The 72,089-nt window shown below is 43.7% G+C and overlaps 1 protein-coding gene across 1 annotated transcript; it reads right to left on the bottom strand.

Annotated features, from left to right (window-relative positions):
- Positions 1-16,304: 16,304 nt before the first annotated feature.
- ndfip2 (Nedd4 family interacting protein 2) lies at positions 16,305-35,813 on the bottom strand. The gene is made up of 8 exons (XM_083759065.1): positions 35,585-35,813; positions 30,404-30,623; positions 28,536-28,666; positions 27,090-27,177; positions 22,891-23,015; positions 21,951-22,017; positions 21,238-21,343; positions 16,305-21,026 (listed from the first exon to the last, which is right to left on the bottom strand). The coding sequence occupies exons 1-7, from the start codon at positions 35,609-35,611 to the stop codon at positions 21,240-21,242; spliced, it is 762 nt and encodes a 253-aa protein (XP_083615191.1). The 5' UTR covers positions 35,612-35,813; the 3' UTR covers positions 16,305-21,026; positions 21,238-21,239.
- Positions 35,814-72,089: the final 36,276 nt, after the last annotated feature.

The raw sequence follows: 72,089 nt of genomic DNA, 5'->3' as shown, positions 1-72,089 counted from the left end.
TCCACCTTGTGCCAAGTCAAGCTTCATGTTACTTGCCTCCTCAACCAACCCAATACCCTGTGCGCCTCGTGTGTGTGCGCCTCGTGTGTGTGCGCCTGCGTGTGTGTGTGTGTGCTTGTGCGTGTGTGTGCATGTTTCTCCGAATGGACTGGATATTAGTGCGGCACCACATTGACACAAATGCAGACTATACAGTGCACTCTCAAACAAGCACACAAACGCTGCACAACCGACCGTACACACATGCGCCGTCCGTGCGTAAACAAACGGACACGGAGGAAAAAGCACACTTTCTCCAGAGTTTAGGCCGCAGAATGAGAGCAGCAAATGATTGCAGTGAAGTTTTGCCGTTGCCATCGACAAAGCAGCCTCTGTTCTTCATTCCCCCCCCCCCCAAAACCCCCACCATCCACCCCATTCCTGCCCTCCCCAACCCTCCCTCCATTTCATGCCCCCCCCTCGTCTTTTCTTCCTGTCTTTTTCTGTCCCCACTCCTCTCTCTCTCTCGCTCTCCCCTTCTCCCTCACGCCTGCTCTTTACGTTTCTCTCTATCTCTTTTTAATCTTCCATTACACCCCCCCCCCCCCCCACACACACATCTCCTCTTGGCATGCAAAGCAGGAACGGGATGTAACGGCGAGCTCCATTTGACTGTCTGACAACAGGATCCATTTGACATTTGCAGCATATTTACATGCAGTGTGGCTATAGCAACAAAATGACCCCCCCAACTATATACGTAGTGTGAACCTAACATCGATTATTGTAAAGCAGTGGTTCCCAAAGTGAACCCCACCAGGGGTCCTTGAGGGAGTTCCAGGGGGTCCCCAGCTAAATGATAGTTTGGAACCAAATGGACCCTTATGGGTCTGTAACTCGAGAGTGTACACATGGAACATGTCAAACTTGGGGGTCCTTGAAATTAAACAGGTTGAGAATCATTGCTAGAGCCGTAAAAATCTTCTCCTATTATTAAAATCTTCGCATATCTTTTCAAATGGGGGGTCCGCGGGCTAATTAGTCTCAATTTGGGGGTCCTTAACATGAAAAAGTTTGGGAACCAGTGGTCTGGAGTATATGGGGTCCTTATTCTGCCCTAGTGCTCTATTCAGACTGGAACAAGGTTATGCAAAGAAGGAAAAGGACATCGGCAGCATAAGGTAGATATGTTGTATAGTTCGAGAGCTCGTAGATTAGATTTCAGCACTCAAACTCACTGGAATCTTCTGAACCATGCTGTAATCCACACACATGTAATCTGAATTAGAAGAATTAGAAGTAATCTGATATTAGGATTAGGATATTTTGTAAATATACGTACAGTAAACTAAACGGTGAATAAAGAAAAACAGATCGGTCCAAACCCCAGTTTCTGTTTAACACAACAAAGTGGATCTGACAAACTTCTTCTTTCTTTATTACAGAATGGCTGGCTGGCTGGCTGGTGGGTTGGCTGGATGGCTGGCTGGATGCATGACTGGCTGGCTGGCTGGATGCATGACTGGCTGACTGGTTGGCTGGCTGGCTGGAATAACGGATGGATCCAGACCGGGGCAGTAAAGGGGTTGAGGCCAGGAGATTGTAGGTCAGAATGTAAAATTGGAATTAATTAGTCCTTCGCTGCAGAGCAAATAAACGGCTCATTGTTACCAACGGACAGAGACGTGGAACAATCCAGGCATTGTGTCCTGCTCAAAGTTCACCTCTCTCTCTCTCTCTCTCGGCGAGTGTGTACAGAGACGATAAAATCATTGTGCGATAGGCTACATATTATGCAATATGTGACACAAATACCATCCATTTGTGCATGCATACATGAATGAAATATTTAATAGTCAAACTATGTACTAGTAAAAATGCACAACACAAAAAGAAAAGAAAGAAAAAAAGACTGATCCAATTTAACTGGAGATGTTATGTAGCCTGTTAATATTTGCACTTTTGCACACGTTAGACTTGGAAAATGTGGCATTTTGTGCAGTCAAACTAAGGAATTGTTAAGAGGGGAGCGTAATGTTGTTGAAGTTGAAGTTCATGCACTTTTAGAATGAGGCCCAAAACATTCCCAACACAAAATGATTAGTTTACTTTGAATGTACAATGAACGGGGGTCATGTTGTGGACTCAGAATAGAGTGTTAAATAGTAGTGGTTAAATTAAATTAAATATAACAATATAAATATTAAGAAAAATCATGAGAAGTCCAGTTTTGGAGCGCCATTCTAAACGGGGGCAATAGAGGGGATAGGAGGACAGGCAGGTGGCTCTTATCTCTGGCGGGCCACGGCACGGGCTCACCCTTCTCTCCCCACCTCCCTCACTTATGCACGCACGCACGCGCACACACACTATGCAAACACTGGAAATGCACACACACATTCGTTTGTACACAATACACACACACACACACGCACACACACACACACACACAGACAGACAAGCTGATGCTATAGCTATACTAGAAGCGGCCAACAACTGTTGGCTGGCGAGGACGGTTTCCATGGTGATGACTGGTGTTGGCCACCTCACCCCACCAGCGGCGGGACGGTTTCCATGGTGATGCCTGGTGTTGGCCACCTCACCCCACCAGCGGCGGGACGGTTTCCATGGTGATGCCTGGTGTTGGCCACCTCACCCCACCAGCGGCGGGACGGTTTCCATGGAGATGCCTGGTGTTGGCCACCTCACCCCACCAGCGGCGGGACGGTTTCCATGGTGATGCCTGGTGTTGGCCACCTCACCCCACCAGCGGCGGGACGGTTTCCATGGAGATGCCTGGTGTTGGCCACCTCACCCCACCAGCGGCGGGACGGTTTCCATGGTGATGCCTGGTGTTGGCCACCTCACCCCACCAGCGGCGGGACGGTTTCCATGGTGATGCCTGGTGTTGGCCACCTCACCCCACCAGGCAGCATCCTCATCTTGATTTGGGACTTTGAGACAAATATTTGGTGTGCCGTGTTGTTCTCCCCCCGAAAAAAGCTGATCTACAAGCTCACAAGGCGTCATTGTGAACTTGTGTATTGGCTATCTTTCGGTGCTGCATCCTCAGACTCGTGCGTCGGCGGTGAAAGTTCTCTCACAGATGGTAAAACCAATCGGAAACCCAATTGGCCACGAAAACTTGAGAGCCGCTCCGGTTATAAGCGCCGTTCCCCCCCGTCCCCCACACACACACTAATGAGGACCTATGCATCACAGGGACGGGAGGACATAGCTCTCCCCTCCCCGTCAACATTGTGATAAGTGGAAAATTGGGGCGGGAAATGGGAGCCCTGAGTAGGGTTTACGGAGTTTCTCCACCCTGCATAATTGCGGCCTCAGTGCTTGGCCGTAATTAATCTTTGAGAAAACTTGTCAAATTATTAATAGGCCCTTAAGTGATGGGCCTGAAAGCGGAGCACTGTTCCACGGGCGGCGCTGGGGGGAGCGAGGAGCGCTGGGCGAGGGGGAGAGGCTGTTTACTGTGAAAATATGGAGGGGGGGTCGCTCACCAGGAGTTCCGCGACTCCACGTGTCAGAGCTCTACACACACACACACACACAGGAGTTGAAGTGAAAGTAGGTCTTGCATCGGGGTGGGGGGTGGGGGAGAAAATAATAATTCTGTTCTCGCCACGAAACTAGAGAACCGATACTCGAACGTCTGATGTCATCAGCGCAGAATGCATCTTTGAGTTATTTGCTCTGCATGGCCGACTGAGCTCGTTTGTTCCAGAACCAGAACCCTGGAGGACGATACCCTTCTTCTCACCCAGACACAGATATACAGCTTCAGACCATGATTGGTTGATTGGAGTTCAGCTGTCACTTAAAGGAGAAATCCAGACCAAAACCATGTATACCTATGAATCAGCCTATAATCCTGTCGCAACATGGCCTTGAATTGTTTCATAGATGCCCCCTGTTCTCAATCTGTCCCAATCCACCCTTCCCACGGGAATGCTGGGGAATGCAGCTCGAATGGTACAGTAGTTTTTTGAGGACGCAAATTGTGATTGGCTTGTAATGAGATGATGTATGATGATGAGAGCGCCCCTCACTTCACACGGGTGTGATTTCTTAATCCTAAACTGTTTTCTGAAAACAATTATGTTGCTATGTCAGTGCAAATTATATGTATTCGGCAGCCAAGTGGCTGCCGAAGAGTTGCACAAATGTTCACGATTTTACAAAGATAGCAGATCTACAATATCACAGAGCGGCACAAAGTGATGTGTTGTGAGCTTGTATATCTGCTATTTCCAAATAGCCAAAGTATAAAATAATGGACAAAGTGGCTAGAAATGATTGTGATATATTAACTACTTAAAATCCCAAAATGACACAGATGCGTTACCTCTCCCCTATTCCACAGATGCTATTTGTAATGGCGTGGAGCCGATTAAACAGAAGTGTCGGCAGACGGCTATTTTGTGCAAATCTACGAGGTGGATATGCTCTGCATAATCCTGAGTGTTCGCTTGGATTCGGGGAATATATACAAGGTTTTACGCCATACGGAATTGGGAGCGCTTGATTTGCAGAACAATCTTTTACATAGGCAAGGAATCATGATCTTTGTCGGTTGTTCAGCGGATATAACGCGTAGCGTTACAGTTATACAATCAGTCCAGTGGTTCTCTGGAACCCCTTTTTGTGTTTTAAGCATTATGTTATACACTCTGTGCCGCGCTATGAGCTTGTAGATCTGCTATTTTTGTCATGAAAATGTGGCGCAAATCTTTGAATATACATTATATTCTTTCCAGGGAACTTTCTGGGTGGTTCAACATATCCCAATTGAGTACGTACACAAAGACAATGATTTATTGTATTACAAATTTTACATGTTTAAATATGCAAATGAGGCATTATGTAGGAAAACATGCAAAATAATCGAAAATATGGAAAAGCTACTACTGTGGAAGGGTTATCATGTATTAATGTACTTGTATTGATCCTATAAACAATTATAGGTCTAGTTTTTCCCACCAATTTTGGAGCTCTGGCTCATGTACTAAGAACCACAAATAACTGAACCGGTTCCCATTGGGAACCAACCGGTGGAAAGAACTGAACCGGTTCCCATTGGGAACTGAACCGGTTCCCATTGGGAACCAACCGGTGGAAAGAACTGAACCGGTTCCCATTGGGAACCAACCGGTAGAAGAACTGAACCGGTTCCCATTGGGAACCAACCGGTGGAAACAACTGAACCGGTTCCCATTGGGAACCAACCGGTGGAACAGGGGGTCTCAGAGACCTGACTGGGATGGTTCAACAGGCCACTTGCAGTACCCTCACAGCCCACAGGAAAAACACTGAAGTAGTTGATTGTGTGTGTGTGTCTGTGTCTGTGTGTGTGTGTGTGTGTGTGTGTGTGTGTGTGTCTGTGTGTGCGTGCGTGTATGTGTGTCCTTGTCATGCCATGTGACTTCCAGGGACATTATTGTCAACTGGCAGGCCAGGTGGCATCCACCGAAGAATGTCAATATTTGCTGACGTTGAGCTTGTACGTGTGTTTGTGTGTGTGTGTGTGTGTGTGTGTGTGTCTGTGTGCGCGCTGGGACAAGGGGATAAATGGAGCAAAAGATAAACAAGGGGAGAAAGAGAAACAGAGCAGGTTTTACACAGCTTGTTTAGTCAGTCCGTTTTTTCTTCTCAAGAGGACGGGAAATATAGTAGTTATAGTAGTTACGATAACATTTGAAATATAGTAGTTACGATAACATTTGAAATATAGTAGTTACGATAACATTTGAAATATAGTAGTTACGATAACATTTGAAATATAGTAGTTACGATAACATTTGAAATATAGTAGTTACGATAACATTTGAAATATAGTAGTTACGATAACATTTAAAATATAGTAGTTACGATAACATTTGAAATATAGTAGTTACAATAACATTTGAAATATAGTAGTTACGATAACATTTGAAATATAGTAGTTACGATAACATTTAAAATATAGTAGTTACGATAACATTTGAAATATAGTAGTTACGATAACATTTAAAATATAGTAGTTACGATAACATTTGAAATATAGTAATTACGATAACATTTGAAATATAGTAGTTACGATAACATTTGAAATATAGTAGTTACGATAACATTTGAAATATAGTAGTTACAATAACATTTGAAATATAGTAGTTACAATAACATTTGAAATATAGTAGTTACAATAACATTTGAAATATAGTAGTTACGATAACATTTGAAATATAGTAGTTACGATAACATTTGAAAAGATTGAGGTTAGATGTATGAATGGTTATTATTATGTGGCACATGAAATCATTGATGTGTAAAGTGCAATATTTGGAATTCTAGTATAACTGTAGGCCCTATATTTTTGGTGGCGAGATTTGGTTAACAGGGGAAAAAAGTGGTCCAAGTACAGTTGCAACTCAGGTCCAGAAACATGGGTTTTTCAGAATACTGTCAGGATTTAGAAGGCATTTGTAGAATCGTCCTCAGGTCAAAATGGGTTAAACTGGTGTTCCTGATGTGAGGCTATCAGGGATATGCGGCTGGCATGACATTGTGCAAGTCTGAGGCTTTAGTGGCCGCGACAGCCATACAGTATCTAACCGTCAAAACACAATACCACTTCCCTTTCATTTGGAAAACAACACTGGGGCTGCTGGCTAAATGATAATACAATGACAACAACAACAGCCAGTGTTCATGAGCTGGGTTGACCCTGTACCAGTCAAAGTGTAAAAACGAACCCAACATCATTGTTGTTCCATTGTTGAAGTTAACCACATAGTAGCCTCATGATCAGCTTTGCTCTCAAGATATCTCTTTATTTAAACGACCCTATATTAAAGTGTGACAGATTGCTGCACACTCTGTACGTCAGCCCTCGGAATGGAACGCACTTTTTTCCTGCAGGCTTCGGTCGGTGAGCAGAGGCAAATAAAGAAAGATACAAGTCATGGGATGGGTGCGTCGTATTCTGAGGAGGGGCATCTGAACATAATTCTATCACGTATCAGTGCAGGATACTTATACTCTCATCAATGCTTTTGTCTCCAATCCATGGAAAGATGTACAGAAGTGGCTACTATAGCACTGTTTTCGGATTTCTTATCAGTCGTCATATTCCAGCACGACTATTTGGCAGTGAGGCGCCGATGCAATAAAGCTAATCTGGCCAAGATTATTATTCTTTTTTGCGTGTGTTGAATTCAGAGGGATTTTTAGCACAGGCAGTGTATGTGTGGTGGCAACACACTGGTATACTACATAGCTCAGTCTGCTACTGTATATCTAATGTGATCTTATTGGGGGAAATGCTGGCCCATTTCCAACCAAAATAACTTTGGTTCTGGAACTGGTTCCGTTCTAGATTCTTCGATGGTGCTTCCACGGAGACCGGCCGGCGATTCCACCCTTTTGGTGTTTCAAGGACTATGTTATACTTTAGCTATTGGAAAATAGCAGATCTACAAGCTCATAGCGCGGCACAGAGTGCCGCGCTACGAGCTTGTAGGTCTGGCTATTTCTACGAGCTTGAGGGTGGGGGAGAACGGAATCGGCTCAACCCTGGTGGAAAAGGAGCCGCTGACTGAGCTCAGACTCATCTTAAGAACTGCACAATCGCATTGCACACATGCACTGCACATGCACTGTCGTGCGTCACTCAAACCTTAGGAACACGTCACTTGCACTATACCAAATAGACATTAACTTCACCGGGCCTCGAGCTAAAAAAAGAACCTGTCTATGTCTGTCAGCCACACCTGTGGTAACTGCTTTCTCACCACTTCCTTTAAATGGTTACCAAATGGAACAGTTTCCCTGATGTGGAGCAAATAGACACACAAAAAAAGACGAAAAAAAAAGAAAACTAAATTGCTAAAAGACAGCGGTTCTAAGAAGCACGGTCCAGGGACCGCCAGGATTCCTTGAGGGGGTTCTAAATGGACAGGTCTGTATCTTTGAGAGTGTACACACATGGAACCAAATGGACCCGTTACGGGGGTACCACTATATTGCCGATACTATCTGACCGGCCACGGCCGGTAAATAGTTTTCACACATGCGACTAGAAGCTGTGGAAGGGGTTCAAAATTCCTCTGTTGAAAAGAGAGGTTGACCCCGTCAGGTCAGGTTGTAGGAAAGAGAGGTCATCGTTTCAGATCTCACTTTTATGTTAAATGACCTCAACCGCCCTATGGGGTGTGTGTGTGTGTGCGCGCACGCATGCACACACACTGCACAGTGAAATGTCACAGTTCTTATGTTTGGCGACTGACAACAAGCTGGTATGTGCTTTGGAATCCGTTCCAAACCAAACTTCCTCCAAAGGCGCCCTACTGTTTATGGTAACTCCTCAACGAAACAGGTATGTGTGCGTGTGTGTGTGTGCACGCGCGTGCATGTGTGCGTGAGAGAGAGTGAGAGCGAGAGAGAGAGGGAGAGAGAGAGACAAAGGGACAGAACACACTAGGTATTTCATTCTTCCTGAATAACATGCTACATTCCCAGTTGAGAGCCGTGCGGCCTTGTGCCAGAGACATTACACGTTTCTCCACCTAACAGGCAGAAGGTCAAGAGCCTTGGACGAGGGCAGGGCGCACGCGTTTGTCTGTGAATCATCGCGCCACAGTGGAAAAACATTCTGAGAATAGTTACAGCATAGCTCCATCAACATACATGCGTTACTTAGGCCTCACTCACACCTAAGACACACTTGTGTCCTGTGTCTTCTGTGTGTCATGGCCGCCTCAATGCATTTCCAATGGGAGTCACATGGTTTCATGACACAACCTTGTTGCACGGCTGTCTTCTGCCCCCCCCCCCCCCCCACCATGCAACAAGGTTGTGTCTTCAAACCATGTGACTCCCATTGGAAATGCATTGAGGCGGCCATGACACACAGAACACACAGGACACAAGTGTGTCTTGCGTGTGTCTTAGGTGTGAGTGAGGCCTTAGGATATTGATTCTCAACTCTTTTTCTTTATTTGTTTTGTTTGTTTTTTTGGGGGAGGGGGGTGTTTTGTTTATGCCAGGTGCTTGAATAGTGCCTGGGCTAAATTTGCCATTAGTAGCGACCATATAGTGGACACTTAGGCTGCCCCTAAACCAATGGGAGACTTATCCATAAAAGCCATAGTCTGAACGGCATAAATCCCATACTCTGAACGCCGCAACGTGAAGCGGTGAGAGCTGATAGGCAAAGGCTGTGGCACACTGATTATACTGTAGATCTTCATAAACGAGAGCTTTCTGCACCCGACAGTTGTTTGTTTGTTTTAGTTTTTCTTCCAAGGACCCCCGGCCCCAACACTCTGAGAGTCTACAAATGGGAGTTCCATTTGCACACTCTCAGAGTTACAGACCCGTTAGGGTCCATGTAGTCTCGCGTAGCCTGACAACAATTCCACAATCTCTGAATGCTATATAGAGTCTGGAACTAACACCTCCCGAAATCCGAATAACCCGAATAATTCGTTCACAACAATATATTTTAAAATACTACTAATAATAAATACTATGGCTCTGATGCTGGCTTACGACATTGAGGGGGCAGAAAACTGCGCGCTCGAGCGCCTTTCATGCAGCCTGAACTGAGCTATGTTAAGCATGTGAGCCGCCATTGGACTGGCCCCGTTTAGTGTCAGGCGACAAACTCTAGGTGGGGAACTTGTGGCGAACTTGTCGTGTACATTTCCAGGGTATTCTTTGACCAGAAGCTTTGCGAGCAGCTGGTAAAAAAGAATGACAAATGTTGATTTTGCCAAGCGACCAAAGTGTCCCAAGCCTGGGTGGGAGGTCAGGACGGGGCAAAGGTTGGGTGACCTCTGACCCTGCAGTGTGGACACTGGGACAGCCAGCAGGTCTCGGCAATCAAGTGTGACAGTTCACACAGCAGCATTGTGACTCTGCAGCGCTACGCTAAAGCTTCAAACCACCTCCTGTTTGCTCACAGCTGCGTGCGTGCCACACCCACAGTGGGAAAGCAGAGCAGCACCATATAAACCGGCTTTTATTATAACAAAGAGCTTCTGGTTTTCATGTATTAAGTTATGAATGAATGAATGAATGAATGAAAATGCATATAATACTCATATCTCAGGAAGTGTCAGGTGAGTTAAATTTCACTAATTTGACTTAAAGGACCACTTCACCACTTTTCAACCTAAATCTTTATATAATTGGTCATGATTAAATCACCACACATTTTTTTCTAATATGTCTGTCTCTCATAGGAGGGCTGTGGGCAGTTCAGAAACCCGTCCACCCATAATTTCAACGGGTGCAGCAGGATCCAAAAAGAACAACTAAGAAAGGAACTAGGAGATTCGCAAACCGTTTTAAAAGCTCCAGAAACAATTTATTGACAACAGAGTGCGGAAAATAACACAAACGTTTCGGCCTCGGGGGGCCTTCGTCAGGTATACTCTGACTCATGACAGCACGCTTTATAGCCGTTAATAGATAGATTTGAGAACGAATTAATCACATTCGAAATATCACCAGTAGTGATTAGACAGAGTTTTGTCAGAGCAGCAGCATTATTGGCTTAGGAATGGAACAAAGAGGGCAGGTATACACGCTCCCAAATTGTACGTTAACATCAGTTATTAGGGTGGTACTTGGAGAGCCACATATTTTCTGATGTGGTACTTCAGTATAAAAAGGTTGGGAACCAATGCTTTTAACGAATGAAAAATAATAATAAATTAAGCATGATAAACAAACCTATATTATAATAAAACTAAATATTAGTCATTAATATTGGTTTTAACTTTTCAGGCGGGGGAATCCACACACCAGGAGTCGAAAGAGAACAAGATAGCCAGGTGGTATTGTGTGCACGCACGCACGCACGCACACTTGGCAGTAGCCATGCTGTTGACAGCGATTGTCAGCACTGTTCTCTCTCTCTCTCCGGCTCCCCCTCTCTCCCTCTCTGCATGTGACAGAGTTTACTTTGCGCCCCTTTCACCCCCCCCCCCCCCCCACACTCCTCTCTCGCTCTCTCTTTCTCCCAGCATGAGAGAGACAGAGAGAGAGTGCGAGACAGAAGGGGGGGGGGGGACCTCATAAAGGGAGACATTTGCAGAACCGGAAGGGAGTTATGTAAATGGTCCTCCTCATTAAGACCTTCTCAAAAAGAGGGGTTGGGGCGGATTGGGGGCCAGGGGTAGACGCACACACACACACACACACACACACACACACACACACACACACACACACACAGGGAAAGCAGGGGGAACATAAACCCATTATGTGAATAGGCTTCTCTGTTCAAAGTAAGCCCCACTTTTTTTTTACCCCTTTCTCTCCCTCTTCCTCTCTTCCTCTCTCTCTCTCTCTCTCTCTCTCGCTCTCTCTCTCCCCTCCTGCTCCAATTTAGTTTTGGGGGTGCATGGGACCTGAAGGGACTATATCAGCAATAAGTAGAGATGCCCCGATACTGAATCGGTATCGGAAAAGTATTGCTATCGGCCCTTATTTGTCATATCGGTATTGGCCAGTCTAACCACCGATCCGACACAGGGGTAAGGGGTTGACACTATGGCAGGTAAATAAAATGTTGGGGCATGCGTTCGAGTTGCCCAAACTGCAAGTGCACATATGAGTGAAGAGTCTGCTATAAACACAACACGAGATATATAGCTAAAAACACAACAGGAGATCACAACACTGGTATTCGGTATCGGTATCAGCTTACACAGAAATGGTGGTATCGGGATCAGATTGGGAACGATAAAAGCGTATCGGGACATCCCTAGCAATAAGCTTACAATTCCCACAACGTCGTAGGTTTTATAAGCTGTTGCTTATTTCCGCTCTGTGCGGGGAGTCATACCTGACACTGTGTGTGTGTGTGTGTGTGTGTGTGTGTGTGTGTCACGCCCGTATCATACGACGGAAATAGCTGTTCTGCAAGCCATAAGACCTGAGGACGATTCTACAAATGTCTTCTAAATCATGACAGTTTCCTGAAAAACCCTATGTTTCTATGTCAGTTGTTCTCAAACATGTTCATGTCAAGGACCCCCACGATTATATGTAATTGGCCGACGACCCCCATCTGACAATATGTTGTTCCAGGGACCCCCTAGTAGCAAAGATTTGAGTTAAAAAACGTTGGCTCTGAAAGAATATATATTCAAAGAATTTGCGCCACATTTTCACGATCTTTCAAAAATAGCAGACCTACGAGCTTGTAGATCTGCTATTTTTCAATGGCTAAAGTATAACAATGCTTAAAACACCAACAGGGGTTCCCACCCCAGAATGGGTTAAAAGGGTAGGAGTTTACGGAAGGTGAAATCGCAGAAACACAACCCTCCCCCCTTTTCAAATGAGATCTACTTGACCACCACCGACAAGAACGATTTTAAAACTTTTATTCAGCACAAAGCTGTGTATTCATCAAGCCCAGATAATGTCTTTAGGATACGATAGAATGTTCCGGGGGGGGGGGGGGGGGGGGGGGGGGCAATTACAGCTCAATTTGCTTGTCTCAGACATGGAAAGATGAGAAAGAGAGACAGTGAGACACTCACGTACAGTGTGTGTGTGTGTGTGTGTGTGTGTGTGTGTGTGTGTGTGTGTGTCTGTGTCTGTGTGCGTGTGTGGGATCTCCGGTCTAACTGTGACACCTATCAAAGGCCAGTGTGTAATTTACACAGGAAGGAGCAGATCAACATCTGAGCCTTGCCTGTCAGGAGATTGCTTCAAGGCTTTCAGTCCACACACCCACACACACACACACACACACAAAGAGGCTTTGCCCCTTGGTACAGCGGAAAGCAGCAGTAGCAGTCTCGTCTAATCTCTCATCTCGGATTTGCCACGAATATATACGGTGATTTGATAGAAAATGTCAACCTATTTTAACCTATATTTGGTGCGCCACCCAAGTATCAATCAGACGCAACCACACAGCACGGTCTGGATGTGGACAACAGTTCAGACGCCGACTTTGAATGAAAAGCTGTACCATGTCACTTTTCTTTTAGTGAATTGAATTGTTTTGTTTTGTTTTTACAGTTTGGGGTGGTTGTGGTTTTTGGACTACCTGCAATTGAGACATTTTAGATCCTGTGTCTGGTTTGACAACAACCTATAAGAGCTACTGCCTTGCAGGTCCAAATGTAATTTCTCCCCTGAGCAAGGCAAGCCAGAATTAAAGCTGAATTAAGCGATTGACCAATCAGAATCAAGCATTCAACCAAGCCATGTAATAAAAGATAATATTAAAATACCTATTTGTCAGATAATTTTCACAGCATTTCAACGATAACGGAGTGTGCGCGACAGGAAAGGCGAACAGGGAGCAGAGGAATATAAAACACGGCAGGCCAGGAGCCAAACCTGGGACGCCGGTTGGCATGTGCAACCCACCCGACCACTCAGCCATCGGGTCACACGCCATGAAAAGACTACAGGCGTGGTGTAGATTCACACTTCGCCATAAACCCTGAGCCAGTTAACTCACCCAGTTATGGAATCCTCCAGTAGATGATTCGGAATCCTCTGTTGTCAGATCCGGATCGCTCTTCTGGAATCGGATGTGGTGTGATGACGGACATGACACGCTCGTAAAACAAGACGAAACTCTAAAAAAGGCACACGACACAGATACATACACAATTGGGGAAGCCATTATTATGTGACTGGGAGATACTGTGAGAGATCGTAGCAATTAGATGATAGTTGGACCTCAGCAGTGGCGTCCTGTATATGGTTGAGTTTTTAATGCTCTCAAAGTTGAATCCACACAGGATTGCTCATGAAAGCGAGGACAACTCTCCTTGAAATATAATAAAGCTTTGAGACCGTTGAAAATAATGTATGCGCGCCGACTTTACGAACATTCCTGGTCAAAAGATAAGGCCCCAATTAAAACCTATACCTATAATACACTGTGGCCCCTTTTCCACCAGTTGGTTCCCAATGTGAACCGGTTCAGTTCTTTTTGGTTTTTAGTCCATGAGCCAGAGCTCCAAAATTGGAACGTTAATTATGAATTGAGTAGGCAAAACCATACCTATATTAGATTGTTATCACCATGAAACTTCCCCAATTGAGTACTTTCATGAAGGCAATGATTTATTATATTACAAATTTTACATTTTTAAATATGCATTATGTAGGAAAATATGCAAAATAATCAAAAATATGAAAAAGGTACTACTGTGGAAGGGTTATCATGTATTAATTTACTTGTACTTATCCTATAAACAATTGAATATAGGGTATAGTTTGCCCACCCATTTTGGAGCTCTGGCTCATGGACTAAAAACCAAAAAGAACTGAACCGGTTCCCATTGGGAACCAACTGGTGGAAAAGGGGTCTGTGTGAGTATTCTATTCTCCAAGTGAGACTGGGAGAGATGTTTTTGCACATTGTGATGGTATGTCAGAGAGAACAGGCAGAATCCAATACAGATAAGGCTAGAAAAGCACACACACATTTTTTATCAGATCTAGGTAAGTGCTAACTTCTGGAAATGATAACTTTAGGGCAATTCGAGAAGAATATACTAACTGACAAGAAGACTCCCTATGGGTCAGTGAATGAAGTTTTCTGAGATATCAATACAGAAAATGGGGTGGGAGTTGGTCCTGAGGTTGCTTAGTACAGTCAGGCCATCTCTGGCTCCATCTAGTGGCAGGCATCAGCACACACGGTCACACTCCTACAGTGTTGTTTTTTTAGATTTTTGCGAAGAAGACCACAAAATATTAATAAAATTAGCCTATTGGAGAGTCTGATTTGCACAACGCCAGGACACTCTGGCCCTGGCGTTGTGCAAATCAGACTCTTCAATAGGCTAATTTTATTAATATTTTGTGGTCTTCTTCGCAAAAATCTAAAAACGCCAGGACACTCTGGCCCTGGCGTTGTGAAAATCAGACTCTGGGCATATCCTGATGAATATCTCAAAAAGACAAAAAAAAGTCTTTAAACATTCAGTGGCTTGCTTTATCGTATATCCCCCAAGACCGCCATCCTGGTGTAAATAAAATGTCAAGTAATTGTCAAAAGCTCGCAAGCCATTTTTGGTATTTCACAGAACAATTTTTATTCTACATTAAAAAAAATATATATATATATATATATATATATTTCAACAGATTATATTTTTAAATTTGAACAATAATAATTGCACGTAACTCGAGAACCGTTTGTCCCACAGTCCACAGACTTCAAATTCAACACACATTCCACCCCCCCACCACAGGGAGTGCAGAGCCCGGTGTCGGGCGGACGCACGGTTGTCCAGAACCGCCACAAAAGGCCTCTGCCTGCACTCTGGACAGGGCCCCATATGGAGCTGGCATGTCCTGATGTCACACCAACACTCCATATCTGGGCATGCCTGACAAAGAACTCCATATATAGGAATAAAGGGACAAAGAGATGGGTGTATGGAACGGGTAACAACGGGTATTGCATAGCCGGGTGGGGCATGGATCTCCAACTTCCATCGTTACCGACTCGGGTGCTCTACAGCCGGGCAACGGTCTAATAACGGTCTAATAACTAATAACTTTACAAAATTCAACAAATGAAATGAAAAAAATGACAATTAACTCCATTATTGCTCGCAATGCTCGCTAGGTGGTAAGGGTAGCATAAGCCGGACTTGAACTCATGCTTCCTTCATGCCTGAGTGTCCAAGTTGCTCCTTTAAGCCCAAGTCTGTGAAGCGGGTGCGCAGCGGCGCGGCAACGCCTGGAAATAGTGGAGTATCGGAGCGTCAGGCGCGGCGTGGACGCCGCCGGTGTGGGATAGGTGGCTGTTTTTTTGTTTTTTTTAAGATATTTTTTTGCGGCTTACGCCTTTTATTGTTTTTTTTACAAGGGACAGACAGTAGGCTGACAGGAAACGGGAGAGAGATAGGGGAAGACATGCAGTAAAGGCCGTGTCGGGCTCGGGAGTCGAACCCGCGGCACACTGCGACTGGATTACCAGTCGGGTGCCCAGACGGTTACGCCACCGCCTGGGCCTAGGTGGCTGTTTTGACGCACGGCGTTCGCAGACTTGGACTTTACACCTGACAGGGGGAGATTCCCTGGTTGGACGTAGCGCGTGGAAGGAACACATTATTCCAACCAGTTCCTTTCCCCTCCATCTCCTGGCCAGGGGGGGGGGGGGGGGGGGCAGTTTAGAGACCAGGATTATGCTGATATTTCTTAAGTAATGAACATTTCCTTTTTCCAAGAAAGACAGTGAGTTGAGTGACAGAGAGAACGTGATACAGGGGATATATATATATATATATATATATATATATATATATAGTGAACCCAAAATCAAACCCAACTGGCAGGCTTCATTTTGAACTTTATTGGCATTTTTGCAAGACATCTTTGAGTTTAATTCCAGTCACATGAGTGCATATTAACAACCATACTCACTAAAGAGAATGTTACAAGAATTGTCTCAGACAAAAATATAGCTTGGCCGTTGCTCTCGTGTCTTTATTTTATTTAATCTTACAAACAAACATTATGTAATCATAATCACTAACCGTTTAGATCTAATAGTATTAACCCAATCAATTGGGTGAATTCCAAACCATGCATCAGAGCTTTAATTTGTCAAATGATGTTGATATTGCTGAGAAATGTTTAGTGGGATATGCCTAGGCTATAGGGAGTCAAAACTATTCTAGACCAAAGAAACAAAGTGAATACTCATATTGTCACAGTTTAGGGCTAATAGCGATGAAACAAGACATAGGATAACAATTATCATTTGTTTGTTTATGTTGAAAATTAAAAGTGCAAAAGGCAACATGATTTGGGATGGTTAAGAATTCCAATTGACCCCCCCCCCCCCCCATCCCCAAAAAATATTTAATTTAATATCTTTTATCTACCCATCACATCAAGTTAAGCAGATTCACAAATCATACAAAGAAACTCTTGAAGTGCAAAAATTATGAATTGGCATTAGCTGGTATATATCTATACAGTATACAAACACACCTCATTTTTCAAGATGACAATGTGATAAAATCATCAAAAAGGTAGGGTGCCACAAGATCATGAGCAACACGCCCCCCCCCCCCCCCCCCCCCCAGTCTGAAAATGCATACGATCCCCTCCCCTCACAATGTTCATCGCAACCACACTCGCTGATAACGACAACTTTTGCTACCAAATTCCAAAATAAGTATTCTCAATGGTTTAATGGTTCTCCAGAGAACACACAAGCCTGTGAAACTACCTGGACCGAACGGACAAAGATCTAGCGTTTAACTACAAGAAGACAGTGCCCTTGTAGAGGCAGAAAGGATAGGCTCTTGAGCAGGAAAAGGAAGGAAAAGGCAAAAATCGAATCAATTATAATCTAGATGAATCAGACATACAGATATTGTTCCGTGTGGGACAGGTTGTGGCTTGTGGGACTTTCATCACTGTGCCTGAACTACTACTAAACAGACAATGTGAACAAACGCTTGTTACCCCATTCTGGGCGGGAACCCCTTTTGGTGTTTTAACTAGGGCTGTCAAAGTTAACGCACTATTAACTAGTTAACTCACAATCCTATTAACGGCGCGATTAACGCACTGTGAAGTTTGACAGAATGGTTGAGTCGCATGGCAATTTTACACTGAAGAGTTGAATAATTGTTAAACAGCTGCATTACTTAAGTTAATTTAAGTCTACACAATTAGAAAACTTAGAAAACATGTTATTTTGATCAACATGGCCCGTTATCTCTCGTAATGGTCATCAATACAGTTCTTTAGTTTGGGTCTGGAAGGCTAAATGTCATGAAATGGTGGTCCGTGGCTCAAATGCAGAATAAATAATGGACCTTGATATGAAAAATCTTGAAAACCACTGATTTAAGGTAGATTTAGAACGGATAAAAAATATGCGATTAATTTGCGATGAATCACAGTTAACTATGGACAATCATGTGATTAATCAGATTAAATATTTTAATCGATTGACAGCCCTAGTTTTAACTAAGCATTATGTTATACTTTAGCTATTGAAAAATAGCAGATCTACAAGCTCATAGCGCGTCACCGAGTGGCGCGCTACAAGCTTAGTTGTAGGTCTGCTATTTTTGAGAAATTGTGAAAATGCGGCCCAAATCTTTGAATATATATTCTTTCAGAAGACTTTTTTTTCGACGTCAGGCCTAAATGGGTTAACACAGGACTGAACAGCTACTATAAGGCAAGTTGCAAAGATACATTCTTTTTTTGCATAAGACAGTTTTGTTTTTTTCCACTAAAAGACGGAGATTTCTGTCCACATCTTGCAAAGAGCAAGTGCTGTAAAACCACGATTAATTAACACCGCTTCCATAATTATGATAAAGGATGGACATGCATGGAAAGCCAAACTAGCTGGTGGGCCGTTTCACACGCTCCATTATCCCAGGGGTTTGCCTGCATGCGGTCTTACAGTATTTGCTCCAGTTTTGCAGTTAGAAAGACAAAACGAGAATTTTTTATTATTGACGAGCAAACCAGCAGACATTTTTTTTTCGAGTTTGTTTAATAATGTTTCGTGAAATAGGCCCATGGTTGTGATACAAATTGTTAAAGTTCCAATGTTCAATGCAAAAAAGGAAAATAAAAACACCACAATTCAATTGTTAATTGGCAATTATTTTGAAATCGTGACAGCCCTAGTTTTGAAATAACTTTAGTCAATAAAGCATACATATTTGTTTTAAAAAGCTGTTGGTTATTATACTGAAGTAGTCTAATAACCAACAGCTCCTTGGCAACTAATCAAGTGGCATCGCTCTCGTCTATTGCTGTCGACAGCCAAGAGATTGGAGTCTGGGTGACAATATAGGCCATTTATCATAGCTGCACATCATATGTTACACAATCGGCTGACAAGACAGTGAAATTGCCAGGGTTAACTCTGAAACATTAAAAATGTTTTACACTTTGAGTTTACACTAAAGACTGGACACACATACACACACACGCGCAACAAATTTTCCATGGCCGTAATTTCTCTCGGGACGGTTTAAATGAACATAGTTGTATTTATTCTCATTTTGCAATTCCTTTCACATGTGTGGTTAGGCCTACACGTTTAATTTGGTTTTCCACTTGCCCACATGTCGGTCAAGAGTGTCATTTACCCATGGTCTATTAAAAATAAATGGCATTAGCGGTGATGATTCATACTGCATAGGTCCAACCGCGGCAAATACCACAGGTTATCAATGAAAGGCAAAAATCCAATCCAAGAAAAATAATCTCTCTAATATTAATATCTCAGTAATCTCTCTGCAAATTGATGGTCACTCTCTTTATGTGCTGGTCTGTTTTTAAGATGTGGGTTGGTCCTTACATCTCCTGGTCCAAGACAGGAGGGCAGAATCAACCTTTCAAGTGAAACTCGCATGTTCAAGTGTTCAAGATGAGAGTTCCCCCTGTAGGCCCTACAGTTTCCACTACACATCACATCAAATCATTTAAGATGAAGCTAGCCCTCACAAGGGCTAGTCAATGTTGAGCTGCCACTGCATTTGTGAAGAGACAGCCGATATCCACCGCCTATTGCCAAGAATATTGAAACACACACTGGTGCATGAATTTGATCTTGAAATAGCCTGACCCGTCTCTTTACAAAGAGATGCAATGTACTGAAAATCCATTATTATTATTCCAGAAGTTCCATGAATGGTAGTGTCCATTTCATAGGAATTAAGAAGAGCCTTGGGAATGTCTGCAAGTCTGTTCATGGTTAGTTAGATAATAGACGGTTAATGCTGGTGGCTGAGACCGTCAATGAATATGAGTGATTTATCTGTTCACTTGACAACTCTTAATGATCAGTTTGTCCCGATTACCGATTAGACCGTTGCGACCTGTAGGCTTGGAAATCAATTTGACTATCTCGGTTGACTGAGGAAACTGAGCAGACAGAGTGCAGACCAACACTAGTCCCCATAACACCACACCATACCAATAGTCACAGTTGGGAAATAATCTCACCATTTGCGATCTTAGCTTCAACTGTTCAGGCCGTACAAGGTAGAGATTCGATTTATTGGACTCTGATCACTTATAATTCAGATTTAAAACCTACATAGTTTGTTTTAAATGTTGGAGATTTACTTCCCTTGCTTTTGCACATTTGACTATTGGCTGGCTAATGAATGTTTTTACTTATAATTAGTGGTGAGATATGCACAGTGTAATGGTGAATCCTCAAGAAAAGAAAAAAAAACCTTCTCAAGGTAGTTTGGGTTATTTTGTATGTTTTTGTTGATACTTTCAATACATTTAAGTTAAGTGCAGGAAAGCCGGCAATGTTAAGGAGCTGTTTGAATGATCGACTATGAAGAGTGCATTTCAAAAAATGCTATACACGTACATTTTAGGAGACATCATTCTCCAAAGTCCACCATTCAACAGAGAATCCACACCGTATAGAATCAAAGTTACCTAACCTACTACTGCTCCATCTTGCCTTGCAAAAAAGGTGGACATCTCATTTTTAGAATGACACTTACACCCAATTGTGGAAAAATGAGGATTACCAGATCAACATGCCCGGGTTGAGGTACCTTATGCCTATACCTCATCCAGGTGTCAGCCATTCACAGGTCACACAAAAGGTCACGATCAATGAAAAAGGGGTTTAGATCACAGAGATTGGGGGTGTGGGGGGGAGGGAGGTTTAAAAACAAAAAAGGAGCTTGTGATCAAAGCGAAGGCATACAAAAAGAAAGAAGGCAATAACGAAATACAACAATATAGCCAGCAAGATATCAGATCAAACCAAAGGGACGGTGGAAAGGTAGAGACGTCAGAGTGAGACATGTTTGGGGTCTTTCTGTTTTTAAGTCTATTCTATGACACTGTTCAAACGCTCTCTCACTCTCCATTTCTCTAGCTCTCTCACTATTAATCCCCATCGCAATCCTTCTCTACCTCCTCCTCCTCCTCTCTTCGCTGTGCGCCTTCCGTCACGTCAGGTCATCCAAGGGGAGGGTGTGTGTGGGAAAAAAGGAAACTTCAGACGCGATGGAGGAATGTCGTCGGTACGGGGCGACCTGTAGAGAAAACAAAATACAAATTGTTTGGCAGTGGTGTCGGGTATAATACTGAGTCTTAGTCAATAGACTAAACATGACAGACAAACAGTACAGTCCTCGGAAATGGCAAAAGAAAGCAGAGAGTTATCCATCTTTTTTTTTTTTTATTAAAAACATAGCCTTACTGTTTAATGTGTTCTCAAATGCTTAAGAGAGAAGTTGACGTTACCTTCAGTAGAGGAAAAAGAAGCGTGTTCTGTGAGAGGTGGCCATGTTCTCCGACATGTTGCGGACTTTCAGATAGTTGACAAAGCCTCTGAAGAAGAGCAGGAGACCTGGGTGTCGAACAAAAGCCGCCATAAGTTTGACATAATCTCCAAAACACAATGTATATATAGAACCCTGGGGTCCCCCAAGGGTCAATACTTGGTTCCCTCCTTTTTTCTTTTTTTTTTGATCTACACCAAATCTCTTCTCGTCACTCTCAACACATTGTGTTGAGCTTGTAGATCTACTAACTAAACTGTCAGAACGGTCAGGGAAGGATGTTAGGCAAGTGGTTCCAAACATTAGAGTATATATTAATAGAGACGGCATTGGATTTCTCCTCCCATCCACTTGCATTAAGTTGTTCTAAAGTGCATGAGGCGATTTCACGCCTTCCGGGTAAGAACAGCGTGCATTCTGGGATGGATTGGACCCAAACACATGAATGCGCTGCTGTTGACTATCATTGCACTCGTTCACGTGCGTTCACGTATGAAACAGCGTTCACGTCTCATCATGAACGTGCGCAATGATAGTCAACGGACCATCAGTTTGGGTCCAAACTGTCCAAAATTCGGCCACTATGTCCATTTCGCCTCAGGGTTTCCCCCGGGTGCCGTCTCGTATTCATATACTCAAACACTGATGTCTTCAGTAGAAGGGTTTCATACTCACCAAGCAGCAGGAAGATCCACCACAGCCAGTACTGACCATTAAAGTAACCAGTAAAGTAGTCAGAGAACTGCAGAGAGGGAGAGAGAGAGGTTTACAAATTAAAGACATAAAAAACAAGGAACAGAAAGAGACCAATTAACTCAATCCCTGCCGGGATTAATTAAAGTCGTGCCAGGATATCGCCCCGTTCAACCCTTATTTTGAAGATCCAAAACACTGCGACCGCTTAATGGTGTGTGTGTGTGTGTGTTGTCGGATCGGTTGTTATTGTGTCACTAGCCAAGGAGAAGTACAGGCCGGCACCATTACTGCGACCGCTAGGCTCCGTGCAATAAGCGTTGTTTTGACCAGAAATGCCACCTGGAACGGGGATTTGGAGTCTAAAGCGACTGAAAGCGTGTGTGCGTGTGCACAATCAAGAATCCAGTGTCTAAGCCAACAACAGATAGCCATCCGAAGCTAATGTGAGTAGCCTTTCCACGAGATCGGATCAAAAACAGCCATCCGAAGCTAATGTGAGTAGCCTTTCCACGAGATCGGATCAAAAACATTTATACAACTGAATTAACGCATCTACGAGCTTGTAGATATGCAATTTTTGCAAAATCAGGGAAAATGTGATGCAAATCTTTGAATACCCATTCTTTCAGAGCGTTTTTAACTAAAATCTTTGCTTCTGGGGGGTCCCTGGAACAACATATTCTCAGATGGGAAGGGGGGGGTCGGCGGCCAATTACATATATTTTTCGGGGTCCTTGATATGAAAAATTGAAAATGTTTGAGAACCACTGACATAGAAACAGGTTTGTCAGAAAACGGTCATGATTTAGAAGACATTTGTAGAATCGTCCTCGGTTCTAAATGGGCAAACTAATGCCCAAAACAACGGGTTCCTTGGCAAGATGTCTCTGTGAAACCCAATCCAGCCGTTGCTACGCACCCTGACAATGAGGATCCACTTGATGAGAGACAGGCCAAAGCCGCAGATGGCCCCGTAGCGTCCTGCGATGGTGTTGGTCAGACAGAAGGACAGACAGAACCCGATCCAGTTGAACAGGAAGGCCACTGGAGGGAGAGAGAGACACACGCAGCAGGTACAGAGTCAAGACGAGAGAAAACATACTACATTTCTTTACTTAACACATTTTGGGCGGGAACCCTTTTGGTGTTTTAACCCATTCTGACCTGAGATCAGATTCATACGAGGTTTCCGCCGGACACACACTGATCAGATAATAGCCACGTTGACAAAGTTTGCCATAAACCAACCCGTTTGTAAATCTCAAGATTTGAGCGAGTTATGACGGTTTTTGTTTGAGCTGCCATTGAACATAATGTACTGTACTGTACTGAAGCAAGATGGCCACCGGGTGAACTACAGCAGACGTAGAATACGCACATCGACAGGTTGGGTGCTGGGCTAAAAGAAACTTCACCGGGTGAACTACGTCAGAGACTCCGCCTTGAGCCATCTAGCCTTTATATATATATGTGCGTCTATGGATGTGCGTGTCTTTCGGCTGTTTGTTCAGCCTCTGTTGCTACTACTGTTTACCAATCATAACAGCACTCCGATCTAACAAGCAACTCAGCAGCACACACACACTGCACATTTTAGTCTGTGTGCCTTTATTATTTCCCCCTGTGTTGGGGTTAAGAAAACAACAATGACATAATTGATGATGAGGTGACGTCTTTCCTACACCGCTGCTCGCGCACTACGGAAGCCTTCCCCGGGGCGAGAGGATTCGATGACGTCGTGTCCATGTTGACTTTCTCACAGCCGCTCGCCACAAAACAAGCGCTGGAACCAAAACATACCCACTACCGGAATGCAGGGAACGCGGTTGTGACAGTTGGGGCGATGCCATGCCACCCATCAAAAAACTAAAATAACCCATCTTGGGCGGGAACCCCTTTTGGTGTTTCAAGCATTATGTTATACTTTAGCTATTGGAAAATAGCAGATCTACAGTGCCTTCGGAAAGTATTCACACCCCTTCACATTTAGCACATTTTGTTTTGTTACAGCCTCATTTCAAAATGGATTAAATTTGTTTTTTTCCTCATCAATCTACACACAATACCCCATAATGATGAAGTGAAAAAGGTTTTCTCAAATATTTTGTTAATTTATTAAAAATAAGAAACTGGAAAAACACATATACATAAGTATTCACACTCTTGACTTAGTACCTTTGGCAGCAATTACAGCCTTAAGACTTTTTGGGAATGATCCTACAAGCTAGGCACACTTGAATTTGGGGTATTTTCCCACTTTTTCTCTGCAGATCCTCTCAAGCTCTGTCAGGTTAGACGGGGAGCGTCGCTGAACAGCTATTTTCAGGTCCTTCCAGAGATGCTCAATGGGGTTCAAGTCTGGGCTCTGGCTGGGCCACTCAAGGACTTTCACAGAGTTGTCCTACAACCAATCCTTCGTTATCTTAGCTGTGTGCTTGGGGTCATTGTCCTGTTGGAAGGTGAATCGTTGACCAAGTCGGAGGTCCTGGGCGCTCTGGAGCAGGTTTTCATCCAGAATGTCTGTACACTGCTCCATTCATCTTTCCCTTTATCCTGACAAGTCTCCCAGTTCCTGCCGTTGAAAAACATCCCCACAGCATGATGCTGCCACCACCATGCTTCACCGTAGGGATGGTATTTGCCAGGTGATGAGCAGTTGATGCCTGGTTTCCTCCAGACCGAAGCCTCTCCTCAATAAAAGGCACATGACAGCCGGGCGTCACAGCGCACTTGGAGTTTGCCAAAAGGCACCTAAACGACTCTCAGACCATTATTAACAAGATTCTCTTATCTGATGAAACCAAAATAGATAGGGAAGTTTTTCAACGGCAGGAACTGGGAGACTTGTCAGGATAGAGGGAAAGATGAATGGAGCAGTGTACAGAGACATCCTGGATGAAAACCTGCTCCAGAGCGCTCAGGACCTCCGACTTGGTCAACGATTCACCTTCCAACAGGACAATGACCCCAAGCACACAGCTAAGATAACGGAGGATTGGCTTTAGGACAACTCTGTGAAAGTCCTTGAGTGGCTCAGCCAGAGCCCAGACTTGAACCCCATTGAGCATCTCTGGAAGGACCTGAAAATAGCTGTGTAGCGACGCTCCCCGTTTAACCTGACAGAACTTGAGGATCTGCAGAGAAAAAGGGGGAAAATACCCCAAATTCAAGTGTGACAAGCTTGTAGCATCATTCCCAAAAAGTCTTAAGGCTGTAATTGCTTCCAAAGGTGCCTCAACTTAGTACTAAGTCAAGAGTGTGAATACTTATGTACATGTGTTTTCCCAGCTTCTTATTTTTAATAAATTAACAAAATATTTAAGAAAACTTTTTTCACTTAATCAATATGGGGTATTGTGTGTAGATTGATAAGGAAAAAAACTAATTTAATCCATTTTGAAATGAGGCTGTAACAAAACAAAATGTGGTAAAAGTGAAGGGGTGTGAATACTTTCCGAAGGCACTGTACAAGCTTGTAGGTCTGCGAAGAATCGTGAAAATGTGGTGGAAATCTTTGAATATATATATTCTTTTAGAGCGAACATTTTTAACTCAAATCTTTGCTTCTGGGGGGGGGGGTCCCTGGAACAACATATTTTCAGATGGGGGACGGCGGCCAAATACATATATTTTTGGGGGTCCTTGACATGAAAATGTTTGAGAACCACTGACACAGAAAACTGCCTTGAATTGATTTAGAAGATATTTGTAGAATCGATGATGGGATAAATAAACAAGGACCACCTTTGCTGCCGTATGACTCCCCGTCTCTCTCTCTCTCTCTCCCAGTTACCTGTCACTCTTCACTATACTATCTGAATATAATATATATTTATTTTTTCATGAGAAAGGTCCAGGAGCTGCTAATAATAATCTTTATTGTCCCGAAGGATATTAGTCTTCACAGTCTGTTCAAACACCCACAACGTCACAAACAACACAGAGCACATGATAACACCAAGACAATACAAAAACATGAGGTCCCCACAGTATACAGAACCATCCTATTGGCGGGGGCAGTTTGTTTAATGGATGGCTGAGGGCTAAGATTCTGATTGTTGAGAGCTGCATCACTGCATAGTTCGGGGAGGTCTGCATGGTTTCTGATGCTTTTCTTTACAGTACCAGTGACAATGGCGTCTGCCACACATTTAGAAATTGCTTAAAAGTTATCCGATGGAGCTCAATGGGACAGACAGAGGCTTGCTCTACTTACCATCCATCAGAATGCCAATGTGCGTCTGGCTCAAAGCCCAGACGCTGCACCAATCACTATGACATACAGTAAGTATGTCTTTCTATTTATTTATTTATTTGAATCAATCCTTGCACTTGTGTTTGATAATGACACAGACATGTTATCTACCCGAGTCATGGTGTGGCGTCACCAATAATGTTTTTCATAACTTACTGTGGAGACAATAGATTTTGTCAAATGGCCCAATAACCCATCGCTATCTATATTTGACATCTGGATACCTCTTGAATCAAATCAGCAGGTTGAATCAATCAATAGATCTGCCATGTCAACGGTTGTTTAATTTATTAACAAGATTATGGTAGTAGACAGTCCTACGCAGCCATATTTCCTAAAAAAGGGTACCTCAATCGAAAGCCGACAAGCTCTACAAGCTACGAGCTTGTAGGTCTGCTATTTTTTTTTTATCGTGAAAATGTGGCGCAAATCTTTGAATATATATTCTTTCATAGCGTTTTTAACTCAAATCTTTGCTTCCAGGGAGTCCCTGGAACAACATAGTTTCAGATGGGGTCCGTGGCCAAATACAGATAATTCTGGGGGTCCTTGACATGAAATAGTTTGAGCACCACTGACATAGAAACATAGGTTTTTCAGAAAACTGTTTAGAAGACATTTTGTAGAATCGAGCTCAGGTCTAAATGGGTTAAACACTGCATTTGATTTAACCCTATTTATCCCCTATGATGCCCTGCAAATTTGGGCCCTGCGTGCACCCAGGATACCTGTGCAAAGCTCATTTCTCCCCTTCTTTAGTCTACTACTGCTGCCAGCCTAGCAAGAGTAATGTATGCTGCTTTACCCAACATTGCACAGAGGCAGGCAGAGAGAAATCTGGGACACCAGGTCTCGTCACTTACTGAAAAATGCCAGCATGAAGATCCCATCGTTCCCCACTCGAAGCTGATCAGCGTCACTGAAGTCGTCCCTGGGAGGGAAGTCATCGTCCTAAGACAGAACGCACACGCAAATAGACATACATTTAGTCCAGAAAGCCTGAAGTCATCCCAAAGTCATAGTACGAAGCCATCCAAGAACTAGTCAGGGCTTTCAGCACGGCTGTCTAGCTTTGACATGTGGTTTCGTTCATCCACATAGTATTGACTCCGTAGGGGTGAATTCAACACTTGCAATGTGCAAGACAAACATCCGAGACTGTCAGAAAGCAGTGCATTAGGTGGTTAACCCATTTAGACCTGTCATTTTAGATTATATAGCTGTTACATACTGCCAACTAGGTGAATCACAGATTGAACCTTTGCTTTTATATGAAATATCCAAAGTAGTTCTAAATTGCAGTATTGGTACTTTTACTTTAGTAAAACAATGGAGTACTTTTTCCACCATAGGGCTTGAGGACTACATACAACCTTAGAGTGCACCACCATCTTTTGGGCAGTGTGCCATGCTATACCACAGAGTGCATCGCCATCCTCTGGCTAAACTAATTACTACATTCACTTACTGACTTTGAAACCATTTTTAAAAATACTTTTTTATTAATCGTTCTAATTTGGCTGGGTGAATTATAACATTCTGTGGTCGGACAAAATTTGAACGCATAATACTGCTTGTATGCCTAATTTCTATTTTATGGATTTTAACATGCTTTTCTGTTATTGCATGGAAACGCCAAACACTACTTTGTAAATACTATGTATATACTATATACATAGTATATAGTACAAAAGATAATGACGTGGAATTTAGCATTTTGATATAGGTAGGCAGCCTTCGTGTGTGTGTGTGCGTGTGTCATTTTCTTGTTTCAATGTCATTCCGCAGCACCTCTACCATCACGTTCTGTCGTCTCTGTCCTCATAATATCCAAAACTGTTACTTTTCAGGATTCAAATTCAAAAGTAGCGGACCTAAGTAGTGGCCTAAACTAAATATCATAAGATTATAGTCAACTAAATCTACATTTGATTTAGTCGACTAAAATGTATTTTGTCGGGCCTTGATGCCGTCGTAATGACTGGTTTTACAGTCACAACGCAAGGTTGTAGATCTGCTATTTTCAGCATGCAACCAAGTGTAAAATGACTTCTACTGGATCTCTTGTCCACTAGTCCCTTCCTAACATTTTAGTCTTAGTTTTTATTTGTTGACAAAATTGTCAATAGATTTAGGCCTGGTTTAGTCATCATAGCTTAGTTGTCATTTAGTTTCCGTCAGTGAAAAAAAGGTAGTCGACGAACATTTTTCGTCATAGTTTTAGTCAACGAAATCAATACTGACGATAGAGAGATAAGACAACAGAGGAATTTATAAACTAACTGCTCTGGCAGCCGTGTGTTCCTTACCCTGGGCACCACGTCCACGGCAGCGGCAGCCATCGAGGCGGCCTTGGCCTTCTCTGCTTCATCATACGTGGGCAGCGAGGTGGCAACGCTGTACGGCGGAGGCACCGGGAAGCCAGCCTGGAAGCTGGCATCTGTGGAGCACATGGATGGATTAGAGCTAGAGAAAATCGCGACAGAAGAAATGTGTCTCAATGTGCAATTAAGTGAAACGCGATTTGTAGTTTGTGGATTCGCTGCACAATATTGCTGCCTTAGAAGACATGCTGGCTTCTATATGGAATTCAAATGACTGAAATCAGTACAGTAAATGACTGAATCAGTACAGTAAATGACTGAATCAGTACAGTAAATGACTGAAATCAGTACAGTAAATGACTGAAATCAGTACAGTAAATGGCAAAAAGAGAATGCCAACCTCATTACAAAGAGCCTTCGCAACAAAGGATTGTTAGCTACGTAAGGGACATTACGTCCCACACATAGCAAACGACTGAAACCAGAACGAGACCATTTTAACCCATTTAGACTGTACGACGTGTGGGAACATCATAACTAATCCAACCGACGGGTTGCTTGGATGTGTGTACACGCATTTTCATTGATATCAAAACGAGAGAAAAATATTCTGAATCTTTCTCGTTTTTTTGGCCTCTCCTTCTGCACCATAGTCCTTGCTCTTTCGCGCATGCGCGTTGTCGTTCACTCCCCCGTTTACCGTTCACAAAGAAAGGCTTGGTGCGTGTAATCTAAGGAGCTCTCTGTGGTTTTGACCAAATGGATACTCAGCCATTAAATGGATACTAAGCTCTTCATTTCCGACTTCAACATGCCTCTCGTTCAAAATATGAAGCGAGCAATCATCGGTGACTTATATCGTAATCCTAGCGAGGTAAGTAAGCAAAAATATGTCTCCCGGTTTTTGTCCGGGGGGGGGGGGGGGGGGGGGGGGGCATATCTTCCCGGCACCCCAAGCTTCTATTTTGAAAGAAATCCCGGCGCTGATTGCGTTAAGCAGTCAAGTTTGACTTTTTGTCACAGTTTTTGTTCTCTGTTCCGAGATCCCCACAGAAATGTGTTGCTGAGGTGACACAGTGACGACGACGCTCATTAAATGTGAGTTTTGCCAAGAAGATGAAGGAAAACCAGAACAGGCCCCACTGGACAGAGCACAATATAGGCCTCGGCAGGTTGTATGAAAGGCGAAAGGAAGCCAAGAATGACACTTTTGGTACCCAGTTTCCAGAGAATATTATCCACTGTATAATTTGATCTTGGTCCAGTAGCGCTTAACCCATTTTGGGCAGGAACCCTTTTTGGTGTTTTAAGCCTTATGTTATACTGACTAGCTATTTAAAAATAGCAGATCTACAAGCTCATAGCACGACACAGAGTCGCTACAAGCTTGTACATCTGCTATTTTTGAAGAATACTGAAAATTTGGCACAAATCTTTGAATATATCTTTTTTCAGAGTCAACTATCATCTATAACTAACATCTATGTTGTACAACAGTGTCGCAGGAAAATAGTCCATCTACAAGCTCACAACACGTCATATTGACAGTAACTTTCTGTATTTTCTAAAACATTGCTTGGGAATAAAGTAGTGTTCACAATGGGACATAATACACCCAAGCTCTTTAATCTTAATAAAGTGGTGTTCACAATGGGACATAATACACCCAAGCTTTTTAATCTTTATTTTTCTTCTCACAATTTCTTTGCATAAAGCTCCCGTGTCTAGGCTGGGCTGGCTCTAAATATCAAGAGTGTTCAGATATTCATTCAGCAGGTTACAACTTAAATAGCATTATTATTAAGGGTATTTAGAACAGCCCACGGTCTCAATCAATCCCTTTGTGGACATACCAGGCGTGGAGCCAGTTGCTCCTAGATCAATGGTGGCATAGGGAGGCGGAGGGGCCTCGGCGTCCCCCTGGGTACCCGACGTCGATGCCTGCTCGCAGGCCGAGGAGGTGGAGGGCAGCGCGGCCGACTGGGAGGACGATGCCCCGCCCTGGGCCGAGGCAGAGGTGGACGGCTGTGGATCACTGGTGGAGGCCTCCGAAGGGTCGTCTTCATTGGTCAACTGGGGACAGGCGAGAAAAACATAGAGGGAGGGCAGAAGAGAAGATGATTATAATAACAACATTTTTCAAAGTTCAAACCTTGGAAGAAAAATGATTTCTTACAGATAAAAAGATGAATAATAATAATAATAATAATAATAATAGCTTTGCTCAAATGTATATAGCTCTTTACTGAATACCCAAAGGTCGTTACATGAAAACACTAGGAACAAACTGTATTCAAGAAAAAAAGAAAGAAAAACAAGTAAAATATCAGGTTAAAAACATAAAAGGCTAAGCAAGGGAAGGGGGGGGGGGGGGGGGGGACATCTTAACCAGACTTCAGCTGGGGAAAGCTATCTTGAAGAGTTGGGTTTTGAGTGAGGTTTTGAAGGAGAGCAGGGAGGGGGCAACTCTTGAGAGGTTGGGGCCAGACACTTTTAAGCTTTAGTCTTTGTGTGGATGTGTGCACATGCATTGAGCCTGTCAGAAATAGCAAAAAAACAAGTGTTTTTTCTAACACGTTTTAGTGGTAGATCTTGGCTTACAATTGGGAATAAAATGGGCTCTTGGGCTTGAAAAGGTTGGTTACCACTGCTCTAAATAGTAGTAGTAATCGATACTACCGATAAAAAGTATACTGCTTTAGAGCCATTGTTCCAAGCCGGACCACAATCGACTTGATCATTAGAAGAATGAATAACATGCGGCCCAGACCGCTGGCGTAGCTGCCCGGGCCACTAGGCTGCAAGGATCCCAACGACCTTTGCTGCGTGTCATTCCCCATCTCTCTCCCCATTTCCTAGCCTTGATGACCTTACAGGGGTATGCATACTATGCAAAGGCTAAACTTATGTAATTTAGAGAACATGATTTTATGTATAGTGTATACTCTCATAGCTTCACTGTACAGAGTAGACATTCTACTGTTAAGACAGATGTTAGGTCCTTAACTCGCTTATGATTCTTGACGACTATTTCTATGCATTTGATGGTTTACCAAGTGTTGTTCTTGCTTACTTTAGCGTAAATCGCTCTGGATTAAGAACGTCTGCTAAATGGCTAAATTGTAAATTGTCTACTGTCCTATGACCCCCCCCCCCTCTCTCTCTCTCATTAGCAGGCAACAGTGCAGCACTCTCTCTCTCTCCGTTTCTGGCACCACAGCGCCCCTACTGGTACTACTACTAATACTGGTGCTCACAGTCACATAGGTGCATGGGTGGGTTAACGTCGCATAGTTAGGCGGACACGGACGTTGCTGTTCCTTGGAGTGGTTGCACCACTCAAAAAAGAATGTACAGTAAAAGCCGGACAAAAAAAAGTCAATATTACTCAAGGTACATTTTTAATTCCGGTTTTACTTGTAACAATTTCTATATTGCAGTATTGATACTTTTACTTACTTGCGAGTACTTTTTCTATCAATGTTTTACACGTCATGCTCTGGACTGCATGTCTGACTGACACATTCTGAACCCATGCATGGGCACTGAAGTCAACATGGCCATGTCAACAGTGAGGCGACAGTAATGGGACACACTGGGAGCACGAGGGTTTTATTGACCGTCGTCTCCACAGTCCACACACACACCTGACTAAAGTGCATCAGCCACATTGGGCCACAGAGCCAGTCTGAGTCAGCCAACCGCCGCACTCACATTACAGAGACAGATTACAGGGGGCAAGGGTAAACATAAAAGGTTAAGAGAGGTAGCCTCACGTTCTAGTTCTAGCCACACGTTGACGTTGTGTGTGAACGCAGCATTAGGCCAGTGGTCCTCAAACGGTGTGCTGACCGAGTGCCAGGTGACCATGGTAGTACACACACACACGTACTACAAACTCAATTTCCTCGTGCAGCTTCATTGTGTCCTCACGACTGACACGGCCCTGGAAAAGACAACTAGTGCATACTTTGTTTCCTTTGATGCATTGATGCAAGGAACTTGGGTTTAGCTAGTGAACATTCACCCGCCCACAGGCACAACAATCAGCTTTTGAGTTTGGGTTGCAGCATTGTAAATGAGTGGCTGCATGACTATGCCAGGATCAAGGACAGAGTGCAGCACACACACACACAGATCCCAGTGCAGCACATACAGTGTTACGTAAGGGCTTAACAACAAACACACACGCCTCCGTGTGTCAAAATATAACCAGGCCTCAGGCCTGCTCAGTGTAACAGATACTGGAGATGGGAGCAAGGAGAGATAGAGAGAGCAAGATAAGAGAATGAGAGAGAGAGTATAGCAAGGTCTGGAAGATTGAGGACGTATGCATAAGAGGGAAGAAGGCAAGAAGGACAATAAGGATGCAGTAGTACTGTATGTAGGTGGTCATTTCATACAGGTTAATCAAGGACATACTAGCGGGTTGCATTCGTGAAAATAACAGAATCAAACTTTGTCACATCTTGCGTGTGTAAAATGGGTGACATTCTTAATTGCGCAGGCTCACTATGTGACACAGTGACTTTCAGCTTGCAGATGGGCTATTTTTGAGAAATACTCTTGCATGACAAAGTATGCACTTATGGTTAACCATCTGAAGTTGAACCATATTGTCCCAATTCGGCGGAAATAGCAGATCAACAAGCTCGCAACTTGTAGATTTGGGGGGAGGAGGGGGGCCTAGTAGACTCCTGGGGTGGTCCAGTCAACTAGCGGTAAGTATTTACTACCTATGGTTCAAAAAGTTAATAAAGCGTGAATTCAACAAGACATTTCTTGGTTTGACTGTATTGCTCCCAGCCCAGTGCCCACGCATACATATAAACGTGGAAACCCCTTTTTCCTGTCACACCACATACCGTCGCTTAGCAACTGAGCTGCAACAACAACCAGCAATGGAACTACCCTCGTCAAGGAGGACAAGACAACACGACACCCAAGTCAAGGAAGATGTACGAGCTCGCAGCACGGCACAAAGTCAGCTTACAATATATCTGCTATTGTTGAGTAGCCACAAAATAATCTAAAATCACAGATGTTTTAATGGGATAATACAAATATTGAGACAAGCCTTGCTGTACACAAGTGTTTCGAATATGCATGGCAATTGAAAATGCGCGTTTCATTGTGGTTGACTAAATATTAAAACCAGTCACCCGAGTCATAGCGTGTTTGGGTCACAAACCATAGCCAAAGGGATCGTCGTCCTGTCGCCTACATGCTTATCAGAGCAGAAAACACAGCGTTCCTAGTTCCTACTATTAGCCACAGTGATAACTAGCAGCCATCGTCACAATGAATCTATCCAACGTTCAGACTGGAAGAGGAACCAAACGTAGAATGTTACAGTAGCTAAATTAACCCATTTAGACCTGACGCCAATTTTAAAACGGCTTATAAAGTTCTAAGTTCTCAGCAAAAACGTAGGCATTTTTTTCTTCCAAAAAACCAAAGGAAATCATAACAGCATCTAAAATGACACAGATGATTCACATTTTAAAATGTAGAGCAATGTATAGGTTAATGGGTAAAGTGCAACAACGTTGTTGTGGACACTTTCCTGCACCGGTTTTAATCGGACACACACACACACACACACACACACACACACACACACACACACACACACACACACACACACACACACACACACACACACACACAGTAGGCACTTTTCTGAGAAGATCTTGCAGAGGGTATTTAGTTAAACTCAAAGATATTTTATGTTCTCGGTCACACAAACTGCAATAACTGGACAAGACATGTAGAGAGTACACTACTCAATGGGGAGGGGAGCTGTCAGGGCCCACAGGGGTGTCCTTGAGGGTGTTTCAGGGTGAGGGTGTCCCCAGCTAAATTATTGATAGTTAGGAATGTGCCCTGGGGTCTGTAACCTCGAGTGCATGCATACAAAATGGAACCAAAAATGGACCATTTTGGTTTAATTCTATGCGCTCAGAGTTAAATGAACAGTAAGAGCAAAGATAACACAATGTATCAAGTCTGGGGTCCTTGAAATTATCATTGACACACATGAAATAGTACAAACTCTTCTCGCAATCAGTGCCTGTCACTGCATGCCATTTTGAAGCGCATATGTGGAATGTAACCCCCAGCTGTCTAATCTATGCTGGTTGATCTCCTTTCCAGTTTAAACACCGCTGATTCATCAATATGCTGACTTGGTGAAATGAAGGGCTGTTGGTGTTCTGGTTTGACTTGACCTGAATAATCCTGCCACAGTGCATCCCATAATAAATGGCAAAATTTAGACCAACCCATAAGATCAGATGTAGGAAAGCATTATTTATATAAACACCCCATAATAATATAAGAAGAATTGTACAAGTGTACAAAAATAAATACACCGTCGTACGCTGGGCTAAAATAGCTTCATTTAATGTCTATACGACATTGATTGATTGAAGTATTCATTAACAGTTTGCAGAATTACAGTAGCCTACATTTCAAGCACAACTCAATACAAAAACTGATAACTGTGAGTGGACGACACGACAACCATTAAGCATTACACTTGTTTACAAGAGAGTCCACCGTTTTCAAGAGACGTACAAATGATATAGCCCGTCCACCACTCGCCAGCTTGTAGTTCTGTCCTTCCCGGCAAGACTACAACTATAATGCTATAACATTATACTAGATTATAACTGTAACTGTACACAATAGAAGTGAAGTGAATCACTAACTTGTGTGGCCTACAAACAACTGCAGGAGCGTAGCTTAGCATCTCGGCTAACCTGTTATCCTAGCCGATGCGGAAGTATAGTGCTGCTGCCTCAAAACAAGCCAGGAGGGGAAGAAAACAAACGCTGACGAAATACAGGTTTTAAATTACATCAAAACGAACACCTTCTCAACCAGACCATGTTGTCTTCCTCTGGGCGAATATAATGTACATAAAGTTAATTAAAGCGATATCTGTCTGTGGTCTGGTATCTGCTACTTTTAGGCTTCCGACTAGTGTCTGGGCCTCGTTGTAATGTTTTGTTTTGGACTGGGCTACTCACCACTTGGTATCGGCTCGCTGGGTCCATCACCACGGTGACGTTTGGCTGGCGACTAACCAGCCCAACACGATGAGAACAGAGTAGTTAGTACCACTGGCGGTTTGTCTGTTTGTCTTTTACTTGTTTAACTCAAAGCTATGCTACAAAAGAGACTTCTCTCTTCTTGTGGGAGAAATGGCTTCAAGCCTCCTCGTCCTCACACTTCATTCGGACTTCCAACTGTAATCTTCCGTGGTTGCAACTGAGCAGGAAGCAAGCGCTCCGTCACACCAGTGTTTTTTTTTTTTAGAGAATATAAGACTTCCGGTGGGCGTTCTCTTCAAAAATAAGAGTATCCGAGAGTAAACCTGAAATACTGAATCCATTGAAAAACTTATTTGCACACTAAAACACATCTAAACGAGTAAAACACATTTAAACGATGCTCTACACTCAATATGTCACAGGATCTATTGAATGTGAAGGGATAGGTGAAACTGGCTCGTAGAAACTGACAAGCCATCCCACATCCCAACGTCACAGTTCACATTCAGTTAGATCCTGTGATCTTTTATGTGGCCAGATCATGCAATTCCCTGGGGTCTAGTAGGACTATAGTAAATAAAATATTAATAAAGAATCGCCATAAAAGTTTGTAAAAAAAAGAAAAAAAGAAGGCATATTTAGCCACATGTTCAATATGTCCCCGCCCCTGCTAAAAATAGCTAAAATCGTTAAAACGAAAGAAAGCAGCAAAGAAGCAAAACACTCATCTTTTACTTTCTCTATTATGACAACCTAAAACATGAACCTTGGTTGACAACGTAGTCCTTTAATTACGAAATCTTCGGAAATCTGCACCAATCTGAACAATTTGGACCTCGATCACTGAGAGATTACCGAATTTGACCATGACCTTGAAATATTCCATAACATAAATATATTGGTCTATACCGATAATACCATAGACATATGATTACATAGGCCTATAGCTATAGGCTACTAATACCTACTATCATATCATTAAAATATCATAGACTGCTGAATGTTTGAAAGACTTGGGTTTGGTCCAATCAGAGCCATGATCTATGGCTCTGGGCTGGGTCCAATCAGAATGTTTGTGGCGGGCCGGGCGGGCTTTTCAATTTGTGTGACGCAGTTAGTCAAGCAAAACAAACAGATCGAGAGACGCGACGCGGTTATTCCGAAATTAAAGGAAAAACATAAACACCATGGAAGAAGAGGTGAATTTTAATGATAATAAAAATAAAAGACTCCACACGAGCCATGAGTTTGGCACTTTGGGTCCTCATGCTATGGAGTTAGAACAGTCTCAAAAGGTTCACAGTAAATAACACAGATTTGTAACTCACAAGTTCAGATTTGCAACTCACGTGAGTGAATTTGTGTTTCACATTTGTGTTTTGTATCCACAAGTTCAGATTTGTGTTTTGTATCCGTGTTTCGTATCTGTGTTTCGCATCTGTGTTTTGTATTTGTGTTTTGTATTTGTGTTTTGTATTTGTGTTTTGTATCTGTAATTCGCATCTGTGTTTTGTATCTGTGTTTCGCATCTGTGTTTTGTATTTGCGTTTTGTATCTGTAATTTGCATCTGTGTTTTGTATCCGTGTTTCGCATCTGTGTTTTAAACACAAATAAAAAACACAGATGTGAAACACGGATACAAAACACAGATGCAGATTACAGATACAAAACACAAATACAAAACACAAATACAAAACACAGATGCGAAACACGGATACAAAACACAAATCTGAACTTGTGGATACAAAACACAAATGTGAACCTGTGAGTTCACTCACGTGAGTTGCAAATCTGAACTTGTGAGTTACAAATCTGTGAGACTTTTGAGACTGTTTTTGAGACTCTTCTGACGTTGGGCGTTAACGAACGTCATCATTGGCTGAGGGAATCTGTCAATCATTCTGATTGACAGATTCCTCTGCCAATCAGATCGGTCCGCCTTCAGCCAATCCTATGGCTCCTTACATTGTAAGGGGGGGGGGGCTCCTTTTGCAAGACCCCCCAGTAACTCTGTCATTTCTCAACCGTTTTGGACGGGGGTGGGCTCGTTGGAATCATGTCGACCCCCTGGGGGTGTCTTTGGGGGTCTCAAAGATCGGGGACCCCCAGGGACCCCCTGGGACCCCCCGGGACCCCCAAATGGTAACTGTCATTTCTCAACCGTTTTGAACGGGGGTGGGCTCATTTGAATTGTGTCGCCCCCCTGGGGGCATCTTTGGGGGTCTCAAGGTTCGGGACCCCCAGGGACCCCCCGGGACCCCCAAATGGTAACTGTCATTTCTCAACCGTTTTGAACGGGGGTGGGCTCATTTGAATTGTGTCGCCCCCCCTGGGGGCGTCTTTGGGGGTCTCAAGGTTCGGGACCCCCAGGGACCCCCCGGGACCCCCAAATGGTAACTGTCATTTCTCAACCGTTTTGAACGGGGGTGGGCTCATTTGAATTGTGTCGCCCCCCTGGGGGCATCTTTGGGGGTCTCAAGGTTCGGGACCCCCAGGGACCCCCCGGGACCCCCAAATGGTAACTGTCATTTCTCAACCGTTTTGAACGGGGGTGGGCTCATTTGAATTGTGTCGCCCCCCTGGGGGCGTCTTTGGGAGTCTCAAGGTTCGGGGACCCCCAGGGACCCCCCGGGACCCTCAAATGGTAACTGTCATTTCTCAACCGTTTTGGACGGGGATGGGCTCATTAGAATCGTGTCGCCCCCCTGGGGGCGTCTTTGGGGGTCTCAAGGTTCGGGGACCCCCAGGGACCCCTGGGACCCCCAAATGGTAACTGTCATTTCTCAACCGTTTTGGACGGGGGTGGGCTCATTTGAATCGTGTCGCCCCCCTGGGGGCGTCTTTGGGGGTCTCAAGGTTTGGGGACCCCCAAATGGTAACTCTGTCATTTCTCAACCGTTTTGGACGGGGGTGGGCTCGTTGGAATCATGTCGACCCCCTGGGGGTGTCTTTGAGGGTCTCAAAGTTCGGGGACCCCCACATGGTAACTCTTGACATTTTCATGATAGATCTTTATTGATGGGAGGGAGACAGAGAGAACCATTTATATTGATCTGCATATTCTTCTTACTATAGCTCTCTCTCTCTCACACACACTTTTCAGATATCACTTGATATGGACATTTAACCAAGCTATTTCCCTCTGACAAGGCTCGCCGTTACCCCACAAAACTGTGCAATTACTCAATTACTGTGCAATAAACACTCAAGCCACAACGAAAATGTATTTTGTTGCTTTTATATAAAAATAGAAATAAACACATACACTAATGTAAACTGTGGTTACAATAAACTAGACCAGTCCGTACGATGTGTGAGCTAACTAGCATGGTTCGGTTGTTAGCATTCCTCATTGAAGCATGCAGTAGTGCAAAGCAGGTACATTTTACTGTAAACACAAAAATAGACGAAACACACCATTAACAGCAGATATACCAGCCACAAAAGTCTCTGTGCATTTGCACACTTCTTTTTCAAGTCATGATTGATTGATTGGTTTATTAAGTTTGCAGAATTACAGTACATTTCAAGTACAACTCTAACAAAACGGTAGAGAAATGACAGAGTTACCATTTGGGGGTCCCTGGGGGTCCCTGAACCTTGAGACCCCCAAAGACGCCCCCAGGGGGGCGACAGGATTCAAATGAGCCCACCCCCGTCCAAAACGGTTGAGAAATGACAGTTACCATTTGGGGGTCCCTGGGGGTCCCCGAACCTTGAGACCCCCAAAGACGCCCCCAGGGGGGCGACACAATTCAAATGAGCCCACCCCCGTTCAAAACGGTTGAGAAATGACAGTTACCATTTGGGGGTCCCGGGGGGTCCCGAACCTTGAGACCCCCAAAGACGCCCCCAGGGGGGCGACACGATTCAAATGAGCCCACCCCCGTCCAAAACGGTAGAGAAATGACAGAGTTACCATTTGGGGGTCCCTGGGGGTCCCTGAACCTTGAGACCCCCAAAGACGCCCCCAGGGGGGCGACACGATTCAAATGAGCCCACCCCCATCCAAAACCGTTGAGAAATGACAGTTACCATTTGGGGGTCCCGGGGGTCCCTGGGGGTCCCCGAACCTTGAGACCCCCAAAGACGCCCCCAGGGGGGCAACATGATTCTAATGAGCCCATCCCCGTCCAAAATGGTTGAGAAATGACAGTTACCATTTGAGGGTCCCGGGGGGTCCCTGGGGGTCCCCGAACCTTGAGACCCCCAAAGACGCCCCCAGGGGGCCGACACAATTCAAATGAGCCCACCCCCGTTCAAAACGGTTGAGAAATGACAGTTACCATTTGGGGGTCCCGGGGGGTCCCGAACCTTGAGACCCCCAAAGACGCCCCCAGGGGGGCGACACAATTCAAATGAGCCCACCCCCGTTCAAAACGGTTGAGAAATGACAGTTACCATTTGGGGGTCCCGGGGGGTCCCGGGGGGTCCCTGGGGGTCCCGAACCTTGAGACCCCCAAAGACGCCCCCAGGGGGGGCGACACAATTCAAATGAGCCCACCCATGTTCAAAACGGTTGAGAAATGACAGTTACCATTTGGGGGTCCCGGGGGGTCCCAGGGGGTCCCTGGGGGTCCCCGATCTTTGAGACCCCCAAAGACACCCCCAGGGGGTCGACATGATTCCAACGAGCCCACCCCCGTCCAAAACGGTTGAGAAATGACAGAGTTACTGGGGGGTCTTGCAAAAGGAGCCCCCCCCCCCCCTTACAATGTAAGGAGCCATAGGATTGGCTGAAGGCGGACCGATCTGATTGGCAGAGGAATCTGTCAATCAGAATGATTGACAGATTCCCTCAGCCAATGATGACGTTCGTTAACGCCCAACGTCAGAAGAGTCTCAAAAACAGTCTCAAAAGTCTCACAGATTTGTAACTCACAAGTTCAGATTTGCAACTCACGTGAGTGAACTCACAGGTTCACATTTGTGTTTTGTATCCACAAGTTCAGATTTGTGTTTTGTATCCGTGTTTCGCATCTGTGTTTTGTATTTGTGTTTTGTATTTGTGTTTTGTATCTGTAATCTGCATCTGTGTTTTGTATCCGTGTTTCACATCTGTGTTTTGTATTTGTGTTTTGTATTTGTGTTTTGTATCTGTAATCTGCATCTGTGTTTTGTATCCGTGTTTCACATCTGTGTTTTTTATTTGTGTTTAAAACACAGATGCGAAACACGGATACAAAACACAGATGCAAATTACAGATACAAAACGCAAATACAAAACACAGATGCGAAACACAGATACAAAACACAGATGCGAATTACAGATACAAAACACAAATACAAAACACAAATACAAAACACAAATACAAAACACAGATGCGAAACACAGATACGAAACACGGATACAAAACACAAATCTGAACTTGTGGATACAAAACACAAATGTGAAACACAAATTCACTCACGTGAGTTGCAAATCTGAACTTGTGAGTTACAAATCTGTGTTATTTACTGTGAACCTTTTGAGACTGTTCTAACTCCATATCATGCCTGCAACAGGCGTCGTGTGAAACTAAAGTGGACCAGGAAGTATAGTCCAAGGTAGGAAGAAAAGGTGAAAAATGTTGTTGACTTGTGTGGTTTTGTTGGATTATAGACTGGTTCTGCTTCATGCTGGTTTATACCTTTTTCATGGAAGCTGCTACGTAGGCATAAAATAACAAGTTGAAACAGAACACAGGTGTTGCTAATGCCAATTAACAGCAGGCTAGCAGCAGCAGCCGTTTTGAATAAGTAAATAATGAATAGGCTATCATTAGCATTTAGCACACAAGTGTAGCTGTTTACACTTGCTCAGTGCTAGTGGTTTTCATATAGGAATATATAGCAGACAGACAACATGCTTTGTTTTAGTTGAACAGTGAACACAGGGGGGCGGCCCGGGCGGTGTGTGTGCGTCATGTGCGCGTGTGCGCGCGCTCTGGTGTGGGGGGGTGTGCGTGCACACGTGCTATGTTATTAAGTGATATTGGTAAGTAACTAGCTGTGTTCTTGTACATTGTGTAGCTTATTACTGAAAATAGCAGTGTGTATTGATTTGTGTGTTATTGTTGGTAAGTATAGCATTGTGTGTTAATTGATTATGTGTGACTGACTATGTGATATTATTGGTAAGTAGTGAATTCAAGTTCTAGGACTATACTTGTTGTCAGTGGTAGGAGAGCACATGTAATCCTCATGAGTCATCATCATCACCTTTATGTCAAATGGATTACGTTTATTCAATATATTTTTACCACATTGTAAAATCCTCTGCATGCTCTTATTTAACTCTGAACACAAATGTAACCTAGTATAGCCCCAGTATGTTCCCTCACCCTCAGCACTATACAGAATGAGTGTGTAGGGAGAGGTCACATATGGGGCTAAATGTAACCATGTGCCTGCAGAATGGAGTTCCAACCGCACCTATAGCCTATGGCAGGCCAGTCTGGTGCATCTCAGAATCAGGACAGGTTACAGGAGGAAAGGCACTGGGACAAAAATAAAAGCCTGGGTATCGAGGCTATAGCCTTGCAAGCCAGCCTCTGTCCGCTGCGGCTCACAGAAATTGAATCAAATATAGGAACATGGTTACAGGAGGAAATGAGGCACTGCAGCAACTCAGACAGTTTAAGCCCTTATTTTATTATCAGGGTGCAAGTAAAAAAGCGAGGTTCTGACCTGACCAAGATTATTGTGACATCGAAACGTCATGAGGCAAATGTACTCGCATACACAAATGCACACACGCAGAAAGTTTTGCAATAGTTTATTCATCAAATGTCGTTACTTTACAGTGCAAACAACGCAGTGAAATGCTTGCTTTCAGCTGTCAACAATCTGGACCACAATAGAGCACCGAAGTCCTCACTCATCGCTCATCACGGAAGTAATTTCTCTCTGGAGAATAACATGGGCTCATCTTATAATCGTTTCATATAAGCATTGTGGTCCAAAAATAAACAAGCTGTCTTGGCGTTATTGTCAGGGAGGTGTCTGTAACGTTTATCTTAAACGTTACAGACACCTCATAATAAGTGACTGACTGTCAAACGGTTTATGACAGTCCGTCACTTATTATGATACAGTCTGTTTGTAGCGAAAATTTAACTAATTCAGTAGCAGTAACAATAGCGTTTTCTCTCAGTCAGTTCATTCTTCATATCCATATGAGTGAAGCGGCCGGGGTGACATGTTTATTTTTCAAACACAGTACTTTAAGGAAATCTAAAATCCCCCTATGGGGATTATAATGCAAATACAAAGTACATGAACCCGTGGATTTGCACCCTCTACCGATATTGACGTCAGTGCTCTATGCCATGCAGTAGCCTATATGGGAAATTGTATTCTATATTATTTAAGCAGCTATAGTGTCAGTGGCAGATTGCAGTTTAATGTCATTTATTGATTTGCAACATTCAAAGTTTTAGTCCTGCACTGCTGCATTAACTGTTTTGTACCACATGGAGGTGCTGTCTAACCAGTGGAAGAGTGTTAAAGTGGGTACACTATAGCCTGGCTAATAAGCCAGACCGAATCAGCCTTTGGCAAAAAAGAATTGCCTGCCTTTGAGTCTGGGTTATTAGCCAGGTTGGTACACTACACTGATCTAGAATAAGTAATTTGTTCTCTCTCAATAGTAGGGTAAAGTTGAGTAATCCTCATATATTGATCTCTCTCTCTCTCTAGGTCGTTCTCAGACAAGCCCTCCATCGTCGCTTCCAGTCATCCCGGTTCTCCATACATCTTGGCCAGCCCGTTGGTGCTTTGTGCTCCTGCGTCGTTCTTGAGTACGTCGGCCACATAAGTTAATGTGGGACATGTGTTGGTTCCCACAGCACTAGTTTGCTGGCTGTCAGCTCTTGGTGTCTTTGGCAGTGTCATGCTAGTCTCATTCTCCTGGCTGCTATTTTCTGGCTCACCCTTGGCATTCCATACAGATTCTTGTTGTAACACTCTTGCTGATGTTAAGTAGTAAGTACTGCACGCAGCATTCTGGTGTAGCACCCATCTAGAGAGACTTCTGCAGGGTTGCTACTTTTCTTTTTTACTATGTGTGTGAGCAGCACACACTCATGCATGCGCACACACACACACACACATGTTACGCATGCCAATTCCGGCCTCTCTCCACTGCCACTGTGGCAGGTGTGACTGACTAATTTACTTAGGTGTTTGACATTCATGAAAACCAAATGAAATTAATCAAACTAATCTTCCTACTGTAATTAAGACCAAAAATTCAGTCAGGTTTAACCTACCTCTGCTAATGAAATAAATGACTTATCCTCTGTCGAACACTGCTGGATTAATCTATGTCTGCATGCACGCACGCACGCACGCACCCACGCACGCAATCTGTGATTTCTTCACCTGGTTGGCAGTATGTAGAACAGCAGGAACTATTATTACTAAAACAGTATAATTCCACATATTGTGGCAATTGATTAGGAAATGGCGTTAGTGTTTCTTTCCGTCACGAGATTGTCTCTAGCTCTAATCCATCCATGTGCTCCACAGATGCCAGCTTCCAGGCTGGCTTCCCGGTGCCTCCGCCGTACAGCGTTGCCACCTTGCTGCCCACGTACGATGAAGCAGAGAAGGCCAAGGCCGCCTCGATGGCTGCCGCTGCCGTGGACGTGGTGCCCAGGGTAAGGAACACACGGCTGCCAGAGCAGTTAGTACTGTATATATGCTGTCGGGAAGAAACCACGTAACTCCAAAATGTTCATTTATGAAGAAAACCTTATACAAACAAAGCAATACTGCTTCATCAAAGTTGGTGTTGCAACTTCATATATTGTCAATTAGTACAATTACTTGCATGAGAGGGGCAGAGGTGGTGGAGTTAGTTGTGTTTAGCAGACAGTTTGAGGGTCCAATGGAGTTAATAGGTTTTGTCCAAAGCGCTTTTTACTACTCTTCACACAGACTGATTCTGATGTATGCAACAACAAAAAATAATAATAATCTAAAACATAAAAAAATGAGTTTAGTGGTTTCCCCCGATAGCAACGAATATACCTCTAGGCCAGCTGTTTGTTGTCTTATCCCCATATTCTAACTTTTGGTGGGGTCTTTTCTTGCAATTTATTTTATTATTATTATTTTATTGTAACACACTGACATCCAGTCACATTCAAGGCATTTTCTCGCAAATGAATGCCCTACGTGATCATGCTACAGCATCACACAAAAGGCATAACAATTTGCAGATCCTGCAGATTACTTGACATGTCACTTATTGCAGCGTTCCCTAAACTATGGGTCTGGGGCTCTGGGCCCATTTGTGGGTTAGTCATCATATAGATTGTGTGTGCAGATTGTGGAGGTTTGATATCTGATAATGGATATGTGATTTTTCAGGGTGATGTATAATATTACATTGAATCATATATCTCACGCAAAGCTGGGAAACGTATCAATATTACATTGATATTGATATAAGACTATATATCGTCTTGGATTTTGGATATAAAATCTCATGACATGGCATAAAAGTTAGGTTGCTGGTTTTAAAGGCTGTATTGCAGTGAATTAATGTAACTTCACGAACATACCTAATTGTTCTAGCTGTTGTATTATTTGTCTTTACTCACCTAGGCTTTACTGATGATTATGTATCAAATATCTCGTATAAATGTTGTGAAAGCACCAATATTGTCACAATATTGCTATCCTTGCTATTGTTTGGACTTTCTGAGCTACAATAGAGGCCAATGTGATGATATCAACAGCAGGCAGCTGGGGTGCATACTGTACTTTTACTGGAGTACTGTACTTAAGTACAATTTTGAGGTATTTGTACTTTACTTGAGTATTTCCAATTTCCAGGACTTTTACTTCTACTCCACTACATCTAAGAGCCAAAATTTGTACTTTTACTCCACTACAATTATTTGAAAACGTTAGTTACTAGTTACTTTGGAGATTTTAATTTTGATTAGAAAACATACATTAACCACTTCAACCCTATACATTTTGGCTATTTTCAATAGATTTTGTACACATTTTGAACTTGTGAAATGGCACATTCTGCACAATGAGTACTTTTACTTTTGGTACAGGTACACCCTGCATCCTTGAATTTAAAAATGGAGTGCCACGATTTTTTCCCCCAGCCTAAAACATGATCATCAGGTATTATTATAATATAAGGAGGAAGAACTTTTGACCAAAAAGTGTACAGTATTTGTTAAAATCATGCTTTTATGTGGACACGCCCACCAGTTCATTAAGTATGCCTGGTTTGCCTGGTGGGTGGTGATGGGTGGTGATCCACCTGAACTGAAGCCGCACCCACAGCTGTAGTATATTACAGTTTATTTCATTGTCCCGTTTGACTGTCAAGGGTTCAGCCTCCAGGAAGAAACATAAAAACGACGGGTGTCTAATGAAGTACTGTCACCTCAAAGACACATGAAAAACTGGAAAAACACAAAAATTGTGGCACTCACTCTTTAACAGGACAGAATCTTGATAGAAAGACCTGCTGGTGTTTCCAGCACTTAAACTCTATATACAGTATAGCCTACTTAGTTGACCAGATTCCCAAGGGCTCTAGATACTATAGGCTCCCTCCTGTTTTTGCAGCTATTTTCTTAGAAGAAAATTGCTGATCTACAAGCACAAGTGTAACTCACAACAAGTTCACAACACTGTTGGCTCCAAAACACGAACACCAGGTGGTGCTAGAGGGTTAGAAATGTCAATGATGCCTTTCTGCTTTTCCGCTTGCCTGCCTCCACACTGTGGAGGTAAAAAAAAAACGAGTTCAATATATAAACAACATCAGTGCTCATTCATTTATAGCTTGACGGTTTTGTCCGTTCCTCCCTGTGCGTTCACAGCAGAAAGCCCTCTCTCTCTCTCACACACACACACACACACACACACACACACACACACACACACACACACACACACATTTTACTTATGATGAGCACTTTGCTGATTATGGGGGTATGATATAAGGGGTTACGGTTATTATATGCATATTGTCCTGTGTTTTTATAAATGTAGTTAGGAGGTAAATGTCGCCACACTGCAGTGGTAGCACATCTGTGTTAATTTATCTACAGTAATCCATGTGTCCATTTGGTAACATTTGTAGGCCTACATTATAACCTTAATCTTCAAGCTCAATGCGTTTCATTGGAAAGTGCCGTTAGCTTCTAGATCAGCTAGTTTGAAAAAAGAAATACCGGTATTCTTTATTTGTGTCTAAACAAAAAAATCTTAATATTCCTCATAACTGTTTTTAGGATTATATATTTTGTTTTTTACAAATATCTTTAACATTTTTTGATATATTGAAAAATGTAATCTATAATGACATGCCCAAAATAGTCATACAGTAATGCTACTGTGCAGCATTGCATTGAGAACTGTGGGTCAGTGTTGTTTGTGGCAGCAAATTTAGATTTTAGTTTTAGTCATAGTCTCTTGAATAGTTTTCATTTAGATTTTAGTCACCTGGAATGTCTCAGTGTTAGTCTAGTTTTAGTCGACTAAATATAAGATTTTAGTCGACTACATCTACAGTTGATTTAGTCGACTAAAATGTATTTTGACGGGCCTTGATGCTGTCGTAATGACTGGTTTTACACTTGCTGAAAATAGCCGATCTACAAGCTCACAAGCGAGCTGGTAGATCTGCTATTCAACATGCAACCAAGTGTAAAATGACTTATATGGATCTCTTGTCCACTAGTCCCTAGTTTTTATTTGTTGACGAAATTGTCAGTATATTTTGTCTTAGTTTTAGTCATCGTGGCTTAGTTTTTATTTAGTTTCCATTTAGTTTTCGTCAGTGGAAAAAGGTAGTCAACGAACATTTTTCGTCTTAGCTTTAGTCGAGGAAATCAACACTGCTGTGGGACTGGGTCTGTCCCTGCTCCCCACCGCCTGGCATTATCTGTCTGCTTCCACACTGCAGTTGTGTGGCTTGGAGCCAGCTGTTCCTTGTGCCGGTGTCCAGGCATGCAGGATGGACTACAATGGATGATACATGTCTTTTTGTTTCGCGCTGCGCCTCCCACACTGGTTTAAATAAATGGTGTCCGGCGTTGTTTTTGTCATTGGGAGTATGGCCAAATGTCTGAATATGCAGTATACACCTGTTCCTGCAGCCGTTTGGCATTTTGGCCTTGCTGGGAATAATAAATGGTGCGCGCTAGCAAAATAAAAAGAAGAAAAAAAGGGATTTGGTTTGTTGCTATGGATGGATGTGCTTTGTTGGTTCTTTCCTTTTTTGAAAAAGACAACCCCCCCCCTGTTTAGGAGCCCTGTGGAAATGGAGGTAGAAACAAATGCACTTTCATTAGTAATTTGAACTGACATCAAATCATGCATGGGCGCAAATGTAAGCACCATTATCTAATTTGTTCAAATCAGCTTCTTTAGAAAATGGCAAAGTGGCAAAGAAAATGATAAGATAACGACTCGTTATCATTAAGGTAAATCAGAGCAGTGAAGATGATTTTCGATGACAAGACGTCCCAGTTCGACCGGGACTGACCCGGCTTCAAGCTGGGTGTCCCGATCACAAATGTCTCTAAAACACAAAAAGATTATCTCATTTCCAACATTCAGAAATTGTCCTGGTTGGTTGTCACCACAATTAAAACAACACTTGTTTTGAGTGCTTTCTTTTGAAAGGTGCAGTCACTGCTAAGTTATAAAATAATTGTGCCCCATCCTGATGAAAACACCTTGTGTGAAAATGCAAAACAATGTAAAATAAATTGTCAAAAAGTAGCTAAAATAACTCACTGCTTGTGCTACAAGCCCGCAGCTTCAAGATCAACTGTTTTTTTGAATTTTATTTTTGGAATCGGACATACTGTAAGTGTTTATGGGTCCCAGTTTGGGTTTTGGAAAATGTGGTCATCCTCTGCAGAATGTGACTGCAGTCTGTTTCACTCATACAGTAACAGTACACACATTTACACTTAAACCCTACGGTAGTACAGACCTAAGATTCACCAGCCAGACATGAACCCATTTATTGTATTTGTCAAGGGAGCGGGAAGTGACTTATCCACCCCCCCCCGTATCCTACCAGATTTAATCAGCCATTTCGTTTTTTTGATGAAACTTTCCACAGAGCTCATGTTTACACTAGACTAGTGAGTATAGCACAATACATATTTTGAACATACAATAAAACAGTACTTCCATGTTAGAATATAATGTTATGATTCTATACGAACACAGAGGGATTCACAACTGGTTCTAAACTGCTATTACAGTGTTTTATAAACATGGGGTTCATAGAAGGTATTAAAACTCGCTTCTCTGACTTTGAACGTAGCGAACTGTGTGTGTGTGTGTGTGTGTGTGTGTGGGTGTGTGTGTGTGTGTGTGCAATGAGCCTATTACTCATATTTGTCTATTAATTTAGCTTCATCTTTCCCTGTGGCCTTCCTCCCAGCTTTGTTCAGCCAGCCCACTGCCCAGCAGATGTTTAGCTTGGTCCCGCTACTTGTCACAAGCACTTAGAGCCATTTCTTGATCTGTACTCTTCACGCTCCGTTTGCAGACGCCTGCATGCCGAAACAAACACGCCACACACGCACACAAAGTGTGAAGAAAAAAATAAGATGGTAATGTAAGACGATAGCATACGTAAACACCTATTCACGCAGACAATCCATCCGCACACATACGTAATGTAACCAAAACAAATTGCAGTTGTGCTTCTACTTCTACCAAGAATAATGGACACATGGTCGCTGCAGGACGTATAGTCCAGGCAAAGTAGCATTTCCAGACAGACTAATTAAAATAGAATTTTTTTCACCATAGATCATCTCTATGAGGTGTCTAGAACAACATACTAAAAGTCCTAAGAAATCCTAGATGCGGAAATATGTTTAATTCTCATCAATTCAAGATGTGTGCTAATACCTCGAGAAAACTAAACACCCTAATGGGCATTCTTTTTTCTTTTGTCCTATCACAATGAAACTTTCCACAATGAATCTTAACATGAAAACTAAACTTTTTTGTATTACAAGTTTCTCTGAAACTTAATTTGAATATGCAAATTCGCTTAATATATATTGAATATGCCCACATTTGCATATCACGGAAATTACTTTTCCCCAAAATGTATAATATTTACATTGTTGTTTGTTAATGATATCAAACACACTGATCAGACTTTCATGAACCATTTCATCAAAATATTGTGACTTCATAGAATAACATCAAAAACACCATTCATATGTATGACAAATGTATAAATCCGACAAATCTTCCTCCAACCATCCTACTGCTAATGGTTGATGGCAATGCTGCTTTTGGACTGGCCTCTAACCTGAAACCTGCCGGGCTTGGTTGTACCTACTGGGGGCATAACCCCCACCGGTATAGTCCTCAGGGTCACAGAGGCCAGGTGACCTACCTCTGGGAGGACATCCCCTGGCTGCAGCAGTGTCTCAGTCCATCCCAGTCTTTTTGTTCCTGTACTCTGCAGACGCACCTGAAGCTGTTGCAGGCCATCTCCCACCTCCAGGTAGACTCCATCACACATCTCCCACCTCCAGGTAGACTCCATCACACAGCTCTGTCACCTCCAGGTAGACTCCATTACACAGCTCTGTCACCTCCAGGTAGACTCCATCACACAGCTCTCCCACCTCCAGGTAGACTCCATCACACAGCTCTCCCACCTCCAGGTAGACTCCATCACACAGCTCTTTCACCTCCAGGTAGACTCCATCACACAGCTCTGTCACCTCCAGGTATACTCCATCACACAGCTCTCCCACCTCCAGGTAGACTCCATCACACAGCTCTGTCACCTCCAGGTAGACTCCATCACACAGCTCTGTCTCCTCCAGGTAGACTCCATCACACAGCTCTCCCACCTCCAGGTAGACTCCATCACACAGCTCTGTCACCTCCAGGTAGACTCCATCACACAGCTCTCCCACCTCCAGGTAGACTCCATCACACAGCTCTCCCACCTCCAGGTAGACTCCATCACACAGCTCTGTCACCTCCAGGTAGACTCCATCACACAGCTCTCCCACCTCCAGGTAGACTCCATCACACAGCTCTGTCACCTCCAGGTAGACTCGATCACACAGCTCTCCCACCTCCAGGTAGACTCCATCACACAGCTCTGTCACCTCCAGGTAGACTCCATCACACAGCTCTCCCACCTCCAGGTAGACTCCATCACACAGCTCTGTCACCTCCAGGTAGACTCCATCACACAGCTCTGTCTCCTCCAGGTAGACTCCATCACACAGCTCTCCCACCTCCAGGTAGACTCCATCACACATCTCTGTCACCTGCAGGTAGACTCCATCACACAGCTCTCCCACCTCCAGGTAGACTCCATCACACAGCTCTGTCACCTCCAGGTAGACTCGATCACACAGCTCTCCCACCTCCAGGTAGACTCCATCACACAGCTCTCCCACCTCCAGGTAGACTCCATCACACAGCTCTCCCACCTCCAGGTAGACTCCATCACACAGCTCTCCCACCTCCAGGTAGACTCCATCACACAGCTCTCCCACCTCCAGGTAGACTCCATCACACAGCTCTGTCACCTCCAGGTAGACTCCATCACACAGCTCTCCCACCTCCAGGTAGACTCCATCACACAGCTCTGTCACCTCCAGGTAGACTCCATCACACAGCTCTCCCACCTCCAGGTAGACTCCATCACACAGCTCTGTCACCTCCAGGTAGACTCCATCACACAGCTCTCCCACCTCCAGGTAGAATCCATCACACAGCTCTGTCACCTCCAGGTAGACTCGATCACACAGCTCTCCCACCTCCAGGTAGACTCCATCACACAGCTCTGTCACCTCCAGGTAGACTCCATCACACAGCTCTGTCTCCTCCAGGTAGACTCCATCACACAGCTCTCCCACCTCCAGGTAGACTCCATCACACAGCTCTGTCTCCTCCAGGTAGACTCCATCACACAGCTCTGTCACCTCCAGGTAGACTCCATCACACAGCTCTGTCACCTCCAGGTAGACTCCATCACACAGCTCTCCCACCTCCAGGTAGACTCCATCACACATCTCTCCCACCTCCAGGTAGACTCCATCACACAGCTCTGTCACCTCCAGGTAGACTCCATCACACAGCTCTGTCACCTCCAGGTAGACTCCATCACACAGCTCTGTCTCCTCCAGGTAGACTCCATTACACAGCTCTGTCTCCTCCAGGTAGACTTCATCACACAGCTCTGTCTCCTCCAGGTAGACTCCATCACACAGCTCTGTCTCCTCCAGGTAGACTCCATCACACAGCTCTCCCACCTCCAGGTAGACTCCATCACACAGCTCTGTCACCTCCAGGTAGACTCCATCACACAGCTCTGTCTCCTCCAGGTAGACTCCATCACACAGCTCTGTCTCCTCCAGGTAGACTCCATCACACAGCTCTGTCTCCTCCAGGTAGACTCCATCACACAGCTCTGTCTCCTCCAGGTAGACTCCATCACACAGCTCTGTCACCTCCAGGTAGTCTCCATCACACAGCTCTGTCTCCTCCAGGTAGACTCCATCACACAGCTGTCGCTACAATTATGTTGTGTCTTTCCTACTCCTTAAAGGTTTCACATGTGACATTAATTCATATATTTTTAATGTCACAATGACACAATCCCTTTAATGTTTTGCAAATTCATCCATCTTCATCCGCTCATCCGAAGTCGGGTTGCATAGAGTTCCAGACTTCTCTTTCCTGGGCCACGTTAGCAGGGGAACCTCCCCTGTTGTTGCTACCTTGTCGTGGTGGGGAGGCTTGTGTGCCTCTGTGACCCTGAGGACTATACCGGTGGGGGTTATGCCCCCGGTAGGTACAACCAAGCCCGGCAGGTTTCAGGTTAGAGGCCAGTCCAAAAGCAGCATTGCCATCAACCATTAGCAGTAGGATGGTTGGAGGAAGATTTGACGGATTTATGCATTTGTCATACATGTTTTTGATGTTATTATATGAAGTCACAATATTTTTATGAAATGGTTCATGAAAGTCTGATCAGTGTGTTTGATATCATTAACAAACAACAATGTAAATATTATACATTTTGGGGGAAAGTAATTTTCGTGATATGCAAATGTGGGCATATTCAATATATAGTAAGCTAATTTGCATATTCAAATTAAGTTTCAGAGAAACTTGTAATACAAAAAAGTTTAGTTTTCATGTTAAGATTCATTGTGGAAAGTTTCATTGTGATAGAACAAAAGAAAAAAAAAAGCCCATTAGGGTGTTTAGTTTTCTCGAGGTATTATCACACATCTTGAATTGATGAGAATTAAACATATTTCCGCATCTAGGATTTCTTAGGACTTTTAGTATGTTATTCTAGACACCTCATAGAAATGATATCTGTTGAAAAAAAAACTATTTTAATTAGTCTGTTTTTTGGGTCTAAAATGGGCTAGATTGCCTGGACTAGTATAGGCAGCTACCCCAGACAGCGTTCATTTAAATTACATTACAGATTAACCAGAACCATGCTTGGAAACAATTTGTACGCCGGTTCAAATTGGAATACATTTCAAGAGAGCATTATACTCTCTGAAACACAATTTACATAAGTGGTGCAATGATGACCATTATAGGGCCACGCCCCCTGCCTCTTGTTTGGTGGCTAATTCATCATTACAAGGCATGGAGTTAATGGGACCCACGGCTCGGCCCCATTTATCGCCATTGGGGAATGAAAGCGACATGCAGCGGGTGAGGGGTTAATTAGAAACAACTGAGGGGTCAGGGGTCGCGCGCAGGGTGCGTGTGCGCATCACGAGGGGTGTCGGGCTCCTCTGTGTGGTTAATAGGGGGGGGAGGGGTTGTAACGAGGGGAGGGTCTGCGAGGGGAGAAGATTTATCCGCGCGGGCTGTGACACCGGGGACAAATAGTGCTGATAGGTGAAGGCCCCTCCCTGTAGGGGACGAGCAGCCTGATGGATAGGTGGAGAGAGAGAGGGGGAGGGAGAGAGGGAGAGAAGGAGGGAGAGGGAGGGAGAGAGAGAGAGAGAGAGAGACAGAGCTTCAAGAGAGCGAGGCAGAGAGAGAGAGAGAGAGAGAGAATAATGGTACCAAACCACTGTCATTTATTTGAATGATTCCCCTGTTGATACCCAGCTAGGGCCCATAACCCCCCCCCCCCCCCCCCCCCCTGCTATCTGAATCTCTCCTCTCTCTGCTCCTCTCACAGTGCTCTCAGCGGTATCTTCCCAGCCTCTCATATATGTCGGCTGATAAGGAGAGGAGCAGGGACCCAACCCCCCCTCCTCCCCCACCCAAATTAATTTACAAGCAACGGTTGCGTTTTATGGGCTGATAGAATGGTCTTCATACAATGTAAGGACAGGGGAGCCGCGCTATCTTAGTAATTACACAAGCAGACTTCTGTCTCATCCCCCTTTCTCTACTCTCTTAATCACTCTTTTTCTGGCTCCTCTATATCTCTCTCTCTCTCTCTCTCTCTGTCTCTTCCCTCTCCCTACGCGCTTTCTCTCTGCTAATATGCTTATATGTGATTGCAGGACCTCGAGAGGTAACGTAACAATAACTCTCCAAGTATAGCAATGAAGAAATCAAGGCGGTGTTTGTTTCAGGGCAGTCGACGGCGGCTCTCCAGCATTTTCATAATTGCGTATCTGAGATTATGATTTTATTACCCATGTCTCTTCAGGGCTCCCTCTGTGGCGTAATGCTGAGGGAAGTGTAGTGAGAAATCGGCGTCGAATCATCTTTGAAACCGTCCACTGAGATGTCACACAGTTACATTTTAATCGTTCAATAATATTCTAATTACTTTAAACATGAACAAGTAACAGCAAGGTGTCCAACAAGGAGCTTGTGTCCTTAATTACATTTGATTCCCTCTGTGACTTTTTTAATTTAAATAAAAAAAAAGGTCTTTATTACTAAATGACTATAACAGATCCATCTTTTAACCACTTCTTAAACCCAACTTTGACGGAGTCCCCCAGTGCTACTACTAGGCCACAACTCCTTTCTCTGTACACTAAATATCTTCTCACCAGAAAAACGAGGGTGTGGTTAAATGAACCCATTAAGACCAGAAAAGCATCCGTGTCATTTTATATTATTTTATGATTTGGCTATTAAAAAAATAGCAGATATAAATTCCGTGCTATATACGCTATATACGCTCATAGCGTGCCACTACGTGCCACGCTATGAGCGTATATTGCTATTTCTGAGAAATCTAGAACATTTAGCAAATCACTGATATAGCAACACAATGTTTTTTCCTTTTTTTCAGAAAACAGTTTTAATAGGTTATCAAATGTTTATGCTCAGTAGTTTGTTTTCTAAAGTTAGATTTAGATCATACAGTAGAGCTGTTGTCTTCTCCCATTACTTGCGATTCACCAGCTTAAGGCCTTAACAGGCTTATATGCCACGCTATACAACACATAGAAGTGGATTATGGAAGTCAGTTTCCCGGTTAATGTAGCCTTTAGTTAGTGCTGCCGCGAGTGATTTATATGGAGGCTCAGGTTTGTATTGTGGGGGCTGGTATTTAGGCAGTGCATGTTTTAGCCCTCATGCTTCAAGGTCTCCCTACAATTCCTGTATGGTAAGGAGCTAAGCTCAGCGATCATGGTCGGCCTATACTGTACATACTTAAATACCAATGCCACAATGTAGACATACTCTAGTGGCTGGTACAAGTCCTTCATCAAAAGTGTATTTGAATAAAAGTTCAAAAGAATTGCCATTAAAAAGTAAAGCTAAAGTGTGAAATGGTCAAATAAAAGAAGCTACAATAAAACAGGGGTTAAAAAAATACATTGCAGAATATATATACAGTGAAGCTTAAGGCAGCAGCAAACGAGAATGTCTTTAGCAGATTTATCAAAAATAGCAATTCTACAAAGCTCATAGGCTTATACATCTGCTTACTTTGACTAGCCAAAGTATAAAATAATGTGTTTTAACTCAAATCTAAAAATTACACATGCTTTAATGGGTCTTAATGGGTGTCACTGGGTTAAAAGTTGTAGTTGTAGTTTTTTGGGAGTTTTCAGATAAAAAAAGAAAACAAACGCTGCTTCTCTGCGCTTAGTGTTGATTCTAGGGACATGGAGCAGACCTTTCGCAGATGACCTGAGAGGTGGAATAGTTCATGATACTGCGATCAGAGATTTGCTTTGACAAGATGGTCTTTCGTTTAATTTCTAGTCTTGGGCTTCATTTCTAGTCGACTACTGGAAAGGTGTCAAACTTTAAGGGCTGCAACAATGAAATCAAACTAATCGATTACAATATATATTTATTTTCAAAAAACCAAACAAAAATGTCTAAAATAGTTGTATAAGTGGTAATTATTAAGACTAATGATAGTTGCAGACCTACAAACTGTTTCTAAAAAGATGCTAATAAAGACGTGAGGAACACATAATCGCTCATAATGTCCCCATGTTGATATGCTCAACATTCTAAAAATTATCTGGCGTACAATCAAAAACTCCTTAGCAACAACTGTGGGATGATTGCGGAGCCAACATGGCTGCCCCAGAAAACCGCAAATGTGACAAAGCTCGCCCTGGTTATGCAATGGCAAAGTTCTGCCTATTTCCATTCTAGGGTTTTATGCAACAAAAAAAAATGAGATGGAGATGTAGATGTGCGAATCCAAAGGTGAAAACTCCATTAGCCTGAGTCAACCATGCAGTCATACCCAGACCCTAGTAGTGCCAGACAGCTCTGTAAATCAAACCTGTTTGCCTGGCTTCACGGAATAGCACAATACAAGTAGTGTATGTGTACCGACCGGGTACTAGCCTACACACACACACACACACACACACACACACACACACACACACACACTGGGGGCCTGGGTGGTATGGAGTGAGACCAGCTTGAACTAACTACTGACATGTGCACCTGTCAGACATGGGCCACTGAGTGTGTGTGTGTGTGTGTGTGTGTGTGTGTGTGTGTGAGTGTGTGTGCGCGTGTATTTGTGCATGTATTTGTGCATGTATTTGTGTACAGGCGTACAAGTGTGTTACGATAGCATATCCATTTTGACTATTCAGTATTGTATCGCTTCTTTCGACATATTTACAATTTTTACATGTCTCATTCACCCCGTAGTATCATGACACTTTGTCACCAAGTCGGATGTCTTTGCGCTTGCAAGTTGACCATGGCTAGACCAGTTCTAGCCATGGTTCACATGACGCGATCATGTTTCAGGGCTACTTCTGTTCAACTACCATTTGTTTTGAAAATAGAACGCATGCTGTGCTGTCCTCAAGGCGGAACTCGCCCTGCGGGCTCATTCATGACGTTAAACCACCCCCTCTCGTGTAATATTGCTTAATTCACGGGTGGCGGGTAGTGCTATAAGCGTCCTTATATGATATCTGTATAATTTGGGGAGGTGTGTGTGTGTGTGTGTGTGTGTGTGTTTGTGTGTGTGTGTGTGTGTGTGTGTATAGCAGTGTTGATTTCGTCGACTAATACTATGACGAAAAATGTTCGCCGGCTATCCTTTTTCACTGACGAAAACTAAATGGAAACTACATGAAAACTAAGCTACGATGACTAAAACTAAGACTAAATATATTGACAATTTCGTCAACAAATAAAAACAAGACTAAAATGTGACTAAAGGTGACTAGTGGACAAAAGATCCAGTATAAGTAAGACACAAGTCTATTTGTAAGACACAAGTCACTAAATCAACTGTAGATTTAGTCGACTAAAATCTACAGTTTATTCGAATAAAACTAGACTAACACTAAAACATTTCAGATGACTATAAAATGTGACTAAAACTAAATAAAAATTTATTCCAAAGACTATGACTAAACTAAAATCTAAATTTGCTGCCAAAAACAACAGTGGTGTGTAGTACTGTATGTGTGTGTGTAGACTGTATAACACAGACAGGTCAGAATATTAGGTATCCACCTAATCTGTGTATTGTTTATAATCTCTACTTCTTTTCCCATGATGGCTTCTGCTGTTGTCTGGCCCCTGCAAGCTATCTGGCAGGCTTACATGCAGAAGCACACTGTTATATAGAGACACACAGTCACACACACACACACACACACACACACACACACACACACACACACACACACACACACACACACACGGTTGTAAAGTAAATGGATTTGGAGTGTGTCCTCCCGTCCTAATCCGCTGGCCAGTTAAAGACTGACTGAGACCTAGCAGGTGCTAGACACTTGTCTGTGGAATGTTAGAGAGCCAGACCTCCCACCAGGACGGACACACACACACACACACACACACACACACACACACACACACACACACACACACACACTCACTCACTCACTCACTCACTCACTCACTCACTCACGCTTTCTCTCTGCCAAATATGGAGTGTCCATTTAACTCGGAGAGAGCAGGCTTATACATGCAGGAGCACGCCGTTATATTGGAGAGACACAATGCTCTGAATGGACACCTAATGAAAGGGACCTGGTTGCAATAACGTGTTCCTTCCACGCGCTGCGTCCTACCGGGGAAACTCCCCCCTGTCATGTGAAAAGAAGTGCCTTGGACTCATGCATAGAAGGAAGCATGAGGTCAGTACGTTGCTCTCCCCAGGTTGGCAGAGGGAGTGTAAGGCGTGTGAACTGAGTGGTGCAACTCCCCTCTCCCCCTGCCTCTCTCCGTCTGTCTCTCTCTCTCTCTCTCTCTCTCTCTCTCTCTCTCTCTCTCTCTCTCTCTCTCTCTCTCTCTCTCTCTCTCTGTAATTAGCAGGCAACAGTGCAACACTATCTATCTCTCTGTTTCTGGCCTTTTGCCCCTACTGGTACTCTAAACATAGTCACATAGGTTAGGACATAGTCGCATAGGTTAGGACGGACATTGCTGTTCCTTGGAGTGGTTACCACTAAAAACCACAAAAAAATGGGGTTACAACAATCGTGGGATAAAAATTATGCAATAAAAAAAAGGATATCTTCTCTGTAACATCCAGGAAAAGCTATTAGAATCCTGCAGAACCTGCAGTCAGGTTTAAACCCTCCCCTCCTCCCCCTCCTCAAAAGCATGAATTTGGGCTTCAACATTATCAGCTTATTAACACACAGGCTAAATGAGCTTGAATCAGCAGAAAAATGCTCGCCATACACGGCTAATGTAGATTAATGCTACCTGCCTGCCTCTTGGCCGTGGCTACGGCATGCAATTAAGAACAATAATCTCCTTTGATGGTGCGCTCTCTTAGCAGGCTAATAAGCTCAACTCCTGTCACTGCTCCAAATAGAAGATAATGGGGAAAGTTTGTTTAGGAGGCAGGTGGCAGTGCAGTGTTTTTTGTGCGCGTGTGTTTTATTGTTTATTGTAAGACAATGCAGCTTGTGTTGTAAGTCACTGCTTTATGTTTGTGTGTGATTGTGTGTAAGTGCATTTTGTGCATGCAATCATGCATACATGCTGTGTAAAGACTAGACCCCGTTAATACACCGGCACATATGTTTTTTCTTCGTATTGTGTGTGTGTGTGTGTGTGTGTGTGCGTGTGCGTGCGTGTGTTCAGCTATTCAGGTTTTTGGTGCATTTAATGATAGTCATAGTGCACACGGGGGAGAGACTGGAATGAACCCGGGGACTTGCTATCAGGCATCAGAGCCTATTTGGTATACGCACCTTAACCACTTGACTATCCTCAACCTTTGACAAATAATTAATGTACAGGGAAAAAGGGAGGGGACCGCTGGCGAATCCCGGTCCAACTAGATAGGGTTCAAGTGTCACAAGTTTGAGTCTACAAGTTACACATTTGATTCATATAAAATCACATGGAAAAAGGTGCTATTTCCTAACTATATGCGAATTTGCAGACCTACAGTATAACAATGTCAACCATCATCTTCACCATCGTTATCATCATCATCATCACGATGATATTTCAGGGCGTTGGCAATGGCGTCGGGCAGGCCCGTTCTGTTGTTGTTGTCGCCCGGTGCTTGGCGGGAGGCTAAACAAATCCACTTTTAATAAGGAGCTTGTAGCTCCTAATCCTCGCCCGCCAGCAGGTGAGGGCCAACATATGGGGCGAGACGACAGAACACACACACACACACACACACACACACACACACACACACACACACAGTACACACACACACACGCACAGTACACACACACACACACACACACATACATACACACACACACATACATACACATACATATACACACACACACACACACACACACACACACACACACACCGCAGCTGTCGCTTGTTTTCTGAGGCGAGACCGGAGCCAACAAGAACTCTGTGGGTCTGTGGGACTGGGAGCCCGGCCAAAACAGAGAGAGAGAGAGACAGAGAGAGAGAGATGGTGACTGAGATGGGGGACAGGGAGATAGGCAGCAAGGAGGAGAGATAGATTGAATCACAGGAAAGACGATGGAAACGGGAGGTGCTTAGCCAGAGCAAGGAATGAGGAAACCGTTCTATCTTCTCTCCTGTTAGTCCACCTATTACTATACTCTTTAATACATGACAATATTTCACACTGTGCCAATGTGAAAGGCTCTTATAATCCAACGGAGAAAAGGAGGGAAAAAAAGCAGTAATAACACAATATTTTTTAGCGCGCGGGAGCACGCAGCGTGCTCTTGCCTCGACTAATTCACTCCTGTGCTGTTTTGTAAACGTCGTGTGTTTGACGAGTAGGGGCTCGTTCATGGTTACTTTGCTCTTGTGTGCTGGGCGATAATGTTTCCAGTGAGCAAAAATCAATTTCTCCCCTGACTGATCTGGTCACACACACACACACACACACACACACACACACACACACACACACACGTGCACACACAAGCGTGCGCGCTTCATGAAGACACACGTCGTGTGTACGCACATATATACCAGCACACATACATAAATGCCCATGTAAGCTCACACAAACATGCATACAACTGCACAGGTAAGGATGCAAGACATGCATGCCCATATACACACACATGCGCGCACACACACACAAGTCTGGCTCACAGGGAAAACGCGCAAGCACACAAACAAACTCTGTGCATATTATTATTCACACATGATGCACAACATGCACATTCTCCCAGGTTAGCAGCCAACGTAGAGCATGTTTCACGTGTATGAGTGTTTTCTAAACAGGGTTTGCCCAATCATCGCCGTCACGTACATTCTCTTTACACAGGACACCATGCTCTCTGTACAGTAGCACGTATACTGTGTAGGCCTACTACACCTCTCTATATCGCTCCTTCTATATATATATGCTTTCTTCCTCCTTTTTCTCCCTCGATTTTTCAATCTTCTCCATTCTTCTCCCTCTCTGTATCTTTTTGTCTCCTCTCCTCTCTGTTTTCTATTCTATTCCTGCTCTCCTCCTCCTCTCCCCCTTCCTTTAGTATTGCTCTCTCTGTCTGTCTGTCTGTCTGTCTGTCTGTCTGTCTGTCTGTCTGTCTGTCTGTCTGTCTGTCTGTCTGTCTGTCTGTCTGTCTGTCTGTCTGTCTGTCTGTCTGTCTGTCTGTCTGTCTGTGTCTCTCTCTCTCTCTCTCTCTCTCTCTCTCTCTCTCTCTCTCTCTCTCTCTCTCTCTCTCTCTCTCTCTCTCTCTCTCTCTCTCTCTCTCTCTCTCTCTCTCTCTCTCTCTCCATTCTCAACACCCATTTCTTTCTGCCACTCGAAGGAAGAAGTGTGACAAATGGTGGTTAGCATGGAATCATGGCAGAGTGAAGTGGATAGAGCACCCTAAGCCCCCCCCTTCCCCTCCCTCCCCCTGGTTGTAATGTCCTGACACACTGTGAATCAGAGCCTCTTTTTCTGGGCCATCCATCACCAGCTCCGAGAGGCGACCCGCGGCCCAGCAGCATCTATGCCCAGGCACCGCCTTATTGATTACTCTGTGTGTGTGTGTGTGTGTGTGTGTGTGTGTGTGTGTGTGTGTGTGTGTGTGTGTGTGTGTGTGTGTGTGTGTGTGTGTGTGTGTGTGTGTGTGTGTGTGTGTGTGTGTGTGTGTGTGTGTGTGTGTGTGTGCGCGCGCGTGTGCTCATGCGTATGTGCTGCTATATTTGCGCGGACGATTTTACTGCTCTACACTTTTCCATGGAGCTATAGGTTTACGGTTGGACTTTTTCAATTTGTATTTAATTGCACATTTTTTGATTAGTAACCGGTCAACAGCCCCATGCACCCGGCGGCCGGCATGAAAATGAAGGCCCGGCCCTACATGGGCCCTACCTGGGCCCTACCCTACCTGGGCCCTATACCTGGGCCCTACCCTACCTGGGCCCTATACCTGGGCCCTACCCTACCTGGGCCCTATACCTGGGCCCTATACCTGGGCCCTACCTGGGCCCTACCCTACCTGGGCCCTATACCTGGGCCATACCTGGGCCCTACCTGGGCCCTATACCTGGGCCCTACCTGGGCCCTATACCTGGGCCCTATACCTGGGCCCTATACCTGGGCCCTACCTGGGCCCTATACCTGGGCCCTATACCTGGGCCCTACCTGGGCCCTATACCTGGGCCCTATACCTGGGCCCTACCCTACCTGGGCCCTATACCTGGGCCCTATACCTGGGCCCTACCTGGGCCCTACCCTACCTGGGCCCTATACCTGGGCCCTACCTGGGCCCTATACCTGGGCCCTACCTGGGCCCTATACCTGGGCCCTATACCTGGGCCCTACCTGGGCCCTACCCTACCTGGGCCCTATACCTGGGCCATACCTGGGCCCTACCTGGGCCCTATACCTGGGCCCTACCTGGGCCCTATACCTGGGCCCTATACCTGGGCCCTACCTGGGCCCTATACCTGGGCCCTATACCTGGGCCCTACCTGGGCCCTATACCTGGGCCCTATACCTGGGCCCTATACCTGGGCCCTATACCTGGGCCATACCTGGGCCCTACCTGGGCCCTATACCTGGGCCCTATACCTGGGCCCTACCTGGGCCCTATACCTGGGCCCTACCTGGGCCCTATACCTGGGCCCTACCTGGGCCCTATACCTGGGCCCTACCTGGGCCCTATACCTGGGCCCTATACCTGGGCCCTATACCTGGGCCCTACCTGGGCCCTACCTGGGCCCTACCCTACCTGGGCCCTACCTGGGCCCTATACCTGGGCCCTATACCTGGGCCCTATACCTGGGCCCTACCTGGGCCCTATACCTGGGCCCTACCTGGGCCCTATACCTGGGCCCTACCTGGGCCCTATACCTGGGCCCTACCTGGGCCCTACCCTACCTGGGCCCTATACCTGGGCCCTACCTGGGCCCTATACATGGGCCCTACCTGGGCCCTACCCTACCTGGGCCCTATACCTGGGCCCTACCTGGGCCCTATACCTGGGCCCTATACCTGGGCCCTACCTGGGCCCTATACCTGGGCCCTACCTGGGCCCTACCCTACCTGGGCCCTATACCTGGGCCCTACCTGGGCCCTATACCTGGGCCCTACCTGGGCCCTATACCTGGGCCCTATACCTGGGCCCTACCTGGGCCCTATACCTGGGCCCTACCTGGGCCCTATACCTGGGCCCTATACCTGGGCCCTATACCTGGGCCCTATACCTGGGCCCTATACCTGGGCCCTATACCTGGGCCCTATACCTGGGCCCTACCTGGGCCCTATACCTGGGCCCTAAAATATATTTCACTATAGTTTGTTTTACGAGTTGTATGTGTGTTTTCTGATGTACTGTTTAATTGTCCGTCTCAATGACTAACATTGTTTTAATTAATAATTAAGGCTTACATTAGTGTGTTTTAGAAAAGAACACACAAAGTACACAGAAAATACGCAGGTTTCTGCCTGACAGATGTGAGACCGTCTGGGATTTAGGATCGTGATATTGTGATTATGGCATAAGTTTTGTCTTTTCAGTTTTAAAGACTGGTTTAAAGGTTAAAGTTATAGGTTGTAAGCTGTAGTCAATGTGAATCAATCAGTGGTCCTCACGTGTGTGTGTGTGTGTGTGTGTGTGTGTGTGTGTGTGTGTGTGTGTGTGTGTGTGTGTGTGTGTGTGTGTGTGTGTGTGTGAGCACATGCATGTGAGAGCGTGCAAGTAAATGTGTGTGTGTGCATGCCCTGCACCTTTGATAGATTTTAATGGTGAACTATTGATTTCTGCCAGACCCCAAGGTGTGAGCAGAGCAAGCCATGCAGCGGCCATTTGTTGAGTAATACCTACCGGACACTGTGCTTTCACTGCTCACTATTCATCACTCAGAGACAGAGAGAGAGAGAGAGAGAGAGCGAAGGACAGACACTGTGTGTTGGTGTGGGTTGTTATTGAGTTGGGGGGAAAAGAGAAAGGGGCTGCAGAAAAACAGCCCCTTAGAGGAAGTAATCACACCGGAAGTAATTCTCTCTCTCTCTCTCTCTGAAAGTGAGACTTGACAATGAGCATCTTTAGTTTAAAAAAGAAAAAAGTGTGTAATATCCCTTCATGTATCTATCGCTCCCTGTGCCTCCCTCCCTCCTTCCATCTTTCTCTCTCTCTCTCTCTCTCTCTCTCTCTCTCTCTCCTGTTTCATTTAAAGTTAATCTGTTGCATTGCAATTCAATGCTCTCTCTCTCTCATCTCTATCTCTTTCCCCCTAGCTACCCCACCACATTTCTCTTTATCCTCCCTCTCTCTCTCTCTCTCTCTCTCTCTCTCTCTCTCTCTCTCTCTATCTCTCTCTCTCTCTCTCTCTCTCTCTCTCTCTCTCTCTCTCTCTCTCTCCCTCCCTCCCTATGTTCACCTGTGATAACACAGCGGGTTGCTTAATAGGAACCCATCAATCACAATGAGGGTTCCAATTTTGTCCGGGCCGGTGTCTCTGCTGTGTCTCCCGGCTCTGCTGTTTAAAGAGGTTCATAATAGCGCTGATAACATAGTTCCGTAGAAGAAGCCCCTCTGATCCTCACTCTCAGGGACACTCCCCCCCCCCCCCCCCCCCCAGCACCATCCCCCCCCCCTCCTCCTCCTCCTCCAAGAGCCTGCATGCGCTCTCCTCTCCTCCCTCCTACCCCGGGATTGCACCACAGCTGCAAAGTCAGCATCTCTTTTATGGAAATTAATGGAGAATCTGACGAGAGAGAGAGAGAGAGAGAGAGAGAGAGATTGGGGGGGGGGGGGTGTTGGGTGTAGGCTTGTCAGTGCTTACATACACAGATGTGGAGAAGGGGAAAATGGCTGATTTTGGTTTTGATTATCTGGCTTTACCTAATGATTTTTGCTCCACCGCCCGTCTCGATTATGCTCGCATGCAGGGAAGAGGTACTGTGTGTGTGTGTGTGTGTGTGTGTGTGTGTGTGTGTGTGTGTGTGTGTGTGTGTGTGTGTGTGTGTGTGTGTGTGTGTGTGTGTGTGTGTGTGTGTGTGTGTGTGTGTGTGTGTGTGCGCGCGTGCACGTGATGAGGACCAGGGTATCAGCCTGGTCCAGGTAGAAGATGTAATACAGCATGCGTACAGCAAACTCAGCATTACCACTTTACCACTGTGACAGTCCTCAGATTAATACAGCACTCACTATACTCTACTTTGCATCTATTCATTGTAGCAACAACAACATATTTTGCAGGTCAACCTGCGTTGTGAATTTACAAGTAGATCTGATATTTTCACAATATTTGGAACCAAGTCAAACAAAATTGAAAGTCTTAACTCCTACAATTTCTAAGTGCTTATATCAGGGTCCCCAACTCCCCATGCAGTTCACATATGATTATTTTGGTTGGTCACTTGACTCACAATGTGCCGCAATGCATTGTGCATGCTTGTACATGTAGATCTGCTATTGGCAACTGGAGTGGGACTGCTTATGGGGGTTCATGTATTTCCATAACTACAGTACAGTATTCTGAAAAGAGCATACCCTTGAGTATGTCAACAAAAAGCATTTTTTTTTACCGTGTTTATTCGCCTTTTCTTTTTTTTTTTTTTAAGATATTTCTTTGCGGCTTACGCCTTTTATTGATTTTTGAAGGGACAGACAGTAGGCTGACAGGAAACGGGAGAGAGATGGGGGGATGACATGCAGTAAAGGCCGTGTCGGGTTCGGGAGTCGAACCCGCGGCACACTGCGACTGGATTACCAGTCCGGTGCCCAGACCGTTACGCCACGGCCTGGGCCTTTATTCGCCTTTTCACCTGAGAAAGACGTGAAGTCATAGTCGCTTGAAAGGGATTGTCTGGAATCCTGGATGAATAGTCATTTAGCACATTGTAAGTGTTTTGGCTAGAACGGCCAGAAGGGGGCGCAAAACCCCTGGTTTAGTGTCACTGAAGGTTATAGCTGAACAAGAACTGCAAACCCCTGAGTCTCAGTTCAACACAGTGGTTCAGGCAACCTTTTCAGGCTCTGAGTGACCCCTCCAAAATAATCATATTTAAACCATTCAGGCCTGACATAATTTTTTTTGAATGTCTTCTAAATCATGACAGTTTTCTGAAATACCTATGTTTCTATATCAGTGGTGGCGGTGCTCAATATTTATAATATATATTCATATATATTCATGTCAAAAAATGTAATTGGCCGCCGTCCCCCTTCTGAAAATGTGTTGTTCCAGGGACCTCCCACCCTATAAGCAAAGATTTGATTTAAAAACAATATATATTCAAAGATTTGTGTCACATTTTCACGATTTTAAAAAAATAGTGCTATTTTTCAGTATAACATAATGCTTAAAACACCAAGAAGGGTTCTGGAATGTAGAAGGCATTACATTTAGTTTGACTCTGTTCCACAGATAAATATTGTAAATATAGCAGATGTACAAGCTCACGACTCGTAGATGGCTATTTTCACAATTACTGTTTGCCTCATTCTTACATTATTTGACAAGTTGGCCGCAATTCTTTCAGTTTTCTTTGCCTTTTTTATTTTTATTTCTTTCATGACATTTTACTCTCACCTGTAGGGGACTGGCCAAAAACCATGTGGAGACTGGAGACCCCCCTGGGGGTCCCGAACCCACAGGTTTAACTGGGTGGAACCCATATGGGTCCAGTTTGCAGACCTGCTGCGAGGCGATCAAGACCCTCAGCCCCACTCACTCACAGCTTTAAGGAGGGAGCGTTAGGGAGCTGCTATACCTCTACGTTAATGTTAACCCATTCAGGGCGGGAACCCCTTTTGGTGTTAGCATTATGTTATGCTTTAGCTATTGAAAAATAGCAGATCTACAAGCTCATAGCGCGCCACCGAGTGGCGCGCTACGAGCTTGTAGGTCTGCTATTTTAGAAAAATCGGAAGGACGACTGATGTAGAAACATAGCCTTTTCAGAAAACCGTCAGGATGTAGAAAACATTTTTAGAATCTGATCTCAGGTCAAAAAAAATCCTGACAGTTTTCTGAAAAAGCTATGTTTCTATGTCAGTCGTTCTTTGATTTTTCAAAAATAGCAGACCTACAAGCTGGCGCGCTATGAGCTTATAGATCTGCTATTTTTGCACCAAAAGGGGTTCCTGTACAGAATGGATTAAGATATCTACTCATTTCAGCTGACTGTCACCGTGGACTCAAATATCGGAAGGATCAGGTTATTGAAGTGTGTTAATGGCTGGTAATTATTGAGTTATTTATTGATGATCATTTATTAATTATTGTAATCGGTATAGTAAACTAGTTAAAAGTTTAAATATAAAAAACTTTAATATAGCGCCGTTACAAAAGACTGAATCCTCTAACTCTATAATGAGACAGAATCTTATATTTAAAAAAAGAAATCATCAAAAATAAAGCATGTACTAGTTTTTGATCAATAATATTAAACGTTACACGAAATACACGATTTACAGTTGGAAACAAAAGTACGGTCCAAAGGGTTTATTTTATTTACACTAAAACACAAACCTAATTAAATTAATGTTATTTCACCGAGGCTGCGTGTGTACAGTACATGTGTATATATATATATATATATATATATATATATATATATATATATATATCTTTATATATTTTTTAAGAATAAGGATTCCAGCACAGGTTAAGTAGATCAGAGGCGGGGACAATGGCCAACTTCCTCTCTGCTTGTCACCTATTGTGTCCCGCGCATTGGAGGATTAAACCTGTCAATCAAGGCTTGTATCCCATGTTGTCCTGGCAACCGGACAATAAAACGGCCCTCTTCCAGACTTAACCCGTTAAAGAGATTTTAATGGCATTTTACTGAGACAGGGGGGGGGGGGAGACAAATTATAAAATACATGCACCTTGCATGCTGTATATAGGCCTATAGGCCTAATGGTTAAACAATAACTGTTAACAACAAATTGAAATCACATCTGTGTGTACAGTACTGAAACTGAGCAATTTGCAGTAACATATTTTATTATTTTTAGAGATAGAAATCTAACCCTTTTTAAGTCTTCAAGTGTAACAGAGAGAAACACAGCGTTGCCAATAACACGTGTATATATATATACACGATTGAACACTGTGCTTCCAGGAATTTATCAATCCATGGAGATCTCTCTAATGTGTGTGTTTTGTTCCATATACGACATTATGACTGGAACTTTCCATTATCCTACCGTATATAGCCTGCAATATTCTATTGATGACTCTTTTTTTTACTAACCAAACACTCGAGAAGTGTGTTTTTCTTTTACATTATATATATCAACAAATTGATTAACCTTTTCATCATATTGAAGACATCATACTTAGTCTACAAGCTTATGACGTGTTTTTTATTTTACATCATTTGTAACCTTTCGGGGAGAGAAAGGGAGAGAGGGAGAGGGAGAAAGGGGGAGAGAGAGGGAGAAAGGGGAGAGAAGGAGAGGGAGAAAGTGGGAGAGAGAGGGAGAGAGGGAGAAAGGGGAGATGGGGAGAGAGAGAGAGATGGAGAAAGTGGGAGAGAGACAGGGAGAAAGTGGGAGAGAGATAGGGAGAAAGTGGGAGAGAGAGAGGGAGAAAGTGGGAGAGAGAGGGAGAAAGGGGGAGAGAGAGAGGGATGGAAAAAGTAAAAGGATGGAAGAGGAGAGAGAGGCACCGGTTGCTGAGTAGGGGCAAAAGAACAAAGTTCTTCCCTCGGCTGGCCGAGCATCGCAGACATCAAAGTGAAGACATTGTTTAGGGGGGAACAATGGCTGCCGTCACAGTCCAGGAGCGTGTGTGCGCGCGCATGTGTGTGTGTGCGCGCGCATGTGTGTGTGTGTGCGTGTGTGTGTGTGTGTGCGTGTGTACGTGTTGCACGTTTTCTCTCGCCTCCCAGAATCCCCCTCTCCGATGGTGGAATCAGTTCATATTGAAAGCCTCCCCAGAACAATGTAATCCAGATAGGCCTCAGAGGGGAACCTCACAGAGGCCCCGCCAGCAATGAGAAACAATAACCTTATTTTGATGATGCTTTGATGGAAAGAGAGTACACATCATCACAGTGTTAATTGAAAGTGCAACAAAAACATTGCCCCCCAGGGTCCGGATTGCACTCTGTGTACTGTGTACCCTGACTTGAGTTTGACTCAGTGATATTATTGGTTCACTGCAGTACATTGTTTTTAGTATTCACTATATTTTTATTATTATTGTAGATGAATTCTTCCCTTAAAGGTAGGGCACGTGAGCGTGACATTCTTTTGTTACAATGTAGTGTTAAATATCTCTATATTCTGATAGTATTCATTGCTGTATAGAGTGTTTGTTCAGTAACCGGGGAGAACCCGTCTCTCCAGCCCTTTAATAAACAGACAAAGCATTTTCAGGTCGGGATACCAATTTTATCCAATCAGGAGAGATAGAGATGGACGACGTGATGACACAATGCAATGAGCAGAGACAATTGGAACTGATAAATGGATACTCTCTGGTGAATGGTTGAAGATCTGCAATTTATTAAAAAGCTGGGAGATTTATGCTACCTTTTAATTAGCTCAGCTACTATTTTTACTCAAGTAAAGGTAGCAATATACCACAATATTAAAATACGCTGTTAGAAGAAAAATGCCTGTATGCTAAATATGTTAAGTACAAAAGTATTGGAATCAACATATTCTTAAAGTACCGAAGTCGATACAAGCTCACAACGGGTTGCATCAGCCTTGTTGATCAGACATTTCCTAATGGATTATGTCGTAAATGGGGCCAAATTAGTTAACTTGTGTTTTGTATTTATAATCTAAATGTACAAAGTAACCAGTAGTAACTAAAGCATTCAAATAATTATCTTTGAGTAAGAAGTATAATGTATTTTTTATAAATAGAAATTCTAAAGAAAAAGTACCAAATTGTATAAGAATCTGTCATTTTAGATTTTAGCTACATATAACATACATGTACGTCTTTCCAAAAAGCATATATATAGGCCTACAAGCTCAAGCTCACTTGAAAGTGTGAAACATTTTAACACAATTATTTTTGATCCCTGGCACAAAACATTTTCAGATGGGGGTGTTACATACAATACATTGTGGGGTCCTGGGCACGAAACCGTTTGAGAACCATTGATTTGTTTTTAGAAGGCATTTGTAGAATCAGCCTCAGGTCTTAACCCATTTAGACCTGAGGACGATTCTACAACTGTCTTCTAAATCATGACAGTTTTCTGAAAAACAAGTGATGTTTCTATATTAGTGGTTCTCAAACATTTTCATGTCAAGGACCCCCACAAATTATATGTAATTGTAATTGGCCTCCGACCCCCATCTCAAAATGTGTTGTTCCAGGGACCCCCCAGAAGCAAAGATTTGAGTTAAAACGTTCGCTCTGAAAGAATATCGAAATTTGCGCCACATGTTCACGATCTTTCAAAAATAGCAGCTCTACAAGCTCGTAGCGCGGCACAGATCTGCTATTTTCCAATAGCTAAAGCATAACATAATGCTTTAAAACACCAAAAGGGGTTCCAGCCCCAAGGTAAAACAACAGTACTTGAGTAGTAGATGTACTCAGTTATTTTCCCACCACATTCACACAATGCAGCCCCAGTACTAGTGGAACATCTCCTCAGTCAGCTGCATGGCAGCATATGGGAATGCCATCACATTGTGGTCTGCTGTGTTGACATTCTCATAACCTCTGCATGTCCATATAGCCTGCCTCACACACACTCACTGACACTTCAAAACCATAGATGGACTGCTGGGGAGAATGAGGAGCATGGAGAGGGGGGAGAGAGAGAGAGATTTATTTGTATTTTTTAAAATAGATTTTTGAGAGATGGAAAGAAACAGAAGCCCAACGAGTGTGAGAATATGATCATTAAATTGAGCAGTAAGCTTTATTGCATTTTTTTTCTCCTTTTGATATTAACCCATTTAGGCGAAATTAAAAAAATGTCTTCAAAATCCTGACAGTTTTCTGAAAAACCTTATGTTTCTGTATCAGTGGTGCTCAATATTTCATGTCAAGGACTGGAAAAATTATATGTAATATGCCTCCGCCCCCATCTGAAAATATGTTGTTCCAGGGATTTAAAAAAAATAGCAGACCTACAAGTTTATAGCGCGACACTCGGTGCCGCACTATGAGCTTGTAGATCTGCTATTTTTCAATAGCTAAAGTATAACATAATGCTTTAAAACACCAAAAGGCGTTCCCGCCCAAAATGGGTTAATGGTGGAGCCATGCATTGTCAATAAAGACCAAAGTCAATGACTCAATGTAATATAATAAACGTTGTGTATGTACAGTAACAACCTTTCTTAACAAACTTACAAAGTGCTTGTGTAAAAAAAAAGAAAAACATTAAAATAAAACTGTAACCCTAATTATATATGTTTGAACTCTGGCATCCCCTGTTCTAGGAATGTCGTAATTCTGTGAAAATGGGCAGATTAACGAGCTCACAACGCGTCACAAGATTTGATTTATAGGGACAAAAGGAGTGGACCTAGACCTCATGAGGACTCCGCTTTTAGTGGTTAACAGGCCCTTGCAAAATTTCAGAATTCAGATAAAAATAAAGTTTCAGCTTGAGTTCTTTTGCAAAAAAAATTGGGATATTTCATTTTAACGAGGATAATTAGTTCTCTCTGTGATCCGTGTCATGTTAAAGGAGAATTCCATGCTAGAAGGCTTTCTTACCTTTATTTGTAGTTGTTACGTCCCCACCAAAGAGGTCCAGGTGTTATTTTGTGCAAAAGCGCATTATTGGCTATTTTCCCTACCATAAGCCCTCAATGAATTGCATTCAATTGAATGTGGCATTGGGGTGTTGTGCTAATTTGCTTATTTCCATCGCTCAAAAATCTTATTTTTTTGTATATCCTCTCTTCATAATGTAAATAGTATCCCAAGCGGCACACTTTACTACTTATTCGATGGAAATAAGTGAATTAGCACAAAAACCCAACCCCCATTAATAATAATAATAATAATAATAATCTTTATTGTCCCGAAGGATATTCATCTTCACAGGTCTGTTCAACACCAACAACAAATAATGCACTTTTGCACAAAATAACACCTGGACCTCTTTGGTGGGGACGTAACAACTACAAATAAAAGGAAAGAAAGCCTTCTAGTATGGAATTCTCCCTTAAG

This window comes from Protomyctophum parallelum, assembly GCF_964188405.1.
Source record: "Protomyctophum parallelum genome assembly, chromosome: 23".
Lineage (NCBI taxonomy): Eukaryota > Metazoa > Chordata > Actinopteri > Myctophiformes > Myctophidae > Protomyctophum > Protomyctophum parallelum.
This window is presented reverse-complemented; position numbering and strand designations above follow the sequence as displayed.

Excerpts from the sequence above, each read along its gene's own strand:
- ndfip2 (XM_083759065.1), bottom strand. The coding sequence starts at position 35,611 with ATGGACCCAGCGAGCCGATACCAAGTG. Across the intron at positions 27,178-28,535 it reads CCGTGGACGTGGTGCCCAGG|GACGATGACTTCCCTCCCAG; the intron begins GTAAGGAACACA and ends GTTCTGTCTTAG. Across the intron at positions 21,344-21,950 it reads GTGGATCTTCCTGCTGCTTG|GTCTCCTGCTCTTCTTCAGA; the intron begins GTGAGTATGAAA and ends TTCGACACCCAG.